The 72,089-nt window shown below is 38.3% G+C and overlaps 1 protein-coding gene across 3 annotated transcripts; it reads right to left on the reverse strand.

Moving 5' to 3' along the window:
- Nucleotides 1-629: 629 nt before the first annotated feature.
- MTDH (metadherin) lies at nt 630-56,471 on the reverse strand. 3 transcript variants are annotated; one of them, XM_045805894.2, is made up of 13 exons: nt 55,751-56,471; nt 43,261-43,362; nt 29,821-29,905; nt 28,929-29,105; nt 27,438-27,503; nt 25,772-26,008; nt 23,107-23,193; nt 20,813-20,911; nt 15,084-15,208; nt 9,180-9,287; nt 6,212-6,352; nt 2,995-3,151; nt 630-2,365 (listed from the first exon to the last, which is right to left on the reverse strand). In XM_045805894.2, exons 1-13 carry the CDS (start codon nt 56,126-56,128, stop codon nt 2,295-2,297), a joined length of 1,833 nt encoding a protein of 610 aa, XP_045661850.2. In that variant the 5' UTR covers nt 56,129-56,471; the 3' UTR covers nt 630-2,294. The 3 variants fall into 3 exon arrangements, with proteins under 3 accessions (XP_045661850.2, XP_045661851.2, XP_045661852.2); XM_045805895.2 differs by lacking the exon at nt 23,107-23,193 and having other exon boundaries at nt 55,751-56,470; XM_045805896.2 differs by lacking the exons at nt 20,813-20,911; nt 23,107-23,193.
- Nucleotides 56,472-72,089: the final 15,618 nt, after the last annotated feature.

Consider the following 72,089-nt stretch of genomic DNA (forward strand, 5'->3'; position numbering starts at 1 on the left):
CTGTGTTCAGCTTCCAGAAACTGATTTAATGCCACTAAAGATCTTCTGGAACAGGTAAAGAGCAATGAACAATGATACTTTAATTGCGCAAGAGTTTTCATCTCATGCGTGTGAAAGAAAATAAACTTATTAATTTTATCACTCATAGCTGCCATCTCTTAAAACATAAAATCCATGTCCTTCTTGGGCTGGAGAGGAGACAGAGGCATTTCCACACCGGATCCACCCGTTTAGCAAGCACTTCTCCATCTCCACACTAGATCTCTCCTCAAAAGACAGCGTCTGTAACACCCACTGTAGGTGGCTGTCTGGGAGCTACTAAGCTGGAAAAATCAAGTCCAACATTTGACACAGCCAACAAAATTCTAAGATGAAGAAATGGTGAGGTAGAGTTGAGAGAGTTCAATTGAATTTTCTGAGCATAGATCTTTTGGCACATTCTAAAATTATACAGGTTCCTTCTCAAATTCTCCTGTGACACCTTTACAAAGTGCTGGCAACTTCAGGAATCCTTAGCTCTACTCAGGAAACATCTACGTAAAGCTCACAGAATAAAGTCATTTGAAGAAATGAATTCCTGGCAGTTGAGCTTATTTACCCCAATATTGAAGCAAATAAAAACACTGCTATCCATTTGCTGAATTTATTTAAACAAATCAATTTAGAAACCTCATAGAATGAAACAAGACTTCTGACATGTAAACATACTGCCGTGTTCCTGAAACAGATGGTAACACCTGATAAAAGTTAATCATCGCTTGTGAGGAAAGCTGTCCATTAATAAGGCCAGTCTTCAGCAGTTACTAAAACCATTGTGTTTCCTTAGCTTTCCTAGTGTGACAACGCAATACTATCAAACCACAATCAGATCTAATAAAGACAAGATTGGATGGACAGATCAGTACCATTGGTTACAGCTGTTAAACAGTTTCATTCTTGGCGCCACGTAGAAACAAGCCAATCACATCAAATAAATCATGGCTTTTTTTTCTTTATCACAATTCACTAAGTGATGTTAATTATGGTCCTTGTCAAACACGTTTGGTAAAGGCTATTTACAGTGTACATGGCTGAGCATGCACTATTTATAGTTACAAAGATACCTGCCAGTTTATTACAATAGAATTACACAGTGCCTGAAAATGGTGAAACATCTCACACGTCATTTAATCAATAGTTTCAAGCAGAAAACGTTCCGTATTTGACCACGATTGCAATAATTACATGAAAATTCTTATAAAAACACGAATCCCCCTCAAGAAATTGATGCATATTCTACGCACTATAGGTTAAGGCAGTAAAAAAATGTATTCCTGATAACTGGAGGTCTTGACAATGTCAATTAAAGCTGTCTGACTCTAGTTTTTCATTCTCCATCATATACTCAAAGTTCTGTCTGTATAACTAATCTGTGAAAGATTTCATTTTTAAAGTCGAAGAAGTATCAGCAATGAAGAGAAGAGTTGACGTTGGAAAAAAACTGCTAGGGAAAGGGAAAAATGTTAAGTTGGACTTTGCCTGAAAGTTTTCAAATTCTAAACAAGAGCATTATTTTTGAGTCGGAACCTTAAAAGTATAAAACAAATACATATAGTTTACCTTTCTTAATTTAAAATATACTGAACTTTGAACAATTCAAGTAATGTAAGACTATCAAAAATAACTTCATAAGCCATACAAGCATCAACTGCATGTTCAATGTTTTAATTAAGAACTTTTTAAAAATTGTAAACTAAACCATGAGTTTAGTTAACAAATGATAAATGACCTTTTATTTGCACTTGTGATTCCTTTAATACAAATTGCTACCAACATATATGTAAAGATATGGCAGATTATGCATTTGATCAAAGCACTTTGATTTAAGCATAAAACAGATTCAAATGGTTTAAGTTCCGTGCATAAGATCGCAGACGCTGCCTACGCGTCCACAGGCAGCCCTCTCTAATCAGAATCCTTTATTCCTCAGCTGCAGATGAGACAGGGCACAAGCTGTTGTAAACAGGGCACTGCTGTAAAACCAGGATAATATTTTTAAATTAAGATCGTTCTTGTTCAACTGAGAAGACTTTCCCCAAGTGTCTTCCAGCACTGGAGTATATTCTGCTGACCTCTGAATTTCATAAATTAACTTTCCTTTGATTCCATTTTTACGGTGGTTGTGTTCACAGTTTTGTTTTAAAAATTGGTTTAAATTTATATAAAACTCTGTACATGTTCACAAATTATTGCATAAACAGCATAATCTTCCAGACAGTGTTTGCAAACACATGTCCAATTCAGGAAAAATATATTCACGTTTCCCGTCTGGCTTTTTTCTTCTTTTTTATTTGTTTGGGAGATTCCCAGCTAGTTTCAGACTTGGCTAAAGGGAAAAAAGAAAAAAAAATTTAGGAGTAAATACTGTTATATCTCAAAAATATAAAAGGAGCATCAATGAAAACATGCTTTGAAATCCACATAATGTTTCAACCTATATGTTTAAGTTTTCAAGTTCCAGTGACATGTTTTATAGGTTATTCTATGGCTGTCATCCTTTTTCCTTTGAATCCCAATGTAGTATTCTGTTGTTTCATCACATGGAAGGTATTTCACTGTTTTTGATCTAGAAAACCCATCATTTAATGTAGCTCAATCTAAGTAATGAAAGTGAAAATGGGCAAAATGGACACTGAAGGTACTGAAGGGAGAAAAGGAGGGAAAAAAGGCACAGAACAATTCACGGTCCCAAAAACATGTGCACAGAAAAAGGGAGGGACCAGATGAACAAGGGCAGGTATCAACTCCTCCACCGTCTATGTCCCTGGCCACCCCCTCTTGCTTGGAGTGACTTCAGTCCCTTGGCTCTCACAGCTGAGGTCCACAAGGTTCCAAGGAATGTAGACTTTGCCAAGGAAGGACGATCTTAGAAGATCAGAATATTTCAGATTTCTAAGATACTAACATAAAACAGTACAAGAACATACAAAAGAACAAAAAATGAGAATTACTTACTCTGTGAAGGAGGCACACTATTTTGCTTAGTATTTGACTTGGATTTATCTGTCTCTGGTAGCATCGGTGGCACTTGGGAAGAGCTCTTGTCAGAATCACTTTTTGATAAAATAACAGATGGCTCGGTAGAAATAGCAGGTGGAAGAGTCTTGATAGGCTATTTGGACAAAATTATCTTAAGTTTTTTTGTAAAAAGTATCAAATAAAATTAAATATCACAGTAATACCAAGAGGCTGCTTAGGAACAAGGAAATAGTCGGTTTCCAAATTACCAGCAGAAGCACTACAACTCGTGCCTGCCCTCTAGTGGCAAAATCAAATAACTCTTTACCTATCCGTCAATACAGGTTGAGATAAAAATGGATTAAGTATAAAAGTGCAAGATATTTTCTGAGTCTCAAATAGGAGGGAATAATTCCATTTTCATGAACCTTTACATTTTTCTTTTTCATTACAAATAGAACGATTTTACACGTTTTAGTGATTTGGTGTTCTGTCCACTTCTTACCAACTCTTAGTTGCTCACAACTTTTTCATGTGAAAGACAAAAAGAAAAAAGCTAATTTCTCAACTACCAGTAGGTGATATGCCCTTCTCTGCTTCTGGAGAGGTAAGGCTAAGTCAAACAGGGTGGCAATCACTTCTGTTTCCTACCCACAGAAAATGAGGGCCTCAGACAAAAGCAAACTACGGCTACTAGTCCTATCCATTAAAGGAAACAGAACTCAGGTCCAAATTTTCAGAGTTTTATCACAGTGAAATCATAATGCTGAAGGCCTAGACTCTTACACCTTGCCTCTCCTCTCCAGCCTGGAAGCGGAAAGGCCTCTAAGAGGCCTAACTGTTACTGCATGGTCAAGAGAGGTAAGGATGGAAACCCCAGTATTTGGAGTGCCCTGAGGCTGTGAGGAGATCAATTCATCCTTAGCCTTACTTATCATCACAATTGAATATGGAAACAAGGCTAAGTGATGTTTCTCTTGCCCCTGGCTCCTCCAGGCTCTGTGCACGTAAGAAAGCTCAATGGAAAAGGAAACAAGAGGAGGAAGCTGCGTGCGTGGCAGGTAATTACCAGGATTCCTTCCTTCTATTTCAGGTATCCGAAGCTGCATTTGTCTTGCTTGGTTCAGCTTTCTTAGTGTTCTCTATATTCATTTAATACCCAAAAGTTTTAGTATTTATTTCTAGTATTCTCCCCTGTATTCTCTCACTTAATCTATGCTAAATTACAGAAGGTCTCAAATAGTCTTTACAAAATGGCTTCTGAAAATGACTTACTAATAAGTAAAATATCAAAATGTCAAATGACTGTTTGCCATCCTGCTATTAAACCTATGCATGTACTGAGATCACATCGTTACATCTCAAAGGGAATTCTGTCTTAGGGAATTAAAAACATCTAATCCAAATAGGAAGTACGGTTAAGATTTTATTTTAGCACAAGACTATTACCAATTACTTCTTTTAGCTGTATCTCAGGTTCGTTCGTTTGTTCTTTTTTTTTTTTAAAGATTTTATTTTTAAGTAATCTCTACACCCACCGTGGGGCTTGAACTCACAACCCTGAGATCAAGAGTCTTTTGCTTGGGGCGCCTGGGTGGCGCGGCGGTTAAGCGTCTGCCTTCAGCTTAGGGCGTGATCCCGGCGTTATGGGATCGAGCCCCACATCAGGCTCCTCCGCTATGAGCCTGCTTCTTCCTCTCCCACTCCCCCTGCTTGTGTTCCCTCTCTCGCTGGCTGTCTCTATCTCTGTTGAATAAATAAATAAAATCTTTAAAAAAAAAAAAAAAAGAGTCATATGCTTTACCTACCGAGCCAGCCAGGCACCCCTGTAACTCAGGTTCCTGTCTGAAGCTGTTTCTTTAAATATGTACGCTCCACAAAGGCAGAGTTTTTTGATTTGCTTTGTTCTCGGCTATATCCTTAAAACCTCAAATAGTGTGTGGCAAGTAGTGGGTTCTCAATAAATTTTTTTGAATGAACATATAAATGAACCATGCAACGCTAGTAGGATTTCAGATTTCTATAGAATTTACCGTTTTATAAATTAGATTTTAAAAAACTATGTGTCACTGGCCTAGGCCTTTTGTGAAATGGTCCTTTCTGACACGTCAAAATTTTCTACCAATGGCACGTATTTCAAGAACCTCTGACCAAATTTTAAACAAATGTTACATTTTGAGAGGCTGGACCACAGTCATATTCTATGGTATGTGCATTCTTTTAGGAAAATGCAGCCAGTTACATTTTCTTTAAGCCACCTAGCCCGTGCATGTTTAGATATTAAATAGGAGAAAATATAGTCTAGTGGTTCTGGTTTCACCACTGAGAATTACACAGCCTGGGACAAGTTATTGAAGTTCTCCAACCTCATTTATATAATAGATCTTACCCTTCTTACGGGGTTGTTATTGATGAGAGAACAGAGGGCAAGCGGAGGACGGGGCAGAGGCTGACACCCTGCAACCCCCCCCCCCCCCCCGCACTGGGATGTACGTGACATTCCCCAGGCACTCCTGGCTGCCCAAAAGCTAAGGAAAACAAAAACAAATGGTTAACTAACAGAGATCACAATTCTGCAAGACCCGAGTCTCCCTCAGTTTACACATGTCCTAGTGACTTACAAGGAAGAAGCTTTCTTATCAACAGCCTAACTTCCAGAGACCCATAATTCAGTTTCCTGGAGCCCTAACATTACCACCCCCTCCATAAAACTGAGGGAGGCAGAGGCAGAAGGAAATGTAAATAAAATGGAATTTCTTTTAAACCTGCAGCCCATTGATAAGGACATGTGATAGGAGGAAAGTAACATTCTCCCAGGATCTCCCAACTATCTTACTATTAACACCTTCTAGAGGGGTCAACAGCCTTAACTTGACAACGGCAACGTCTCCAGTATCCCAACCCCATGGTATATAATCACCCACCCCTCACAAGCCTGGTGCAGCAGCTCTTTCTGCCCACGGGTCCTGTCCCCGTGCTTTAATAAACCACCAATTTTGCACCAAAGACACTCAAGAATTCTTTCTTGGTCGTTGGCTCCAGACTCCACCCCACTGAACCTCACCTGTATCCCACAACCTCATCATCATGAGGGCTAAATGAGTGCATTTAAAATGCTCAGCACTTTAAATTAGTGATTAGCAATGCTTAGCACTTAGTGCTTTGATAATTCTCAAGTCATCAAAATTTTATTCCTTAAATATCAAAAACTGACCTGGCTATTTTTGATGAGTGCTTCAGCTGGATCACTAGTGCTTATGGTCTTCAAAGAAAAAGCTTTTTCCTGTTTTGGACGGACTTTAGAGGTATTCACTGGAAGCTCTTCTCTAATCTCTTTTTCTAATTCTTCTGTGTCCTACAGACAAAAGTATCCTATTAGATGATATAAATCACTTTTTTACTAATTAAAAATCTATTTGGTTTGTAGTATTAATGTTCAACAGATATTCCAAGAAAATAATTTCACTTCAGTAACTGTCCAAACAGCCTAACGGAACATATAAAAACAGTCATTCAAAGATTTAAAATAACAGGTACATCTCGAACAGCAGTCATCATCCCTGCTCTCCCCAGGGACTTCAATCAATTGGGAATTAAAAACCAATACACCCCCATCCCCAAATGCAAACCACTCAATTTACTAAACCAACCCAAACAAAATAAACTAGAATTTTTTCTTTTAAACAAAGTACACAGTAAATTAGGTGATACTCGAACTGAGACTTTAGAAATAACATTTCACTTAATGACTTCTTCAAGGAACAAAATATTTGTACAAAAGTACATTCCGTAGATAAATGAGGCTGACAGCAGAAAGTACATTTCAGTTTTGGTCTGCTGTAGCCTCGCTGTGTAGTGTCAAGGACAAATCATTTCATTTCCTTGAACTTTAGTTTCTTCCCTCAAGTATAAAATAAAATGTGCCTAGATAATTTCTAAAGTCCTATCCAAGCTTTAACATTTCCATTCTTAGGCCTTCAGACTTTATTTTTTTTAAAAGATTTTATTTATTTATTTAACAGAGAGAGAGAGAGAGAGAGAGAGAGTGTGTGAGCGCACAGGCAGGGGGAGCAGCAGAGGGCGAGGGAGAAGCAGGCTCCCAGCTGAGCGGAGATCATGACCTGAGCCCAGGGCAGCCGCTTAACGACTGAGCCACCCAGGCGCCCTAAGTCCTTCAGACTTTAAAAACAGGTTTCAACAAAGCAATTCTAAAGCACATTACATGCTTATATATGTGAAATAAATATGAACTAGAATATATTAAATAGGACCATCATTGCTAATTGTACTGTTTAGCCAACACGTATACATAAACAACTGTCTAGGATGATGTTGAAAGTTTTCTGCCAATACTGGTATTTTATAAAACTTGTTAAGGATGGTAGTGGGTTTAGACAGTAATACAAATTTTGTTGTGAATTTAAGTTGAATGAGTAGCTTTGGAAGTATATTTAAAGATTTGTGATCTGTACCAAATTAACGTGAAGACATCAGTTAGTTTTATCCTAAGCTGTACTCGCACAGTAAAGACGCCCACCAACCACATACCCACAACTAAAAAGAACAAATACCCAAATGTATTATGGATAGGATACTATGTTTTATAAACCTGACACAGAATTTCATGGATGTCTCATTTAATTCTCAAAGCAATCTGTGCAGTTAAGTCACTTGTGCAAAGAAAAACAAGCAAAAACAAGTAGTAAACAGCTAAACTGAAATTTGAATACAGATCTGACTCCAAAGACTGTATACTTACTGTTATTTATTTATTTAAAAAATTTACTGATTTTAGAGAGGGGGGTGCAGAGGGACAGAGAGTCCCAAGCAGACTCAGCGATGAGCACAGAGCCCTATGAGGGGCTTGATCTCACAGCCTGAGATCACAAAAGGAGCCAAAACCAAGAGTCAGATGCTTAACCAACTGTGCCACCCAGCCGCCCCATACTGTTATTTTTAAAAACACATCAAACATTTTTAAAGGAGTATCAGAATACCAAAAGAACTTTCACAAGTTAATGACCTTTGCCAGTAAACTGAAATTTACAGATTACACCTATCCCACAACATTTCTTTTAAAAGGAATCCACCTAATCCACAACCAGAAAAGTAGTCTTAGTAAAGGCTGTTAAGTCCAGGAAGTCTGGCTAAACAGAGTTCAGACAGTATTACCAACAAAAGACAGCTGTCCATAACAGTTCTCATCAGCTAGCTCAGCTAACAAGAGAAGCCCCTCTATTACCTGGTTTTAGATTTTTATATCCATTGATCTCAGTTACATTAACCTTAACACCCAACTCTTACAGTGAGAAGAGACTAGTATTGAAAATGGATTCGTCATTTATGATGGGTCGTGCTTCCCTCAACAAAAAACGAACGCAGCACATATTTCCTTAAAAAGCCATATGCGGCAACTTCTCCCAAAGAGAACAATAAATAGGAAATTACTACGTAGGTTATCCTCTAGAAACTCTGGCTATCTCCTACATTGAGAGGAATAAAAACAACTAGCCACATGGTTGTAGGTAAGGAATAAGATTTTCGTAATTTATAATGTAATGGTGATAATGCTTTCAAAGAGAAACCCGTGCATACTTCTAGTAATCTAGTATGTTTGCAATTAAAATAGCTTTTCATCTATATTGTAATCTAAAATTTTCCCAATAGGAGAGACCAATGAAAAAAGAAGGAAAATGGAGAGTGACGTAAGTAGAAAGTTTCTGCCAGAAGCCAGATAAACAGATGAAGATACTAAGAAGGCACTAAGTGAGACAGAGAGCAAACTCAAGAGTGAGTGACGCTCTACTTATGACCCACATGGTTGTTCTGAGCTAAAATTCTAACTTGCTAAATTCCAGTTATTCAAAAGGCATTTCTGCATGTGTGAAATACTGTACCTCCTTTTCTATTTCACCTTAATATAAACCAAAATGCATCTCATTTAATTTATTACTTCTGGGTTTACACCTTTGGTATGATTTTTTTAGAGCAATACAGTTATTATTACAAGTAGGATATACAAAAGATGTTTAAAACATTCTGTGACTTTTCGAATGCTTTGCAAATAAACCTATCTACTGTTGTGTCTTTTATTTCTACACATTCTTAGTATCTGCGTGTCATCTTCTCACATTTGAGCAGCGGGTGCTTAACGAACGACGCCTATTGTTTTGATACTCCACCTGTGCAGGAGAGTTATCTTCACCTTGCTTCTTCTTTTTCTTTTTTTTCTTTTTAGATTTCCCAGTTGGAAGAGCTCCCTCTCCCTTTTCTTTATCATCATCTGAAACCTAATGTTAAAAGCAAAAGTATTAAAGTGAACGAATTGGTTAAGTTTTCATTATTCAAAAATTATGGAATAATTTCATTCATTAGGCTCAGTCTTTATCTCCTAAACACTACTAAGTAAGAATTAGTAATGAGTAATAAAACGGGTCTAAAATTACATATTTAAAAGAACCAAAGTACATGGAACTTCATTCTCCTGTCTATGATAGACTACTTTTTTTTTTTTTTTACATCTTTCATGCACAATAGAGAGCTGTGAGAACCCTGATTTTTAAAAACCCATTGGATAGGTAACTGTTTTATTTCAGAGTTTTAGTGCAGAACCATTTGCAATAAAACTGAGTTTTACCCTGTTAAGACAATGACAGGAGTGGGAGAAAATATTTGCAAACCATATATCCAACAAAGGACTTATATCTAAGACTACCTATATAAAGAACACTCAAAAATTTAATAGTAAACAAACAATCCAATTAGAAACTGTGTAAAAGATATGAACAGACATTTCACGGAAGAGGACAGACAGATGGCAAAGCAGCACATGGAAAGATGTTTGACATCGTCAGTCATTAGAGAAATGCGAAGGAAAATCATCATGAGCTCACTAAACACCTATCGAAGGCTAAAATAAACAACAGGGACAAGCAAGTGCTAGCAAGGATTTAGAGAAACACGATCACTCATTCACCATGAGCGGGAATGTGAAGTGATACAGCCACTCTGGAAAAGAGTTTGGCAGTTTCTTAATATACTAAATATGCAACTATTATACAACCCAGAGATTGTACTCGTAGGCATTTATCCCCCAAAATGAACATTTATGTTCACACACAAACCTGTACACAAATGTATACAGCAGCTTTACTCACAATAGCCCCAAGCTAAAAACAATCCTGATGTCCTTTAACAGAACGGTTACACAGCCGGAGGCATATCCACACCATGACTACGCAGAAGTAAAAGGAACCAACTAATGCCGCACACAACAGTCTAGATGAGTGTCTAGAGAATTATGCGGCGTGAAAAAGTAACAGTATGAAAAGGTTACATGCTATATTGTTCTATTCATAGAACATTCCTGAAATGATAAAATTATAGAGATGGAAACAGATCACTGGTTGTCAGGCGTTATGGGGGGGGGGGCGGTGACAGGAGGGAAGAAAGGGTGGCTATAAATAAGGGCAACATGAGGGGCTCTTGCAGGATGGGAATGTTTTCTGTATCTTGACTGCATTAACGTCAATACCCTAGTAGTGACACTGCACTAAAGTTTTTCAAGATGTTACCACCGGGGGACACTCAGTAAAGAGTACAGGGAAAATTTCTCTGTATCATTTCTCACAAGTGCCTGTTACTCTAGAGTTACCTCAAAATAAAAGGCTTAATTTAAAAAATTGAATTTGAGTCGGAATGTCATTGAAAAGAACATTCTGCATGACAAAAACAGTGAATGAGAACTGTTAAATTAGTCTTCATGATATCCCTTCACACATACCATATAGTTGACTTTTCTATGAAAAAGTGCTTTTTGTTTCTTCTGCACAGATGACAGCCAAGATTCCTAGCCTATCCTTATCGGAGGAGAGGATGGGGTAACTACTATTTCTCTGCTCAGCAGCGTAGTCAGGATGATTTGGAGGTCTCATGAACCACCAAACAGTTCACAGAAATCGCTAGCAGATGGAAAAACAAAGTCCTACACAAACTTAGCTAAGAGACGTTCAGTACAAGTTGGTTGCCAGTTGTGGAGAAACTTCCACAGAAATTTTCACCATAAGCTCATAGTGACTAAAATACCACGTGAAAAAATGCATCCTATAAGGAATATTCAGGTCACAAGGACTCTAGTCAGTCTGCTTCTCAGCCAATTATCATTCAACCATAAGAGAAATGCAGTTCCTCATGGCAAAACACTATTTTTGTTCATGGAGAAAAAGGCTGAAATCAACTCCATACCATCTTTTAACTCACACAAAAGAACTGACATTTGGACACATTTATTTTAGATTATTAAAAGACATTACTGATAAACTTAAAATTCCTTTACACCCCTTCCCAATCCCACTTCCACACCACCTCCCCTAGAGGTAAACCATTACCATGAACTTCTTTTGTGTCCATCCAATCAAGTTTCTTTTTATAAATTTTGGTGTGTTCACACATACAAAATTTATATAAATGGTATCATACTGTTATCTTTTTGTAGCCCTGCCCTTTACCATTCAACATGTTTTTGAGATTCTATTCATGTTGATATTAATGTAACTTATTTCATTGATTTTTAACATCTAATATGTGATTGTACAAAGCCATCCCATAATTTATTTCTCCATTCCTCAACTGATGGGCATTTAGATGGTGCCCCATTTTTGTTAAGAAAAATGAAAGACAATCTCTGAATATACTCAGAAAAGGAACTGCTCTGATATGTGACAGTCTTTACTCCATTCAGTGATTCTACCGTGTAATTCTGATGATCGGGCACAGGCAAGTTTCAGTTAGAGAAACAGAGTTTTGGTTGCACATTCATTAAACGTCCAACAAATATCAGAATGATTACTGTGTGTTAAGGTACTGTACCAGGAAGCTATTCTTTCCTAACACACTTAATTTTTTAGAGGAATTTTAGGTTCACAGCAAAACTGAGCAGAAGGCAGAGATTTCCATATTCCCCCTGCCCCACACATGCACAGCCTCTCCCACTATCACTATCCCTCCCCACAGTGGTATATTTGTTAGAACTGATGAGCCTATACTGACACAAGATTATCACTCAAAGGTCCTAGAGTTTACCTCAGGGCTTATTCTTGGTGTTGTACATTCTACAGCTTTGGAAAAAATGTATAATGACATGCATTCACCGTTATCGTGTCTATACAGAGTAGTTTTACTGCTCTAAAAACCCTCCATGCTCTGCCCATTCATCCCTCTCTCTCCCTAACCCCCTCAACCTTCATTATTACCTATCAACTGTCCCCCTCTTCATTTATTTACACCCTTAATAATAAATCCCCTTACTACCTCTTCCTTTCTCTGAGGGTCTCTCAAGATCAGAGGTACTACCATCCTATTATATTAAAGGCCAACCCATAGTCCACTCATGCCTAAGGTTCCCCCACTTCTACTGCCCAGTTCTTACTCTACTAGCCAAATCTCTCAATTATGTTTATTTTTTAAAGATTTTATTTATTTGACAGAGATAGAGACAGCCAGCGAGAGAGGGAACACAAGCAGGGGGAGTGGGAGAGGAAGAAGCAGGGTCCCAGTGGAGGAGCCTGATGTGGGGCTCGATCCCAGAACGCTGGGATCACGCCCTGAACCAAAGGCAGACACTTAACGACTGTGCCACCCAGGCGCCCCTCAATTATGTTTAGCTCTTACTTTATGCTAGATCCTTTTCCTTTGTGTCTACAGATACGTTAAAACAGGGGCTGACAAACTACAAATCTGGCCCGATGCCAGTTTAGTTCATTTCCATATTGTCGACGGCTGCTTTTGCACTACTATATGGAGCTTTAATAAAAAGTTTACCGACCCTGCACTAAAATCTCTCCTATCACCAAAACACAAACAACCCCCCCAAAACCCTTCCTGATAGTACAGTGTGCTGTCATCCACTACCTCTCCTCCATTTCTATCCAAACTTACTTTAGAAAAATCTTTTAATTGTCATCACTCTTCTAACCATTTACTCAACTTACTGCAATATGGTTATTAGTCCAAGATTTCTAATGAAACTGCTCTTAATTACCAGACAGCAAATATCTCAGCCTCCGTGACCCAGAACTCTCTTCCCTCAGTCTCTTTCATAGGCTTTTTTCTCCTTAGAAGTTGGGAGTTTCCCAGATTCCTATGTTCATTCCACTGCTCTTTTCAAGTCTACAGATCTTTCCTAGATATTTCACCTATTCTCAAAGTGTTTAACAACCATATACTAACAACCTCCAAACAGATCTTTTCCCGAAGCTTTAACCTGGCACAAAACCAACTTCTCTGAGGCATTCCAACAAAACGCTCTGCATTTAACCTACCCCAATGGAACCAACCACCCTTCCCTCAATTAACAAGCCTTTGCTCCTCTATTTTCTCTGTTGGGAGCACGACTTCCACCCTCCCAGTTACACAAGCTACAATCCTGGAAGTCATTCTGATGACTCTTCCTCCATTCAATTCTAATCATACGTTCTATGGATTTTATTTCAATGTATTTTTCAAGTCTGTTCTGTATTCCATGTACCACTATTTTTATTTTATTTTATTTATTTGAGAGAGAGAGACAGCAAGAGAGAGCACGAGTGGGGAAGAGAGGGAGAAGCAGGCTCCCCGCAGAGCAGGGAGCCCCAGAGGGGGCTCGATCCAAGGACCCCGGGATCGTGACCCAAGCTGCAGGCAGACGCTTAACCGACTGAGCCACCCAGGCGCCGCCCGTGTACCACTCCTACCACTACTGTCCTGGACTACTCCACAACCTCTAAAATGCTCTTCCTGCCTCTTATCACATACACCTCCACTCCTTTTTCTACACGGGCTGCCAGTGTAACCCATGTAGAAAAACACACTTCAGCTTAAAATCCTTCCATTACTTACAGGATAAAATCCATAGTTTTAAATATGACATTCAAGAACTTCTAGCATCTGGTCCCTGCCTTCCTCTCTAGTTTAATTTCTGACCACTCTTTGTTTCACATTCTGCTTTTACCTCTAGGATGCTTTTGCTAAGACTCCCAAGTGCTTCCCTAATACACAACACATACTGTAACGTGACTTTATCTGTGGATGTGCTGGTCTCCTTCCTCTCCTCCCTAACCAGACTGTAGGCTCGTTGAAGGCAATAACTGTCTCATTTATCTTTTCTCCACTAACCAATACCTGACTCATGGCAGCTGTTCAATTAATATTTGCTCAACACTAACGACCCTATTATTTGCAGAGCCTCTTTGACTTTTCACCCTTATCCCCACAGCCAACCAATCGCAGTGTGATCAGCAGCTTTCTCTCTCTGGTAAACACCACTTCCATTTATTTTTCAAAGCTACCAATTTAGTTCATTATCTCCTATCCGATTCATGTAATTGCCTCTTTAACACTTACCCCAAAATAGTACAAAATAGCTTCCCAAGCTTGTCTTTCCGCTGTATCCAGCCTAATTTTCCTAACCCTGTGGATGATTAGGTTATCCCCAGTTTAAAAGCTGTCGACGGGTTATCACTTCCAGAATTTCACAAAAACATGGCAAGGTATGTATCATTCCTTTCATTTATCTACTGAATGCCAAGCATGTTGCTAGAGCAAAAAAATAAAAAACTTCACTGTCCCTTTCTTGAAGGAACATAGCCTAGAAGGAACATACCTTTCATCAACAGATCCCACACATGTATACTATTTACCGCTCCACTAAATTATTACCTGCCTTGATGGTTTTTTCATGGTGTTTTCAGTCTTGTCTGTTGCTATGAAGCCTTCCTAAATCTTTCATTGGCAACCAATCTATTCTCCTCTAAACGCACTAAGAGTTGATGTATTATAATATCAACTATTATTAATTCTGGTAAGAGGAAAGGAACTGTGTTTTCTTATCAATGCTTTCCACATATCAGAATCCTCAATAATTTGTGGAAAGAAAAAACAGTGATACAGAGAAGGCATGCAGGCATAAGGATTGAAGCAAATATAATCAGAATGGCTCAGAAGCAATTCTACCACTGGGTGTATTTATAATACAGAATGTAACCCCTAATAATTGTAATATAGTTGGGTGCACAGAGAAATAAGACATACCCGCCAATGCCTTTACTCACTTTTTGATCATCAGGAATTGGTTCCTGGGACTTTAGAAGTGAAGCTCTTTCTTCATCTACCCAATTTCCCCACTCTTCTGCTGGTGCATTCCAATCAGAGCTGGGATCAGCAGAAGACAGACCATCTAAAATTTAACAGTGTGAATTAGGTATCTATCATTTCTGCCAAAAACTAAAATGCAAAAACTAAAATTCCTTATGTTGTACTAAACTGTAACTTTAAACTATTGTTCTTCCTTCTTTCTCCCAAGCACATTTTAAGAGCTAGAAGAAAACCCAGTAAAATGATGGTAAAAACCTTTGCCCCACTTGTGCTAGGCACATCATATGGTTAATTAAATAGAATGTCTAAGAAACTCTTGGAAACTTAAGAATTACCCATTTAATCCCACTCTCCCTAATTCCTTTGTGATCAACCTCCTGACTTTGCTCTCTTCGTACTGTTTATGTCTAACTTGGTCTGGGTCTGGTCCATTTTTTTTTCCCCTTGGTCATTCCATTTTTGTATTTGATTTATTTTCTACAGTACAGAATTAGTCAATCTTTAACAGCAGTGCCAAAATCATGCTCTGCACCCGTCCTTTTACACTACACCCCTTCCCCTCCTCAGGAGCTTTTCAAGATTAGGTTCTTCAAATTCTTCAAGTCATGACAGAAATATTTAATGTCTTCTTTCCTCCTATTTTTTTTTTGAAATAATTACTTTATGACTTTTAATGGCTGTAACCTCCTCTTGAATACTTAACCTGTACCTTCTTACATTTTCCAGATTACTCAATGCTACTTTTATAATTCCAAAATATTCAAGTCACTTTCAGGGTTTCTATCATCTATTCTCAAGAATAAATTTTTATTCCAGACTTCTGGATTCCTTTCTTTCCCTCTAGAAGGCACTGAATTTTACCTCCTTTGGGAAGCTATCACTTGCTTATTCTAAAAAGAGAAAAACAATCTTTGGCTTAACCTGGTTAAGTAGCTCTCAAAGTCAATTCTTCTCTCCTCTCCCTGGATTTCAGAAATGCTTCCACATCTACTTCTGCAATGACTACTTACAGCCAGGTTTCATTTCCAGTGGTTTAAGATGATAGGGGTTAAGCTCTATTTCTAAATGGTGAACAAGTCATTCTTGCACTGCTTTACTGAAAAACCCAATCTTTTCCCATTAATGTCAAATGCTACTTTTATTAACTACTGAGTTCTTTCACAAACACCTCAGTCTGTTTCTGGAATTTCTATCCTATTTCACTGATATATTCCTGGGATGGTGCCATATAGAACTCTGTAATACATTTTAGTAACTCGAATGACAAATCTGCCTGATTCTTATTTTCCTTGCTGTTCTTATTTTTTCATGTGAACTCTATTATTTTTGTTTAAAGGGGAGGTACTATGATACCTCATGAAGGCTTTAAAACCTATGTTTTGGAAGAATATAATAATCTGGGAGAATGCTCACAGGAAAAAAAAATAGACAAAATCGTCTTTAAAACATGATCTCAAATTTATATGAGGAAGAGATTTAAGAAAATAATACAGTAACAACAGATATATCTTAATAGTGGAATTCCAGGAATTTCACCTTATTAAGCACTTACTGTATACTAGAACTTGAGCTGGGTAGGTAGGTACTAGACATAAAAAAAATGAGTACAATATACTCCCCCCCCCACCCATGGAGCTCCTGGTCTTATCTATTCAGAGATGAAGATAGAGAAGTACAAGAGACATTTAAGTACAGAGTGAGACTTTCTGTCACAGGGGTATGGGAAGGGAGAAGAGGAACTAAAACAGTAGAGGATGGAATGAGACTGAAAACATAAGAATTGATAGTCTAGTGAAGGAAAAACATGGAACAAGTGATAAGAACTGTGAAGCATGTTACAATAAAGGAAGTCCCTTCCTAAATTTACTACCACGCGCAGGAATCCAGAGGTAGTATTACACAGAATTAACACAGGGGTTAAGAGCATGGACCTTAGAGTCAAACAGATCTACATCTGAATATTGATCTACCACTTAATAACTGTGACATGGGTCAAATTTCATAATCTTAGTGGGTTACACATGAATTCTACAGGATGGCCGAGAAGATTAGATACATCTAAAGCAGTGCACAGCAATACAGTACATGCGCAGTGAATGGCAGGTGTCTGTTCATGGAGCACTGAGGCATTAACAATAGAAAGCCAGTTTCTAAGCTATCAGGCACACACAGCTAAGAATTTATTTCTTACAACCCCAAATCTCTCACTAAGATACATCTGGTGTGTCGTAATGTAGAAATCAGTTTGATAAGTATAAAGGCACCTAGCAGACATCTGGAGCCAACTGTCCATCTTACATTAAGCATTCATTAAGAACACTGTTAGGAGATCTGAATGTCACAGGTTTTGCTTAAACTTCACAAATAAGAAATGCAGATTTGGAAAACTGCTCTCCATAAGCCAGGTCTCTAAAGCTTCTGGCCAAAAAAGACACTCTATTTTCTTTCATAAGAAAAAAAAAGTTTAGACAAGTGGGTGGGCAATATATCAACATATAAACTATTTTCTTAATAAATACGGTGGTATGGGGGGATAACAGGTAAAAATCTAGTAAAGTATTTAGTAATAATACTTTTTTAAAGGCTTAGATAACCAGAAACGTTAGGGAATGACTGCAGCCTACGGTTTAACTTCTGTAAGAACATTATCAGAAGCACAAATCTCTATTGGCTTTATAAAGGTTTACGGTTTACTGATTCCAAGTTTGTTTGTTTTTGTACTAACTGGGATCAAATAAACTACTTTATAAAACAACAGCTCACCTAAACATAAAAGTTGTCACCAGAAGACTTCTCAACACATAATTCTTAAGATTCATGGGCCTAACATGCTAATAAACTCCCTTCCTTTAAGGAAACTATGCAGTGTAGTTTCATTCACTGGATAGTTTTCTCCATTTATAAACAGAGTAACTTCCCATTTTTCAAAATTCTCCCATCAGTTTACCAATATCTTTTCAAAGAGCTGTGTCTTTTTGAAATGGTCAGGAATTTATTTAATTTGCTTGAATAATGTTTTAAGCATCTCATAGCTAATCTCTTATTTTCTCTCAGTAAAAAAATGGCTGTCAGCTGCTTTTGGTCAGAACTTACCTTAGTATTAACTTTAATACAACAAAACCATTATGTTAGAAAGACTCTCCAGTGTTCAAACAGACCATGCTAATGAACTCCACTGAGCAGACAGATGCTGCCCCTAGAAGAGTATCAACAGCACCACAGCACTTACGGAATATTCAGGCAGTGTTCTAAGTGCTGTATCTGTACCCTAATTCTCTCAACAACTGTGGGAGAAGAACTATTCCTTTTACAGATGATGAAACTGAAGCATACAATGACCGTGCACCTGTCTAAGGGTAAAAGCTAAGTTTCAAACCCAAGTAGTCTGTCCTCAAAGCTCATGCTCTCAACCCCTTAACTATGCTACAGCAAATTCACTCACTCTGGTGTGCCAACCCCCCCCCCAAAGTTCTATTCAAAATCGGACTTTTTACAGGGGTTATGACGATGATGTTTCTTTACAGATCAAGAAAACTGGTAAGATTAACATCTGTCTTTAAAAAACGTTATCTTCTGTGCTTTAGCATCTGAAATTTATATTCAAGTGTTTGGGTAAATCCAATGCCTTTTTGTCAGACAATATCGTCTATGCCTCAAACCAGAGAGTCAATATATTAATCATATCACACTATTAAATGTAAAGCTAGTGTATGTGTAATACATACACATACTCTGTGGATTAGTAATCTCAAATACTAAACCATGCATTTTGTAAATTTAGAAGGAATAATTAAGTTCACCGAATACCAAAATTAGGCACATTAAAGATGATAACACAAAAAATAAAATTCACAGAGAAAAATGAGGTTAAAGAGAAACTTTAGACTTAAAAGACTGTCAACAGCTTAACCAATGAAAGATGGTGTGAAAGATGGTGTTTCTGATATTTTAAACTTTATAGTAGAGTTCGGTGGATACATGCTTTTTCTTCAGTCTTTCATTTGAGGTGCCAATCATGTTTTCCATGTTACAAGAATTCAAAAATGGATAAAAGTGGAGTTATTCTGTGCAGGCAGTGAAGCCTAGAGCCCTGATGGCTTGGCTGTCCTCCACTTCAGCCCACAGCTCCCTCACTCCTATTTTCTAGCATTCCTATAACCAACTCTTCAATTCTGTTCTGCACAGAGCTGATCACTCTTCCCAAAGTACAGAGGCTTTATTTTCCAAAATCGTTATCTTCACATCCTATAATACCTTGGATTTATATGGTACTTTATAATTTACAAAAAGCTTTCGTGTTCATTCATTACTACATTAAAACCTCACAACAATCTACAGAAGTAGATGGGACAGGTTATTTGCTTCATCTTACAGCTCAATTGATCTAGATTCCAAGATAAGTGCTGATGTCCAAGCCGTATGAGGTACTACGTTTTAAAGTGAGGACTAGAAGTAGGAAATACCCTCTCAAGTACCACGCCAACCCCACCTCCCTAATCTTTAGCCAGCAATTCAAGGCTTTTCACGGCCTAATCTACGTCTCCACCTCACTTCCTTTCATCTGTAAGAACTGTGCTCTGGTGGATCTACAGAGACTAAGTAGTCCACAGACTAATTTTTGTACTGTGTTACGAGTTTACCTTCGTGATTACGATCCTCACTAACGCTGGACTGCGGGGTGGTTACGAGCATGAACTCTGGAGCCAGACTACCCAAGTTGGATACCACTTCCTGCACTTAACTAGCTGTGTGACTTGGGTTAGATAACTTTTCTTTACCTCAGTTTCTTCATCTGGAAAGTGTGGGGAAAAAAACACCTACCTTGTAGAATTGTTATAAGCATTAAAATAAGCTAATAAAATGCACAAGACTTAGACCAGTGCCTGGCACAGTCAGCTGTGTGCTTTTCTTATCATTACTACTGAACACCTGTGTATCAGGCACTGCACGAGGTACGGAGGATCCAAGAGTAACGGAGAGTTCCTATTTAAGAGGGTTCCATTTCACTTCTACCTGAGGAAACACAAGATATTCCTCAAGATTTTTTTTTTTTTTTCTGCACTGGCCAAATGGTGGAGAAGTCCACAAGGTAACATATAAATGCTAAATAAATAGAAAAGGATGGCTGTAAAAATTTGTGAGAAAGGAGTACATTCTGAGGTTTGAGGTTGCAGGGAAAAAAAGTGAAGATCGTGTAAGTTCTCCAAACATAAAAACCATATTCTTTTTCCCTTCCTCTTCTTTTTAAAAAAAAATAACTCTTGTCTTTAACCTTCCTAAGCTTCTACTGGAAATCAGGCTAAGAAAATGATTTTATAATACAAAACTTGCATACCTCACAAACTGAAAGCCATTCCTATGTATTATATTCACTCTATTATACTAAAACCAAGAAGAGAAACAGAACATTCATTTAAAACAAATTTTTAAAATAAAAACTACAGAGCAACTATATGAAAACATGTTTAAATATAGCCTCAATCACAAAAAGTATAAATTTAGTTTAAATTCTACAGTTATTCAATCATTAGTTTACAAGTAGTACATATTTGGTATTAAATTATGTTACTATGGCCTAAAAGGTGAAAATTAGGATTAAAATTAAAACATAAAGCATGAGTTTAGGGTGCTAGAAAGAAAATTCTGAAAAAACAAAAACAAAAACATAATTTTTAAAAGGACATACTTAACCCAGACCATTCATCATCGATATAGGGTTGATTACGGCTAACATCCCACTGATAATCAGAAGTGGTAGAATGAGAAACTGGCTCAGCGGTAGACCCTTAAATGAAACGAATGCAATAAAATTAAAAATGGAATTTTCTAATGATGCTTCATAACAATAGTTCTATACTTTGCACACGGAGTCTAAATTATTTTTTATTTCCCCTAAAAGGAAAAATTCAGACATTAGAAAAAGAGTTAAGATAAGGAAAAGTAGAGTTGAGGGTAATTTCAGATTAAGCATGATAATCACTTGATTGAATTCACTGATTGGAACTATATGTTGTCCCTAGTACCAATCCATTAGATTTTGTCTTTTATAATACATATTTCAAACTGATTATTTATAAATTTCAAGGTGAAAAAAGTTGTTTTATTTTTGTTCTTAATGAAAAATAATAAAGCACAAAAGAAATCCTGAATGTTTCAGGATATGCCTATAGCCTGAGAACCTTGAAACAGAGAGCTAGAAAATATCTGGGTTTGCTGGAACCTTCTGCCTAAGAAAAAGTTAAAGAAACAGATGATTATCTAGAGAGGTGAGACAAAGGGAAGCTGGTGGTTTAGAGGTCAAGTTAAGTTCAGGTGCACTTAAGAGAAGAGACTAGTATCTTCTAAGTTCCTTCTGTCTTGACTTTTGGGGAGGAGGTAGGTGAGAATGGGCTCACATAGTCTTTAGAATCTGATGAAAGCTGTGATGGACTACTGTCCAGAACTTACACAAAATTCTGCAGATAATTTTGGGGGCACAGAAATTCATGTGTGCCAGGTCTAAAACCCTTGTTCCATAGCTATAAACTCATTTTAGAACGCAAACATAAAGCAGGGTTTCTCCATCAAGGATACATATACCTCAGACCTTCTGAATCAGAATTTCCACATGTACTGGCATCCTTGGGAGACTCTGACACCCACTTTGGATTCAAAGCCACTGATACAAAGAAATGGTTAAGAAAACCTGCTACCATAAAAGACTTACATACAACCATGTCCTCTTATAAGAGTCCCTCCTAACTTACACGTTTTTCACCTGGTTATTTATAGGTGATCTTACCAGCCTTCCACTAATATAATGGCTCGACACACTTACATAGTTATGTATTTTTTAAATATAAATTTAACATGTAGAATAACCCTATAAATCCATATTAATTAGCATATTAGCTGCTTATAAGCACCACAGTAACACTATTGCTTTCTTTAGCAGCCCATGCTGCTTTCTCTTTCTCTGAATATCTGAAGAGAATAGCATCTGTGCTGTACCAAGTCACCAAATGAAAGAGGCAATTAATTTCTATCTCTGGAACTGAAATGCAGTCTATGAGAGCAGGGGTTGGCAAACTACGACCCACAGGCCAAAAGCAAACACTCCCTTTCTGTGTGACCCATGAGCCAAGATCAGCTTTTATATTTACAAATGACTGGGGAAAAAAAATCAAAAGAATAGTATTCAAAACCAGACACAGCCATCTGTTTATGTATCCTCTCTGGCTGCCTTCCTGCTACAATAAAAGAATTAAGTAGTTTCACAGAGACAGTATAGCCCACAAAGCCTAAAATATTTATTATTGTGCCCTTTACAGAAAAAGTCTGCTGACCCCTAGTTCTAGTGACTTCGGACACTGTGGAGCGACATAATTAGTACACTGGGTCCATAAATTCCAGAGCGAACAAAATGTTACAGACTAAACACCTCCCATTTACGTAGTATTTGTTACCTACATGTGACTTCTACGTGATTAATAAAAGGCACGTCCATTTAAGTAATGCTGAATCGATAATAGTTTATTAGTAATACTGTATTTTCTAAATCAACAGATACTCTAAGTAGAGTTATCATATGAGGGTCTACATAACCTAAGCGGCATAGATATAAACTCATGATGAATAAGGGCAAATAGAAATAAAATAGCAAACAAGTAGAAGTATGGTAGAAATATGCTAGTAACAGAAAAGCATCATGACCCTGAAGGGAAGGCCTTCTATTTGTATTTGTCTGCGTGCCAAGGAACTTTCAGTTATGCTAGGCCACAGAATCTTCCTCTCTTCACTACAGAAAGGAACCAAGCCACTTGCAGATAAGAATTCAGGTCTTCTTTTCTCCCCTTTTATTAAGGCCCCTGCTACTTTATATTATATATCTATTACTTAAGTTGATAGCAGTACTTGACTCTATTTTTCAAATAGCATGAGCTAAAAAGAATTTAAACAGAAATTCTTTTGTTAACTAAATGAAAGACTGTTTTCACATACCAGAAACAGCAGAGTTAAGTGTGAGAGATGCAAAAGAAGAATTCTGTTCAGAGGTATTCATTCCCCTATCCACACTAGACCAAGCAGCTGTTAAAATAAAGAACGTCACTTGGAACCTTCAATTTGCAAAAGAAAAGTTGAAAGATACGTACAGATTTAAACTATGATAATAATACTTAAAGGTAACTTTAGAAATTAGGAAAATACAGCAATAGCTACTATTTATTAAATGTCTATTATAGGCCAAGCTCTTCATACCAAACACCTCTAATCCTTAGGATAACCCTGCTAGGCACAATTTCAGAGTAGTTAAGCGACTTTCTGACAGCCAGAAAACAGCTGAGCCATGACTGGAACTTAAGCTGATTTCCAAAGCCTATGCCCTTTCTTCACTTTAGCAAGCTACCTTATAATTTACCATAATTATGCTACTACTTGGGGCCAGGCACCGAACTTGGTACTTGACATTCATTACAGCCAATCCTCACAACTACTGAAATAGGAGGTTCATACAGGTTAAAAAACTAAGCCTGATTTCCATAAAAGTTATTATGTGGGAAAACAGGAATTCATTCCAAATAGGTCCATTTCAACTAGTCCACACTCATTCCACTATTCTGTACTATTTCCTCAACATTTTCAAGATATTTCTTATATAAATGAATACTTTAAGGAACATATACATCCACGAGACCAGTCACACCAGTCTCTTCTTAGTGATTCACTACAAACCCAATTTAATATAGTTCCCTTTCGATTTCAACAAAGGTCCTAATACGCCTAGGCAGGAACTCTAACCTGCTGCTTAATTTTATCTGTACAACCATTAAGCAAGTACCATCTAATTTATGTCCTAATTATAAAAATGCTACATAGCTTTTGTAAGTAAATTGCAAATATCTGAAAAGGCCATAGTTTTTAACATTACTCGATAAAATTTGATGATCTTTTGTTAAGTATGAAAGGATGCTTTAATGCATAGACATTACTACTTTCTTCAGTATGGAAAATGAGGCTGGGAATTTAGGGACTGTCTTCTTCCAAGCAAATCTGGCATTTCTACACAATTTCTGGACATTGTAGGGAAGGACAAGCTTAAAAATAATTATTAGCAAATGATCTAGAGTTTGCTTGCTGGAGACAATAGTCAACATGAGTCTTTTCAGGCTTAAAAGTGATGGGAAAAGTAATACTGGAAGATTTTTCTACTTAACCACTAAAAACTCTGTAGTGTCTATTGCTCTCCCAAATAAAAAAAAAATAGAACAAAAATATCTGCAACAAGCACAACAGAAAAAAGTGTATGTTTAATGTACAAGGAATTACAACTTGATTAAAAAAAACAACAAACAACAAGAGGCCATTAGACAAATGGGCAAAGAACATGAATAGACAATTCATAAAATAGAAATGATCAAGAAAGCTGTGAAAAATATTCAACCTCATTAGCGAATTTAAAAAGTTAACCAGAACAATTTATGTATTTTTTTGTTTATCAAATTAGAAAAGATTTTTTAAATAAGAATACCCAATCTTGGTCAGCACATGATAAATGCCACTCATACCGATGCTGACAGTATAAATTAGAACTACTCTCTTAGAAAATACTTTGACATGTCATACAGCACTGTACGTTTATACTCCCTTTTTAACCCAATAACATCACTCCCAAGAATCTATCCTAAAGAAATAACCCAAAAACAAATATACTCAATGCAATGTTATTTACAATGGTTAAAAAAACAGAAAAAATTCTCTTGATAATACGGGAATAGTTGAATAATTTATATGCTATGCTTATACAATGTATCAAATAAAAATACTTACAAAAACGAAAATGTTTATGTTACAATATTAAATGTGTGTGTGTGGGGACATAATAATGCATATCCAATTTAGATTATGTAAAAAAACAACAAAAAAAACCAAACCAACCACCCAAACCAAAACCAAAACCAACAAAACAAACAAACAAAAAACACCCCAAAAAACTACACAGGAAAAAAAGACCATTAAAGAAATATAAAAAACAGTGGTTGTCATTGGGTGGTGTGATAACAGTGGGTTTTTCCTTCTCTTTTAGTAGTTTTCCATATTAAACGTAGACTTCTTTTCTATCACACACACACACACACACACACACACACACACACACACACTGGAATTAAGTTCCTTTTTATTTGATGGCGTTCAACAAGAATAAGCTTCTCAACTACTGTCTGTATCTTTAAAACCGAGGGGGAAAATTAATTATAAACAGGCATTTTGCATACTGCAAAACAGTATAAAAGTGGATGCTGTAAACTGCTTTTATTCTTATTTAAACTCAACAGAACTGCTGAAATTAATCAAAAAGTCTGTTCACACATTACACTGATAACATCACTGAAAATACACAATTATACCCATTTAGCTACACTGATAATCAGATGTGATCAAAGTCTGTGAGAGCACTAAGTAAAGAGTGAGTAATACACGCTATTATTGACTTTTTAGTTCCCGCTTGGCTCTATGTGAAGGATTTGAGAGGAGTTAGTTATCACTATTACTTCTGTATAGCTTTACTCATGTTTCTACTCATGGATTTTTTTCAATCCCAGAAAATTCAAAATGTATCGGAAATAAGCAATTGTAAATGAACTTAAAATTTTCTAACGCTTCTTACCAATGCCAGAAAATATTGACCGGTCGCTCCAACTCCTCCCCCAGTCTTTTCCATTTGCATCAGCATCTCCAGTGTCTTGACCCCAGGCAGACGGCTCACATTTCCTCTTGCCTGCAGAAGCAGGTGAGACAGAGTTCCACTTCTCCTCACCTGCACTGATCTGTGAGGAGAGTTTTATAGCCTTTTCACTCCAGCCTCCTCCATTTACAGTGAGGTTTTCATTCAATCCTGAAGAAACTTAAAGAAAAGAAAAGAAGATTAAAAACTGATACATGACTCCTTATTAAAACTGGGATATTTTCATATTTCTTTAATTGCTTGATTTATATTTATCACTCATTTTTCCCCCTTACTGTCCTCTAAACAGCTTGAGCTTTAAAAATAAAAATGAAGACTCTTAAAAGTGGCATGACCACCATGGATGACTTTTAATTTAAAAACTAAGGGTAGGCTTCAACTTTATATATTAATGGTATTTTCAACAGCAGAATGACTTACTCAAAGAAAGTACAAAAGAGCAAACAGGAAAACAACACATATTCTGCTATCCTCAGAATACTCACCCACTAAAAATATGAACACTTCTTATTTACATATTCTTTTCTTAAATATTTATACATACACACACACGCGCAAACACACACACACACACACACACACACACACACGCACACAATATAATGCAGTGATTCTGAAACCTGGCTGCACATTAAAATCAACTGAAAAATTTCTTAAAAGTAGACACTGGAGCCTCAGCCCAGACTAGTTAAAATCAGAATCTCTAGGGGTGCCTGGCTGGCTCAAGTCGGTAGAGCATGTAACTCTTAATCTTGGGGTTGTGAGTTTGAGACACATGTTGGGAATAGAGATTATTTAAGAAAATAAAAATAAAATAAAATAAAATAAAATAAAATAAAATAAAATCAGAATATTTGTATGTATGTACATATGTGTGTGTGTTGTTTTTCTAAGCTTCCTAGATGACTGTAATGTGTAGCCAGGATTGAGAACCATGGGAATGACGGAAGCTGACAGGGTTAAAACAAACCTGAAACAAGAAGGTGCTTTTTCATTTTGGAGTTTATATTTTACTACAACGCTTTAAGTTTTCAGGTAAGGTATACCACTCTACTTAATTCAATCTTTATCATAAATGAGCAAATAAAATGTATTTTCTAACTGTGAAGCACGGTGTAACTTCAGACTGTAGTCCATTTATTGTAAAATATTTGATATTGTTAAGGAAGCAATTTAAACGATTATAGGTATTAAGGTTTTTTCCTTAATAAACAGGGGTAAAGTCTTTTATGCCATATATGCCTATATTAAAACCAAGTCCTCCCCCACCCCAAATCTTTCTTTTCTCTATTGGCTTACACAATGCAAGCAAGAATAAAAATCGCATATAACCTATTACTAAAAAAATGTTTTTACATATGGGGAGAGGGAGAAACAACTAGAACATACCAAAGACTGTTAGAAGTGGGAATGATTTTTCTTTTTATCCATTTTCCAAAATCTCTGGATTGTGATTATGTTATTTAGTAATTAAAAATCATTTCTAAGCCTTTTTTTCCTTCTGTATCATTCATGTGAGGAAAGAGACATGTATATAAGTTTCTATTTTGATGGGCCTTCAATTTAAGTTACATGTAATTTCTCTCACCCTGAAGTGTAGAATCTCCTTTTCCAGACTTAAAGTTGCTAACTTGAACATTTAGATGAGAATCACCTGGTTGAAATAGAAATAAAATTTATTTAATACTAAATAGGCCACTATGTACATTAAATTAGGAGTTAACATGCAAATTAATTTTCACTTATTGTTTTTAATAAATTGGTTCTTCAAGTACTAAGTTCTTATACTGGGAAAGAGGTTTACTTACAACATACTTGACATGTCCTGAAGGAACTGAGTTCTATAGTTATCACATTCTTAGTCAACTAAAATGGCAATATAGGACCTGGAAAATCGCTCAAGTATATGTATAGTCTTGTTGTGCTGTAATGCTTATGAGATTCTTTTAAGTAGGAACTGGAGAACTGGGGCTCTGTAATTGGATTCAACTTTGCCACCTCTCAACAATACCAGCTGCCTTTTCAATAATCCTGGAAGCAAACACATCCAACTTAAGAAGAACACTGCCAGTATTTGGGACCAGGACTTAGGAAATAAGGCAAGAGGTACAAATACATATTATAACAAAGATATTATTTCTCTGACACTAAAAAAGCATTTAATGATTACAATGTATCAAAAAAGCAGCACCACACAGGATTGTGCTAGCAAGGAAAGCATGCACAAGACAGTGACAAAGGGTCACTAACAGAAAGAAGCACTAAAGCATGGCTAATATGTAACAGTGAAAATGCATAAATAGAAGTCATTGCTATGCCAAAGCAATAAATTCCAGCAAGTCATCAAGCAAAAAAGTAAAAGATAACAAAGGTAAGAAAGTGGTCTGGAGACAAATGCGGGGTGAGGAGGCAATTAATAAAAAGGTGAAGGAAGAAAAGTCAATGCCCAAGTTGAACAGTATCACTCTGCAGACTGATGTCTCCAGGGTAAAAATGATGGCAACGTAAAGAGCTTTAACAAAGAAGCCATCAGTACTGGATGGTGTGAGCACTTGAAACACCTGGGAAGAACATGAGCTCAACAACCTCTGAAGTTCCAGTCTAGCTTTATCAAACACCTTTGGCATTCTCAAGAAGTTAGGGTGATAAGAAGTCCAGATAGAGCCTGCACTATCCAGAACATGCTTGTTTCATCTTGGAATGAAAGCATCCAACATGCAGAATGGTGACAAATAATTTTATTTAATAAATGTCTTGTCCACTATTAGAAATGGAGATGTAAGAGAGCTGGGGCAAAGCAATGCACACAAGAAAAAAAGGCAACATCATTTTCTCATGTGACTCAAGGCAGAAAGGCAATTTTAATTCAGCAGGCCATTCATTAGGCGGTACGTAACAAGTAACACTGCTAGTTATCAGGTAAACCAATATGTGGTCCACAGCGCTCTCATGAAGAAGGGTATATCAGCACAATGATGTAAGCAGTTCAAAATAGTCAAATTTTGACATAATGATATTTTGTACATCTGATTAAAAGGAACTGGATTTGAGGTATGATTCTTATGTTCCACTAATATACCTTTATTCTTCTTCGAACCAACAGGAAATGATGCAGTTGTAAGTTGCTCGGTGGTAACTGTGATGGTATTTTCTATCCCAGGGATAGTTGAATCCAATGAACCAGAATCAGTCTGCACCTTATCACGTTTACGCTGCTGTCGTTTCTCTCTGTGACTAATTTTAGTTTCCCAGGCTCCTGACGTAGCCCCAGAAAAAAAAGTGTTATTCAGTAAAGGGGAAGACAAAAAGTTGTAGTTTTGAGGGGGGGAAATGGAGCAGGGCACATAAGATATCATGATAAATTTAGAGAGTAAACTAAAAACCCAGAATACTGATTATATTAATTTATCCTAAGAATTTATTCTAATCCCAGTATGTTGTTTTAGGCAGCTAACTGCCATTATTATTTATTCTGGTAATTTTTATCAACTGTCATCTATGATTTAGGAAAAATGATAAATATAAGTCATCTTGTATATCTTTTTATCCTGCTAGAGAACTGAGAGTGTTATAAATAATTACTAATAAACGGGTTTATTTGGTGATGACAATAATTAGGGCTTCCTCAAGAATTTTGTACACAGTCTTCTAGGGATAGTGTATTTAAGAACAAGGGGGACAAAGTCCAAATCATATTTCTAAGAAACAAAGACAAAACAAGTGCTCAAGATACAGAGCTAGACCTTAATCTCAGGGCGGGTCCCTTCGGGAAAAGCACTATTAGATTCTTCAATAATTTAGATTAAAAAAAAAAAAGTGTAACAATGTCACAGATCTGTACATTAAAGTCTGTAATTATTAAAAGAAAAGCTAGATACAAGATTAAGCAACACAAATGCAGCTTTTATATAATGTACCATGGTAAAAAAGGATTAAAAATTTTTCTATAGTCCTTTCACTTGCTCAAGTACCTTCATCAACTTCCTTTCCATCATGGCGTGAACTGTTTTGCACTGCTTTAGCATCTGACTTTGATTTCTTCTTATTTTTCTTTGACTGAAAGTAAAATAGAATGTTACTTAATACTTCATTACGTTTTTGAAAAGGCTGGAGTCAGTAAGATACATAATGAAATGTATGATGCTGACAACCAAAAAATTTAATGTTTGATTAAAAAACTTAACATTAAATGGCAATATTAATATGAGGTTACCTTTTATTGAGTGGTTACTCTATCCTAAGTACTTTGCACTCATTTTCTTCTTTATTCCCTAAAAAAAGTCACTAGAGAAGGTATTATTCCCATTTTAGAGATGAGGAAAGGGAGACTTAGAGCTGTTAAATATTAAGTAGGGGTCTGGGGTCACATTAAGAGTTAGTAAATGGTAGAGTCAAATTAGAAAATAGGTCTATCTGGCTCCAAAGTCTGTGCCCTTAGAAACATGCTACCCTAATTTACATCATAAATAAGGTACTATAATATGATGTGTTCAGAACAATAAAATAAAAACCTATTGCTAATGTTCAGAAAGAAAATGATGCACTGATTATTGGTTTTTGGATTTCATAAAGCACACTGTTGGAAAACCCTATTGTATAGCAAAGTAGAGAGTCAACTGTACAAAGTAGGTAATATTTTGTCGGTTTCAGAGCAATGTGAAAATACCTAGGATTCGCATATGGTAGATGTTTAGTAATTCATTAAAGAAAAAATACCTACACATACACAAGATATGGATATTTTGAAATAGTCTTCCAATTCCCCTCCACTAATAGTTTCTTCTCTCAAAAGCTCATTAAAACTTTATAAAGCCGTGATTTCTATACTTAGATTAGTGCTTCGAGAAGAGTACTAACATTTATGAAATAATGATTTTATTTATAATTTGTATTCACTCATTTAACTCTTTATTGAGACTGGCTACACATATGTATTATTGTACACTATCTTAAAGTTAAGTTCACCCAAGAAAGTTTGTATCTTGATAGTAAGTCTTTTTCATGGGTAAAGCAGTAAATGATAGTTTGAGTAAACAATAAATGACAGCTAGTAAGAGTGATTAAAAATTCTTTGACAACAGGAGTATATAACAAACTATTCAAAACAATGTTTTTATATTTCCCATAGTTGATCTGTATTTGTTTCTTTGCATGTTCTCATGAACGCGTATCACGTCTTGTGTACTGCTTTAGTACACCTACCGAACCAGGCTTATATCCACTTTCCAAAAATTGAGATATGATCTACATACCATAATATTTATCCTTCTTAAGTGTACAATTTGGTGTTTTTTTAGTATATTCAAGGCTGTACAACTATCACCATTATCTAATTCCAGAATGCTTTCATCATCCTGAAAAAGAAACCTGGTACCTATTACTAGTCACTCCCCACTACCTTCTTCCCACTGGAGTCCACCACCAGTCAACTTGCTGTCTGTCTCTCATATCCACTCAGGTAAACACAATACATTGAGCACTTTTCAATTACAGCCTAAAGTAGGGGTCAGCAAACTTTTTCCATAAGGATCAAATAGTAAATATTTTAGGCTGTGCAAGGCATATAAATTTCTAATGTAGCAACTGTATAAACTCTGCTGCGATAGCATGGAAGTAGCCATATACAATACGTAACTGAATGGGTATGACTGTATTCCAACAAAATTTTATTTACAAAAACAAGCACTTGGTTGGATTTCAGGGGCCAGAGTTTGCCAACCCCTGGTCTAGAGCAGTGCTAACCAATAGAAATATAATGCAAGCCATGTTTGTAATTTAAAATTTTCTAGCACACAGGTTAAAAAGCTAAAAGAAATAGGTAACATTAATTTTAATAATATACGTAAATCAACATTCAAAACATTATTTCAAAATGTAACTAAATATAAAAAACTATTAATAAGATAGTATGAGAAAGAGCGCTAAATAGCCATGTAAGTAGCTACCACATTGGATAGTACAGACCTACAGGAACTAACTAAAGTTAAGTACCCCCATTTTATAGATATGAGAAATGAGGCCATAAAGAGATTATATAAAATGCCTGATATCATAGGGTTATTAAGTGGTAAAATGAGTTAAAATTCAGTTTCAACTCTAGATTCTGCCCTCACAAATACTCTGCTATTCTGTCTCTCTACATTTAACTAAATACAAATTTAATCATGTATTAGCTATGTGATTTTGGGCTAAATCGCTCTAAACCCTTTTCCCCAACTGCCATAATGGGACAAAAAATCCTAACCTCACATAAGGTCCTTTTAAGGATTAAATAAGATGTGAAAGCAGATTGCTAACTACGAAACACTATACATAAATAAGAGTTTTTCAAGGAAAGCAACTATGAAAAAAGGATAGAAATTACATTCACACTGAAATACTGTGATGTGTCACTAAAATAAAATCTACAGAAAAATAAAGACAACTATCTTGGCTTAGGTCTTGTTTTAGTTACCTTTAAAGGTAACCAAAAAATTAATGCTTACCCAGATGAGAGTAACATAATATAAGAAGTGTTAAAATGAATATGCATACATATTACTACCTGCCCAGCCACCCTACTCGGAGAAACATCTTACTTCTGAGCAGTTCCACTACAGTGGAAAACTGTAAATACAAAGTTCTGCTGCCCTTGTTACCACAGTTCTTTCCCCCCATTTGTTATCAGACTACCATAGAGCTAGCCTTAGCCTCTCTTGAATGGCTGGTTGTCATGCAATCAAGATTTATTAAATACCTACGAAGTGCTAGACATATACTCCAAAATGTTTATTTGTAAATTTTATACATAGCCTACTACTGATAATGTATACATGTGTAAAACATAATGAAAGCAACAGGACTGAATATGCTTCATTATTTTTGAATCACCTTCTAAATTCATACATTTTAATACTTTAAGTGTTAAAAACTATCATACCTAACAAAGGTACAGAGATCCATTTAAATGAAGGCCATGCTTATTAAAACATGACGTTAATTTTTCCACCTCATCCTCTAAGTAGGCAAAGGTTTTTGGGGAAATGTAACTAGTAAAATTTAATCTTCCTCAACACCAGTTGTCCCTGCAATTGAATCTGATGGTTTTACTTTATTTTGGCATTTTTAACAAATGGATTCACTAAAAACACTTAAATTAAAAAAAAAATTGGTTGTACTGCTATCACTTATAGATCTTTCTAATTAACCAAGTTAAGTCTCAAAAGAACTCTATGAGGCAGATGCTATTATTTCCACTTCACGGATGAGAAAAGGGAGGCACCAAGTGGTTAACTAACCAACCCCAAGATCACATAATTATTAAGTGTCAGAGCTGGGATTTGATACGCACGCTCCAGAACCTGGGCTGCTATGCTATTTTTCTGTTAGAAAACTGTTCCCAAGCTGTTAAATTATGCAGATATGATAATTTTCACAACAGACAATTTTTAATAACAAAATCACACAATCATGTAAACTTCAGAATACATTCTTCACTGCAATGAGTTTCTTTAAAAAAAAATCAGCTACTTTCTGATGTATCTTGTTAAAGTTTCTTTAACAGTGATGGGACAGATTAAGTACAAATTTTTGCCAAAAAGATCTGCTAAGTAGACAGCCATCTGTCATTTATAAAAAAGATCAACATATTTGAAACACTTGAATTTTAATAAAAGAAAAATGTGTGGCTCGCTTTTTAAGTTGGTCACCAGCTTTATAAAAGTATTTTGACAAATATAATCAATGAATCTCTTCTTTGTAAAATAAAGGATGATGATTCCCACCTTGCCCTTACTGTAAGTTAAAGGCCTCGTTTTCCAATTTACAGTCTGGCTTTATATCTTTTTTGCCACCATAGATTTCTGGAAATAATGTAGTGAATGAATTTCATGCATGGTGCTATCTCTATAGTTTCATCTCCCTACTCCTCAGATTTTGGTTTTTTCATTCCAGTTCACATGGGCCCTCCACCAGTAGCTGCTTAGTTTTTCCACACCAAAAAATTTAAATTAAGTGATCTACTCTTGAGAATGTATCTTTATAGGTATTTTTTTATCTTTAGTTCCTCACACAAGTAGATCTTTATGCACTTCATTACTGAAATAGAATATATCAAGTTCCCCAAGTGTAATGTCAGAATCATCTGTACATTTTTCCAATTTGCAATTGGCTCTGCTGATTTATTTAATTCATCAGCAATGTTTTTATGCTGCACCCAACAGTATATGCTGATGAAAGAATGTGTTCTGGTTGACTGTCATATTGTTTTTTGCAAATTCTACCATGGCAGAAAGAACAACCGTTTCCCAACGTATGTCTTTCCCCCTTTAAATAAGAAACCTCAAGAGTGGCTTCTAAGCATTCATAATCATATTTAGCAAAATTCTGTCCTATTGGGTCCTGCATAAATAATTATCTTTAAAAAAACTGCAGAGGCCAATCTTCACATTCTGAATGCTTAGATATCCTGCTGATTGAGGCAGTTTCAGAATATCATCAGCTAAAATCGCAAGTCACAGTGTAAATGGGCAAGGTTTCTTACCAGATGTAAAAATAGATTCCTATTTCAAAAATCTTCCTTGATGATTTCAATTTTTTTGTGACCAATTTCTTATCAGGTCTGATTAAACCATCTTAACCTCATGATGATGTGGTTGACGAGGTCTTAGTAGGAACAGCAGTGCCCATTCTATTTTTCTAATTGTTTATTTGCATTACTATCATCTACAATCTGCAGCTTCTTAGCAGCCTGTTCACTAAAGGTTAGTCTAGTTTAAACTGCGTAAAACGATCAAGAAACCCACGGAGCTGAGTACACATCAATTGCAATCTGCCAAAATATGTTACGAGAAAAGAACTGATGAGGGCAGTCTTTCCATTGCATCTCCCATTCTTCTCCAGAGCTGAGTACACATCAATTGCAATCTGCCAAAATATGTTACGAGAAAAGAACTGATGAGGGCAGTCTTTCCATTGCATCTTCCCATTCTTCTCCAGATCTGCCTTACTACCCTCTAATATTCCAAATGAGGATGCCAAGGACTAGCTGTATATTGATATGAATAAAGCTTAATTTGCTTTAATAAAAAACTAAGTATAAATAGAAAGTCTAATATTTTCTTCCTTTATCCCAATGGACCTTCCCGTGTACCCCACTATGGAGACGATGGTCTTAAAAAGCACATGCTGGAGTAGTTTTAAGGACTGTAAGTAATATGCTTTCAAATTCACAGAACTTAAAATATCAAAAAATTGTAAGCTGGTTATCAAAAAAAGACACAAAATGACTTCCATAAATAAGCTCATCCTTTACCTTTAACTTCTTAACATGAATGAATATCCCTTATATTAGACAACAACAAAAATTAGTGATATCACTTATTAGAGCAGCAAAGGCATATGTTGGCAGCAAAAGCAGATCTACTGAAATGGCTCAATGCTTCTTAGAAGATTTTGTTTAAGGAATTGTGAAGTATTAAAAAAAAAGCAGAGGAGTACTCAATTCAACTTAGGGAGTCTAATTTAATATTTGCATAGAGTCGAAAACTATCATTAAGAGAGATACTGTACAAATTTTAAGTCAGAGGATACTTCATTTTGCAATCAATTATTTACACCAAGGTAAGCAGCCAAATTCTAAATGTAATCCTTACTCAATTTCTTAATTGTCTTTTCTGGGAAATACTGGTCCTTAAGATTTTGGTGAACTGACATAACTAATGTTTAAAGCCCTATAATTATCTAAAGCCACTGCTTTGGTAAAGTCAGGAGTGATAGAAGAAATGGATCCTGAAAAAGAGGAATGCTGAGTATTTCCTAAAGGTTAGAAGTGGATACTAAGATGCTTTTGTCTGCGGACTAGTGGCTAGTATGTAAGATTTTCCACTAATTCATGGCAAAAACTATCCTGTTTTCTGAGATTTTTGTTCTCTTTCCACTGTGTCAAAATTCCTTTTTTTTTTTTGTAATGGTAACAGTGGTTTTAAAAATGCACATACCTGACGAAATTTAAATCTGTCAGTGAAATTTGTTTTGAAAACTTGAAGCAACTGCCACTTGAAAATCTGAAAACTACTGCTTTAGATCAATTTCATCCACTTTCTGCCTAACAAATATGGCAAGTCCCTATTTTACATTGCTCCACATTTAGCACTATTTCTTTTTCTCACTTGTCTCAAACATAAAACAAGCTGGGCATGGTTAAATGGCAAAGGATGGATGGTCCAAAGAGCATATTACTTACATTTTTCTATACCAGCAATTCTTAATCTTAGTAACTTGGTGACAGGATATAAGGATGAGACTAACTATATAAAGTGTCACAAACCTTTTTAAAAGTAGAGTTGCAATTGATGTTCCTCCTCTTCTGGGGCGGGGGGTGGTAGTGGCTGGCAGAGGAGGTGTAATTTAAACTACAGCCAAGACTCTTCTACTCACTACTATTCTGATGCATTTTCCTGAATGCAAGGAAGGAGCAGGACTGCAGGTGCAGGCAAGTACCCACAAGTTACACTTAACCTCTTTCCCCTTACCCTGATTAGTTATATTTTCTTTCACAGCACTTACCACCATCTGACATGACAGAATGTATTTGCTTGTTTTTAGTTGTTTAGTTTTAGCCCCCATTTTATCCTGTTTTATCGACCATTATATTCCTAGTGCCTAGAATAATGTACCTTGCAGACAGAAGGTATTAAATTAATATTTGGTTTATCAATGGAAGAGCCTAAAAGTGGACTGCATTATATATGGCCCTGTCTGCCCAACTTTCACTGTCCCCAAAATAAAACCTCTGGGCTATTGTATTTGTATGCTTGATCCATCATCCAAGCCATTAAATTATTTAAATGTTTAAGTGTGAGCTCAGGAATTATGGTATACCACATAAGTAGCACGGCTATCAACCCAGAATCTTAAAAAAAATTACAAGAAACCTTTCTTAAGAAATCTTTTTATCTAGCCCCGAACTCTTTCCCAGATATGGTTCTCATATTTCCAATAGCCTAATAAATTAATTCCACTCGGAGACGCCATTTTTACCTCAATCTTAGTATGTTTAAAACCAAATTCATTATTTCCCTATACTTCGATCCCCTATTGTTTCATACAACTATGGCATCATGGAAAACTGATGGGCTAGGGTGGAAGTCCTGGTTCTAGTCTCATTTTTGCTAGTTGTCAGAGTTTAGACAGAAAATTCTAGAAGCAGAAATGAGGTTTCTCTGGTATGATATTCCCTCTTTTATAGAAAATAATGTTTACCTGAAAGGGGGTAATGAAAACTAATTCCTTGGATGGGAACCCAAGACTCACGAAGCTATAGATTTTGTGGCCCAACGAGCCCGAAAGGTCAAGAGTCCAAGACCTACGCAATCAGATTCAAAGCATTCCAGATAATGAAACATTTTAATGAATCTAAAAGTCTACAGGGTTTCAGCAAAAAAAAGTCAGACAGTAAATATTTTAGGCTTTGCAGACTATAAGGCCTCTGTTGCAACCACTCAACTTTGCTATCGGGAGTACAAAGGCAGCCACAGACAATAAATAAGTAAGTATGGCTGCATTATTCCAACGAACTTTCAAAAATAGGCAGAGAGCCAGACATGGCAAATAGGTCATGGTTTGCAAATCCCTGGTTTTAAATCAGTTTCTAAGATGTATTATGGAAGGTAAAATACAAATGTATGTAAGCTCACTGGGCATGCAGGTGGTCTCTGTTTTGCTAAGAGCTGCTATACCTTACACTTCTCTAAAATCTATGATGCCTTGGAATAAGTTTGTCTTTGCTCTTCTAAATATTGATTACTCGTAGAGTGGTGGTTCTCAAATTTCTTGGATCTAGGATACTCTTAAAACAGACTGAGCATGTCAAAGAGCCTTTGTTTACATGGGTCATACCTGCTGATATCTACCATATTATAAATTAAAACTAAGATATTTAGATATATATTAATTTATTTCAAAACAATAAGACTAATTACATATTGTATAATTACACCTATATAAGCAACTGTATTTTCCACAACAACAAAAAACATTTTAGTGAGAACAGTGGTATGCTTTACATTTTGCAAATATCTTTTGCGTCTGGCTTCATAAAAGACAGCCTGCATACCTGCTTTTGCATTTAATTTTACTGTGTGATATACTATTTGAAGCATATGAAGAAAATCTGGCTACATACACATACGTATGTAACTGGAAAAAGGAGGACTGTCTTAATAGTTCTTTCGGATAATTGCATTATTCTTTGACATTACACCAAAGATTAGTGGTTGACAGAGGCTGGGGCTAAGGGGAAAAGGGAAAAATGGGGCATGACTGGTAATGCGCACAAGACTTCTTTTTGGGAGGAGGAAAATGTTCAAAAACTACACTATGGTGAGAACTGTACAACTCTGCAGATACACTGAAATCATACACTTTAAAAAAATAAATTTTACGGTGTACCTCAAAATGAAGCTGTTTAACAAAAAAGAAAGGCAGAAAACCAGTGTGTGTGGGCTTAGGGAGGGTCAGGGGTAGGAAGAGAGACTTGAGTCACAGGCAGGGCCTTTAGGTTATGTTCAAGACTGTGGAGTAAGAGCAATGGGAAGTCATGAAGAGTTTTAAGCAGAGGAAGGAAAAAATATTACGCTAAAACATGTCAAGTGGTAGTTTCTTAAAAACTGTTGCAACATGAAATCTGTATCGATGAACTCTCCCATAGGCTATTGATCTATCTTGAACTTTGAATGGATCTTTTATACTTGCCTGATTTTGGAAAATACTAGTTCAGTGAGTTACACACATCTTCTAACATGTTAAAATATTCCACTGTATACAGTATTTTTTTTTTTTTAAAGATTTTATTTATTTATTTGACAGAGATAGAGACAGCCAGTGAGAGAGGGAACACAAGCAGGGGGAGCGGGAGAGGAAGAAGCAGGCTCATAGCTGAAGAGCCTGATGTGGGGCTCGATCCCACAACGCCGGGATCACGCCCTGAGCCTAAGGCAGGCGCCCAACCGCTGTGCCACCCAGGCGCCCCTGTATACAGTATTTTTAAAAGTCACATTTGTTAATATCACAACTGATCTCATCAGAAATTCTTTAAGCACTGGGATGCTGTCAAGCTCATGGTGGCAGATACAAATTTTCTAAATTTCTAATTTTCACTTGGAAACAAATCATTGTATCATTTGCAATAAATACTAAATGTTGTTTTCCTTGAAGTGACAGGATCATCTTGACTGTTTTTGAGAAAATGTCTGCAAATACTCAAGTCTAAGTAACCATGGCCTATCTATCAGCTCTTCTTTCAAGTTAAAATGGAGCAACATGAAATAAGTGGCTAGTTTGGACTGTAATTCAACTGTACAGGTGTTTTTCCTCAAGACAATCACTGTTCTTCACTACACAGCACACTGTATGTATACTTCCCATTTCATCATACGAAATAATTAAAAAGCATGTGTTCAAAGGTTAAGATTTAATAAAACTAATAATGATCATTTTTACAGCTTAAGGACACTCTTAAGTGAAACTGGCATTCTTTTTCTTTTTAATTGTGAGTGGACTGCAATAAAGAATGCAGCCGCTAGTAGTTTGGTGTCACCTAGTAGTTGGGTGTCACCGTCATGATTTGTGCTAGGGAGGTCAGCAGTTTGACCTGCTATTGCTTTTGTACCATTAATGCAAATACCAACACAGTGAAAAAGGCAAATAATGTCTCTGTTGTTATTAAAACAGTTTTGTCTTCCAGGACCCAACAAAAGGTCCCTGAGACTCCTTCCCAGGGGTCCACAAACCACACTTAGAGAAATATTGCCCGCACAAAATTGAGGGATCATTATTTACTAGCTATGTGATGTTGGGCAATCCACTTAACTCTTTTTAATGAGCTGGATTTGAAAAAATGATTATACTCCCCTCCTTCCCCAACCACGAATTATTCATTAGGGTTAAGAGATGTGAAAATATTTGTATTATTGTAGCATCATAAAAATGTAAGAGGTTATTAATACTTATAATGAGTAATATTAGTATTTCAGTAGGATACCACTGACTTCATCATGAACAACCTGACGGTGACCAAATTTCACATTTTTATTCCTATTGTTTCTCTTATTAATGATCCTTACACTTCTGTCTTAATTCAGACACTCATTATCATTGATGCAAGCCTGATTTGTTTTCATAAATGTTGCTGCCAGCTGAACATATTTATTTTTATCATACCCCACCCCACCCTGACCAGTCAAACTTGTCTAGGGCTTTCCGTTGAGTATGTCTGAATATGTTCTTTTGCTTCAGCTGAATAATGTCTGATTGTGTTCATTTGTTTCTCTCACCTGCCAGAACTGGCCTCCTCACTTCTAGTTACTGAAATACTATCCCCATCCTTAAGAGTCTTATTAAGTCAATCTTTTCTGGCCACCCAAATAGGATAATCTTACTCCTTTGATTATCTGGCACTCAAAGCCTTGTTACCTGACCTCTTCTCTTGTGCTTGCATTTCCTTAACTAGACTGCAGTCTCTCTGAGGGTTAAGTACATCTTCCATCCTTCTTAGTCCCTTCAGCATCTAATAGCACAATGCATTCAGCCTAGCTAATGGTCCTATGCGGAATCTACTAGAGACCAGTATCAAGGAAGCACTGACCTTCACAGCTAAATAAAGACCTAGAAAACCATGGTAATTTAACTTGCTTTATAGACCCAAGATCTAGAACTCTTGTCATATATGGTTTTCTCTGTGAGGTTTATTCAAGTGACAGGGCAAGGTATTCAATATCACAGCTTAGAGTGCAATTATTCCATAGGCAAACCGTACTTCTCAAAGTGCCCAAGATGTGGCTCTGAGAGGAAAGCAAATATAATGTGTATTAAGGTTTATAAGTAGATCTACGATAAGCATCTTTACAAAAAAAGTAATAAAAAGTCTTTAAAAACACATTTAAAACACACAAAAACATACGCAGTGCAAGAGAATACGAAATTAACTGAAATGAGGTCTCCTGAACTGAACCAAGTTCGAAAGCAGAAATTCAAGATGCAGATGGCAAAAAGAGACACCAGCCATGAGTCGCAGCATCTACTACTATGCAGAAAGTCAAATCAAATAGGCAGCAAACCAAAGGCAAAAGCTTTGTCCTGAAAAAGCAACAGCAACGGAAAGGAGGCAGTACCATCAAGTGCACGGGCTCTGGCACCAGAATGAGCTGGATTCAAATCCTACTTCAGAAACTATGAAATGAGGGAAACTGCAAAATCCCTCTGTGCCTCACGGCCCTTACCTGTACAATGGGGTTCTTACTGTCTGCCTTGCAGAGTTTATGAAAGGATCAGAAATCATACAAAGCAGTAAAAAGCACAGACTTTGAAGTCAGATGGGTCTACTTTTGGTAGCTTTGATAACTTATGCCTCAGGTTTCTTATTGGTAAGACAGGTATAATACCACCTCCTCAGTGCTCTTGTGAGCATAAAGTAATGTATAAATATTCTATAAAGTCTTAAAAGTACACCCAGTAAGTACTCAGTAACTTGTCTCTACTAGATACATGTAAATATATTCATATATATATACATACCTCACCTTGCACAGTGCCTGCTATACTACAGATACTTAACAAATGTCAGTTATTATCACTATTTCTATCAGAAATTTCAGAATGATTATAAACTCTAAACTGTAGTTTTACATCTTCATACACCCAATCTATGTATGATTCATCAATCGGAAATGAATGGTAGTTCATCGATTATTCCAACTATGAATTTTTCAGGATAATTCAGGAACTGGAAGCAAGGACAAGCATAAAATGCTCACTAGTAGAGAGAAAGCCCAGAAATAAGGAAACTTCAGACAGAAGAAGTATAAATCCATATTAGACATATCAACTATTCATTCTATAAATTCACAATCCTGAAATTATATCCTTATTGCTAATACAAGTCATTTACTACTTATTTTTCTGCCAAAGGCAAAATCAGGCATAAGTTTAACTTTTTCCCACAACTATCCTTCATTTTAAGCCAACCCACCTGCAGCTGTCATGGCCCTACACCAATTTTATTGGGTTACAGGGGGAGAACTGATCTTGCCAGGTCTTCAAAGACGTTTTGAAATTGCAAGCATTAAGAAACTGTAGCAACCATTTCATACTACTATTCTGGAAGACTGGAACTGTTGCATTCTGGTTCCTAGAAACCACTTCCCTACCTCTGGTTATCTTTTGTTTTGTCTGTCTGTCTTGAAAAGGAGTTTTGCATGTGTAGGATTTTAAAAGGGGGGAGGGCACAAGTATTTAATGTACAAAAAAGGACTTAAGTGAAAAGTCTCTCTCCCACAGCAGAACAACCCACTGTTAACAGTTTTTTACATTTTGCCTACTTACAAACTAAATTGAGTCAAATAAAAACTGGGTCAGTTCTAACATTGAAAACTGAAAAATGAATAAAATCCCAGGAATGTACCATTTATGGGGTATGATAGATTGTCTTATTTGAAAACTTAAGAGTACACATCCAAACCTTTTTTTTTTTTTTAAAGATTTTATTTATTTATTTAACAGAGATAGGGACAGCCAGCGAGAGAGGGAACACAGCAGGGGAAGTGGGAGAGGAAGAAGCAGGCTCATAGTGGAGGAGCCTGATGTGGGGCTCGATCCCATAACACTGGGATCACGCCCTGAGCTAAAGGCAGACGCTTAACCGCTGTGCCACCCAGGCACCCCTAAAGATTTATTTATTTATTTATTTATTTGAGAGAGAGAGAGAGAGAGAGAGAGCCAGTGAGAGAGGGAACACAAGCAGGGGGAGTGGGAGAGGAAGAAGCAGGCTCATAGCGGAGGAGCCTGATGCGGGGCTTGATCCCAGAACGCTGGGATCACGCCCTGAGCTGAAGGCAGACGCTTAACGACTGAGCCACCCAAGCGCCCCACATCCAAACCTTTTAATAATGACCTGAATATAGAACATTCTCTTTTGTTAAAGTCAAACTGTCTAATAAGAAGATAATTATATCTCCATCAGAACAGAAATTTGTTTCAACACTTGTTGCTACAGAACAATTTTGGTAAGCTTTTTATGTCAGAAGTGCACATTAACAAAGATAACACAATTCTGTTTTCAAATAAGAGAGATGTTACACACCTGGAACCTTACTCATGTAAATGATGTTCAAGTCATGAGTAAATTCTTTTGGCAAAATGAATACTTAATAATGCCACAGCATGTTTAAAATACTTGGTGATATAGCCTTCCTTTTAGAAGTAAAAAAACAACTTACTTAAACCTGCATCACCTATCTGCTATGACAATTCAGATTTTCAGTTGTCCTTAAATGGGGAGTATATGTACACTTTTGTGAAACAGAAAAGCATCATTTTTATATGGTACTCTCTTTATTAAGAGCTTTGCATGTAATTTCGTATGTTCCCAAACTTACCTTTTCATTTTTCTTATCTGTCTCTAAGGGCTGCTTTGCTGGAGCACTTCGAGGAGTTCGCGCCACTTCCTCGTCAGCTGCTTCAACAGTCCGTCCATTTGGCTGCACAGGCAACAAAAAAGAATCTTGTTGTCAAACTACTCGACAGGTCAAACCAAAGATTTATACTCAGGAAACAGAATATACTACAATCAAATTCTACCCCCTGTACAGCCATGTTATTATCTAAGACCTGGACGACTATTCATAGTCACTGTGTTTCATAATATAATGAACCTATAAACAAAACCGGGTACCACAAATATATTTTCTGATCTTACCCACATATCAGTTGCCCCAACAAAAAATAATGGACTGAAAGCAGGAAAAAAGGGAACTAAACTGCATTTGCATTCTAACTACCAATTAGCTGTATAATCTCCAAATGTTTCATTCATTATCTTTGAGTCTTATTTCTACATATATAAAATGACAGATCTGATCTACTCAAAAGTTGGCACACTTTGTCAGTAAAGGGACAGGAAATATTTTAGGCTTTGTGGGCCATATCGTCTCTGCTGCAACTACAAAACTCTGCTACTGTAGTACAAAAGCAGACATAGATGAATAAGTTAATGAGTCTGGCTGTTCCAGTAAAGCTTTATTTACAAAACACAGGAAGAGGACCAGATTTGGTCCGTGGACCAGTTTGTTGGCTTCTGTATTAGATTATCTCTAATGTCCCTTGTAATTCTATTCTCTAATGGCTCTACTGTTCTGGGGTTAAGAAATTTACCAATCCGCTGCTGCAGCTTAGAAAGGCTACCTCAGCTTTCACACTCCTAAAATAAAAAGATCACTCTTAGCGGTGCTCGTGAATAAAATTAAGTCTGTGAATTCCGAATCTGGCTTTTAATTGGAATCACTCATTTTGGGGGTTAAACCCCACCCTCCCAAAAAAACATTTCTGAGCTCTATCACCAGAAATGTATTTAAGATTCAGGAGTCTGAAGAATGGGGTCCAGGTATCTGTATGCTAACCTCTTCTTTATAGATCCTACTACTTCTTTTCACTTGCCTATTCTCCTCGTATTCCAACACAATTGAGTTAGTAAATCAATACACTAGTTTCAGTTGCCTTATTTCTAGTTCTTGCAGAATAGACTTCCACCAGATTCCTCACTATAGCAGAGCCATACTCAAGAAGACAATATGAATGTTCAAGTTTCTATAACGTGACTTTCTCTGAGTTTGTTCAAAATTATCAGAGATATACAGTTAGGGAAAGAGACCATTAATATTCTAAAACCCATTTTGTAGGCTTCCCAAAGATTTATGGCAGAAAAACCAAAACAAAAGCAGTCTTTTAGCGGATGAAATTCCCAATTAATCCCAATCTGCTGGCTCTTATTAAGCAACTTGTTGAAGTCAGATGCCAAAACCAGGTCTCCTCAGTCTTCACTTGGTTTTCTTTCTCCGGTGCTGTTTTGTCACTTTCCTGCTGCTTCCTCTAATCCGCCTTCCTGTGTATGTATATGTGTGTGTTTGGGGGTGGAGGGGGGTGCTACACAGAAAAAGGTAAGAAAACCCTGAAAGAAATTTGATTTAGAGCCATAACCACGACAGGAATATAAAACTGCTTAATTCTACTTTCTAATATCACCATCATCTACTTGTCAATTCTCATATGCTATTCTTAGTTCATACTATCCTCTTTAGCTAAACTTTTTCTGATTTCCTGTGGTCAGCTCTACCTTTCTATACAAGCCTTTCGCCACCTGAGTGATCTTGCAGCTCCAATTCCAGTTTCCCACCTCTAACTGGCAGCTCACAGACTTATATTTCTAAAGACTTCACTTAACTCAGCAAACTTTCTATCATCGTCATTTATACAGCACTTCCATTTTACTCATGTAAATGACTACAGTGAGTCATTTTAATTTATTAACTGCTAAAAGGCGAGAAATCAAGTGGTTAAAAAATGACTAAAAAGTTCAACGCAACTCCTTTGAGACCAACTGCAAATACTGTTGATACAGCCTCCCAAGTGAAAGATGAAACAATCTTTCCTCTTGATCAGCTAGGAAGTGTGAAGTCCTCTATTAGTGACTTAAAAGGGAACATTCAGTTTCCATTTCACAGATTCTGAAATGACCACCAAGCTAGAGGTGGTCCCACACCGCCAACCTGTGCCAATTTTACTTCCTTCTTTGCAACATAAACTTAAGCAATGGCTGTAACTGTAGCTGTTCCTTTGGACTATGCAGATTTCCCAATGCTTCACTAACTCTAGGGCTTTATATAGCTCTCACTACTACCGGGAGTCCATAAGTCAGCAACAACTCCCCCAAAATGCCTGATAACATGAAACAGTAAGCCTCCTTTCCTAAGAATAAAGTCAAAGAGCTCTTGGGCGGCAGGAGAAAAGGATACATCATGGTGGCTGTGCCTCTTCTACCCACCAGCAACACTAATCTGTCCTCTTCCTCTGCCACTAGCTGGTCAAGAAGGCCTCATCCTGGAAAATCGTTCACCGTTTTTAAACCAGCAAATCCAGAAATGGAAGCGTATTATGTAGATCTGCTCACATGAAAAGTAACTAACTGCAAACCAACACTTTAAATACAACCTGACTGCCAATTTGGGTTTTACATGAAAGTATTATCTTCTCTCATCACGAAGCCTTAATATACACGGTGTGTTTCCACAGATTAGCAATTACATGGGCCTCTTACTGTATCCTAGTATAAAATTTTCTAGAACACTCTGAGGGTTCCTTCCAGAGCCAACCAAGATTAATTTCATATACAGTATACAATCTATATTTAAATTAGACAAGAACATCCTCCAAATCTGATGAAAATCAACCAGTAACAGAAGACTGACATCATCATTTCTTATATGGATAAACTCCTTGTAGGCATCACTATGTCTGCCTTATTATCATATATTCCTCAACTCCTATGCCAGATGCTTTTAAAAACTCATTCGTGAAAGAACATTGTGTGTGTGTGTTGGGAGGGGTGGTGATAAACCAGAACAAAAATACCTAGCTGACAATCAAGAAAATAAAATGCAGAAGGGGGACACATAGGGGAGTAGGGTCTCTTATTTAATACGCTTGATTTAAAGGAAATAAAATTCTTCATGTTAGTCAACGTTCAAATTATTAATTCCATACAATTCCATAAACATTTATTAAGTACTTCAGTACCAGGCACTGGGCTAGGGACCTCAGCAACAAGGACAAATGAAAGGAATTTGCCCTCCAGGAGTTTTGAAGTTCAGATAAGAAGATATGCTTAATAACAGACATATACTCCATTTGAGCAGCCTGTACATATTTGTTAAACTGATTCAAAATTGCAAAAGAACCTACATCTAAGATAAGCATATATAAGGTTTAACATTTGACTTCTAAAATGAAACCACTTAGAATCCCATTTTCAATTAGCTATGTAAATTTTATTTCTAGACATAAAATATAAAAACCATGACTTCAAATTACTTGGAAACGCCTTAAGTTTAAAAACTAGAAGGGCAGTCAACCAACTACCAAAAAAAAAAAAAAAAAAAAAAAAAAAAAAAAAAAAAAGGAATATGAAAAGACCATGGGCTTTGGAGCTGGACAAAACTGGGCTCAAGACTCAACTTCTGTATTTACTCCTTGTGATTATAAGCATTTTCCTTGACTTAACTCTTGATTTCATCAACTGTAATATAAAAAAATATATATATGTTCTTGTCTTACACAGTTTCTTTTTAAAATGACAAAGGAGAGAACACGGCTATGATGGCTCAAATCCCCAACCCCATGTTCTAGCATCCAGGTCACTTTTCAACTAGTAAGCTCAAAATAAATGTTAAGTCCTGGTGGTCAAGAGGGCCAACAAACAGTACATGTGCTCAGTGCTCCAGACACAAATTCTTTCGGGAAGTTAACAGAATACAAATGATAAGTAAATATATCCTTTCAGAGACCAGAAATAGTCCAGGCTTGCTCTAGACACAGCAATGTAGTATTATCTTTCTTTCTTTCATTTTTTTATTTATTCATTTTTTAATTAATTAATTTACTTGACAGAGAGAGAGAGACAGCCAGCGAGAGGGAACACAGGCAGGGGGAGTGGGAGAGGAAGAAGCAGGCTCCCAGTGGAGGATCCCAGGACTGATGTGGGGCCAGATCCCAGGACTCCGGGCTCACACCCTGAGCCGAAGGCAGACGCTTAACGACTGAGCCACCCAGGCGCCCCTAATATTATCTTTCTTCAAAACAAACAAATAAACAAACAAACAACTGCTTATAGTTTCACCATTTTCTAAGAAAGAAAATTATATCACATTCACTTATGTTCATTCACTAAACATCCAGTAAGCGAACATAGTAAAGTAATATGTAGAACCCCTAAAACCTTGAAACAAAGACAAGTGAGGCACGATCCCTGTTTTCAAAAAGCTTAGAAACTAGCAAAGGAAGAGACAACATCACATACTAAAATACAAGACAAAAGGTATACTCTACCTCCTTCTCCCTACCCCTCCAACCCTACCCCTTAAAGGCAAACAGTGTGGGTTCTGAAGGCAAGCTGAAACCAGGGTTGAATTCTCAAATGTGTGCCACCCTGGACAAGTTACTACTTCACTGGAGTTTCAATTTTCTTAGCTCAAAGTTATACTGAACATACAGGAGGCTTAAGTATATATATTACGCCCTTCATAAAGAAGATAAAAGGCAAGATGTTATAGAAATTCAAGGTGCATCATCTTTAGCTGATAGATTAAACTATAAGATAGCCTGATAAGAACTAATAATTTCCAAGTATTTGCCATGTGCCAAGCACCTTGCTAGATGCTTTATACACATCAACTTATCTAATGAACAAGACCTTGCCTCAGTTTTGGTTTGAAGAGTTCTGATACAATTTCATGATAGAAAAATTCCTTGTCATTTATTTGAAAGCACAAACTGTGTGTCTTTTTTCTGCCAAATGTGAATATATCAATTACATAAACTAAATATGCCATAAACTACAGCTTCAGTCATAGTAATTTACCAAATTATTTTTAAATTCAACTCCAATTTTAAACTCTTAATAACTGAGAGAACAATCTTACAAATTTGACCTATAATTCAAATTTGCAAAATATGACTGAATACCCTGAGATACTTCCGTTAGTGGTAAAGATCCCTGTTGCCTTCTAAGCAGCTAGCCAAAGACTCAACTCTTTTCAGGGATTCCAAACGATCTACTTGCTGACTGCATCAGGGATGCTCAGAGCAACTTCCATAGGATAGACAGATGACACTCCACACCTGTCACATGGCCAAATTATGCTAAGAGGATTTCTGAAGAATTCAATACAGTATTGGTTTCCAAGGTTTTACCTCTGATGGGTACTGAGATAAGAACCACATATGAAACAGCAGATAGACAGCCATGTACTTTCTCGGGCCCTGCTGGACGCCCTCTGGAATACTGGCATTCAGTGCAACTGTGTGAACACTACTAGCATCGCTGGAGAGAAAAAAGTAAACTCTAAAACTGGTCAAATGACACCAATTCCCCACTTAGAGCTCTTGATTTTGCCTGAAGAATAATAATTTAAAAATACTGTCAAAGCTGTCATGAACTGGAGAAGTAGTGCATTAATCAGTAATGCCCAAATGCAAAAGAAACCCCAAGTGTTCAGAGGGTTTATTTATTGCTGCTCTCAGTATCTAAGATAAGCAGAACTATTAAAGGTCCTCTCTACTAGGCCTCTGGCAGGATAAAATGACAAGATGAAAAAGTCCTGTCCAAACAAATGGAGCCAAAATTCTGGAGCTTTGGTAAAAGTCATTACAATTTTCAGTACGAACTTCTGATTCTACAAGTAAATTTTAAAAAGAAATACAGAGAGCTGTAACTCACTGAGAAAATGGGATTTGTTCTCTGAATGCAATGTAACATCCCTGAACATGCTATGGAAACCAGAGAGGTACAGAGGAAATGACAGTGGAGTTTGTAGACTAAAAATTAGGATACTGTTGCGCCTTTGGAACTCCTTTGCTCTATGACCTTGAATAAGTTAATTAATCTTTATGAATCTCAAAATTCCTTTTCTGTACAATTGGGAATATTTGTTTTAACTATGACTTGGGATTTTTTCATCGAATGATTATTCTTTCATTTACTTATTTTCAATATTTACTTATTTTACTTAAAACTAAGGGGACTAGTGATTTAGAGGTAAAAAGAAAATCCTATATGTAGGTGGCAAGTGATATAATTTACCTTTATTAATACCAGAGATGATACAGCAAAACCACTACTTAAGAATAAAAGATGTAGGGGCGCCTGGGTGGCACAGCGGTTAAGCGTCTGCCTTCAGCTCAGGGCGGGATCCCAGGGTTATGGGATCGAGCCCCACATCAGGCTCCTCCACTATGAGCCTGCTTCTTCCTCTCCCACTCCCCCCGCTTGTGTTCCCTCTCTCACTGGCTGTCTTTCTCTGTCAAATAAATAAATAAAATCTTTAAAAAAAAAAAAAGAATAAAAGATGTAATTCTGTTGGAGTATCTTAAAAGATAAATTTATTTAGCCAAATAAACTATCCAATTAAACCGTGAGATATCATTATAGTTACTCTGTTCAGAATTGAGTTTAACATGTAATTACCAAAGGCTCTTACGTGTGCTGGGTACTGTTTGCCACTGCATTTCAAGGCCAGCGAGGCTTTCCCCTAGTGGAGGCAGAGGACCCCAAAATAGCTAATGGATAAGTAAATAATTTACAAAGTGTGATACTTACAATAAAAAAACCCCACATACCAAAAGCTGAGACAGAAAATAGAATGGGATGCCTATGTCAAATAGGGCAATCAGAAAACGATTTTCTAGGAAGAAGTTTTCAGGTGAGATCTACAAGCTGATTAGAACAGTGGGGAAAAGATTATTCCAGAAGTGTTAATAATAGTTCATGTAAAGGCACTGGGTTGTGAACGAATTTGAGGAACTGAAAAAACATCACTATAGCTGGAGGTAAAAATGAGAGGAAATTAACTCAAAATCAGCTTAGAGAGAAACGCAGGTGCTAGGCCACATAGGAGAGAAATTGAGATTTTAAATGCAAAAGCTACTGAAGTGTTGATTTTAGACAAGTGTTGGCTTTAGGACTGGAGGCAGCAGAAGCTATTGCTACAGAAATGAGCTAAGGTGCCAGACAATAGAATGAGAATAGTCAGACTGAATATACATCTTGGAGATAAAATGGATGGTATTTGCTCACAGATTAGATATGAGGTAGGGAAGATATAAGGAAGTGAGGAAAAGGGAAGAATCAAGAATGATTCTTAGATTTTTGGCTTGAATAACTGAATGGGTGGCAGTCATTTACCATTTACAGAAATGGGGAAGACCAGGAGAAAGCAAGGAATCATGAACTGTTTTGGAGATGGTAAAATTCGAGACAAATGCCAGATTTCCAATTGGAGAAGTATATACCCAGATATGAGGAGATGAGGAATGGTCCAATTACAGATAAGACTAGTACAAAGTTGATCCCCATTATTCAGGGATTTCATATTGGTAAGTTTACCTGCTCACTAAAATTAATTTCTAATCCCCAAATCAATACTTGAGGTGCTTTCCTGATCACTGATGGACGTGCACAGAGCTGGGAAAAATCTGAACTGCCCTACAGGTACATTCCTAGGCAATGCTCTGTCTTCTTGTTTTAGATATCATGATAAAATATAAAATAAACATATAAAAAAGAGAGACTAACTCTCACTGGGGAGGTAGGGAAGGCTTTACAGTAGAGAGAGCACCATAGCTGGGCCTTGAAGGATAGGTAGAAATTGTACAGATACGGAAAGAAAGGCTTTCTAATGGAAAGTAGCATGAATAAAAAGATACTGCAGTCTAGCCAATGGTAATGCATTTGGGATAATGATTAAGAGATAAATCTAAGATGGGGTTACATCATGGCCATGTCATAGACTGGATTTTACTCAACATGTGATGGGGAAACTACTGACAAGATGTGAACATGAAAGTCACGATCAGAGCTGGGCTTTAAAAGATTTAACTGGCAGGAGTGGGTAGAAAGCAATGGCAACAAAGAGACTGGAAGCAGGAAAACCAGTCAGGATGCTGTTAGTATAGTCAAAGCAAAAGGTAATAAAGTCCAAAAGTAGGGCAGTGGCAATGAAACTGGAACAGAAGGAATAACTACGAAAGACACCGTATACTATTAGAATGATTTATTGGCCGTACAACGACGGACCTCACAAAATTTTAGTCAGAAGAGGCAAACACAGCCATCATCCACTGTAAAAATAAAAAGGTGGCTCATATGGCTATTTACCAGGCATGAAGAATGGGAATGAGCTGTATAAATACTTTGGGAGGACATCTTACTACATTATGCATTCAGTAACTATTTATTGAGCACTATGCAAGGTTATACAGCAGCAAACAAGACAAAACACTATTCAGTGAGCTTACTGCTATCAACAACTGCACTATGGCAAATCTTTATGAGAAGTCTTACACTAATATAAAAAGAATTTTTTCACTAAAATGAATTTTCATTGAAGTTGATCCTGGGTTATAGGCTTCCAGCTGAAATTCAAAGGAATGATTGTTAAAGACCAGTTATCTGAGATCTCACATCTATCTAAATCACTGCTCAGATTAAGTCAAATTAAAAATATTTACTGAGTGCCTATTTAATATCACATTGTACTAGGTATCACAGAAAATATATAACAATGATTTCCAAAATTGCCAAGTAATAAGCTCAGAGAAAAGTGCCACCTCCTCCACTTTTAATAGAGAAACAAACTGCAATTCAGACCCTAAAAGACCTATGTCAGGATATTATTAGGGGATAAAAACCAAAATGATATAAACATTTCAAAAAGTGCTTATGGGCAGACTTTAAAGAGCTAAATACCACCTACTCTACAGATAAAAATAAGCTACTAGAAGCAAATTTTAATTTTAATTTTATTTATTTTTTTAAAGATTTTATTTATTTATTTGACAGAGACTGCCAGCGAGAGAGGGAACACAAGCAGGGGGAGTGGGAGAGGAAGAAGCAGGCTCATAGCAGAAGAGCCTGATGTGGGGCTCGATCCCAGAACGCTGGGATCACGCCCTGAGCCGAAGGCAGACGCTTAACGACTGCGCCACCCAGGCGTCCCTAGAAACAAATTTTTAAAACTTGAGTTGCAAAATTTGAAATGACTTAACAGAGAACTAAAAACAATGGGATAAAAAGATGAAAATAAAACATTTAAGTAAATATGTAACATCCTTTCACAAACCTGTAATAGTTTAGTTGGATCAGAGTAAGGTATATCCTAAAAAGTATATCAGAATGATGTAGTAATGAAGAAGTGGATTATAAGATTAAACATGACTCCACTTAGAAACCTCTCCTATTCTATGGATCTTATGGTCCTACACCCACCAAGTGATTTTTTGAATAATAACAAGGATTTACCAAGGGAGCTCGTTAAAAAAGTGTAGATTCCCTGGACTCAGTTCCAGAGATTCTGAATTTATAAGATCTCTTCTGGTGCTCAGGAATCTATAAATTTTAATAAGCATTCAAAGTAACTCTATTGCAAGTAGTCGGAGATAACATTTTGAGGAATCTTGCAGTATTTTAACTCAATTAAGATCCTCAATTTATAGGGGCGCCTGGGTGGCACAGCGGTTAAGTGTCTGCCTTCGGCTCAGGGCGTGATCCCGGCGTTGTGGGATCGAGCCCCACATCAGGCTCCTCCGCTATGAGCCTGCTTCTTCCTCTCCCACTCCCCCTGCTTGTGTTCCCTCTCTCGCTGGCTGTCTCTATCTCTGTCGAATAAATAAATAAAATCTTAAAAAAAAAAGATCCTCAATTTATAAACAAGACAAGCTAAACAGAGCAAGGTTAAATGCCTTACCTAAGTTTAGTCCCCATTCCTGCCAGGCTGACAGAGTTAAGTCTTCCTTTACTGGGCCTTTCCCGTTGCTTCAACCTCTTCCACTACACCTTGCTCCTACCCACATTCAAAGCCAGATAGTGTGATAAGCTCATTCACAGCCTCCTGGACCCATACTGGGTTTGCATAGTTAATTATTTTTTTGGTGTCTCTTTTTCCACAACTGGAATAAAAAGCTCCCTGGGGAGCAACTGAGCTTTTGCTTTTGTATCCCCTTCACAATGAGACATATGAATATTGTATTCCTTTTTACTCCCTTCAATTTGTGAGCAGTATGCTGCTTTTTTCTCCAAGTAAATACTTAGCACAGTGCAAAGCATTTGAGTACTACATAAATGGGTGCTTTTACTTCTTAGAACCATAAAGCAGTATTTTTCTGTGGGTCATGCCACACAATGAAATGTGAAGCCAATCTGATGGGTCACAAACATCATTAAAGAAAAACAAACAGGATGGTTTGATATGTGTTGGGGGAGAGAAAGGGGGCAGGTAATGCAATGTAAAATGTGTTTCTTACTGTAAGATGCAGTCAAAAAAGTTTGAAAGCTAGAATTTTGTTAGTGCTGGCCAACTTCTCTAACACCTCGATACCATGAAATAGGCAAAGATATTTTCTCACTCAATTAACGTTCAACCCTTCGATTAGTGGTCCCATTCTCCCCTCCCCAAAGCTTAATATTACGTTTATTCACTCAGTGCCCCATTCCTTAACTAAAATGAAAAAGAGAAGCAGTAAGTTCTAAGTCTGATGAGTATTTTTCACAGTACAAGCTTCACAGGAGTCTGTTCCTCCTTCAGATGGGTCATCTGAGTGTTATGATGCACTTCGGATGGGCTCCTGGAGCACCCGTCTCTGGACTCAAGTCTATCTGAAATTCTAGACATCCCAAAGAGGGCTCTGAAACGTCCACGACCTGCTTCATCCACACAGGGTTTACCCTTACTAAGGTATGTGTTTTTTTCAAGATCACCCTTGCTTATTTTGGAGCCAAGTTATTATGTGTCCACCATAATATTACTTTCTGGTAACCTCTGATGTGTTCAACAAATTTAATTATATATGTTCCAAATCAGTTCTATTTCCTCTTCTAACTTAAGGTAGAATTCATACTGACAAAGTTGTACCTTTACTAGACTTTGTATGTATCTTATATCCACTTAATCAGCAGACAAAATGTGATCACTTATCTAGGCCTAATAATGCACTAACTGTGACCTGTCACTTCTCTAACACTGACTTCTTCTTTATACTGGTACCAACAATACTCTCATTGCTTTCGTGTGAACTCAAATCCCACTCCTCCCAGTAACTTTCCTAAATCCCTTCAATGGAACTCGTCTCCCACCTTCCAAACCTCCTTAACACCACTTGCACTCCTATAGCACCTGTCTATGCACTAGAGGCATTATTTATGAGTCTGTCTCCTACATTAGCCTCCAGGATTGACTAACTCCTATGTGTATACCTCCCACGGCCCAACACAGACCAGAGTGCATTTCACAAAGTATGGCCTTGGTTACATGTACTCTACTGTACTGAAAGGTAAAGAGCTTAATTCAGTGTATATGTAAAAATAGGCGAGTAGCGGTTTCTAATTCTGCACACCCTCCAAACTCTGCTCAACTGTATTTAAAAAAACAAAACTTATTATTACTATAAAAGATATAATGGGAAAACGGCAATAAGGAAAATACAAATAAAAGAGAAAGACATGATCAAATGGATGTGATGCTCTCTGCATTTCCACACGTGGTCCGGTAAATCGCTGCCTAAATCTCTCTTTCAGACTGCACCATTCTGCTCTGTCATTCCCTTTTACTCTATTTCAAAACCTCGCACACCGCTGAACTTGCCTTAGTTTTCTATGACGGGGCCATGTACCCCAAAGTCTATTAGGCAACCGACTCCCTCTTGCCTTGCTCCTGTTCAGGCCTCCACTGGCCACATTCACAAGAATAAGAGTGGGCAACCATTTCCCTTAAACAGTCTAACTAAAATGGAAGCGCGTCTAGACCTGGGTACCTTTAATCCTCTGTAAGCCCCAGATTTTTTAGGTCATCGTATTTCCTCCACTGGCTACCGTCTCAGTGTGACTTGAAGTAGACATCTGTCTTCCGGGCGCAGTCTTTCCACAACTTCCCAACACCACCTTAAGGTCCCATTACTCTCCACACAGGCAGCCTACCCGGTAGGCCTCAAGAAGGGTTGGTATGTAATTCCGGCGGTCAAGGTTCCCGAAAACGGCTTGACCTCTGGGCGCTTTGATTTAAACGTACCCCACGCGGTCTAACTTCCTTCCTCGAAACTAGTCTTCCCCACCCGTCCTACACTTCCTGAGTTTCCACGGTTCCCCAAGTAACATGTCCACGGATTACCTCCTCCACCTGGAGAGATCGGACTCCCAGCTCTTGACTAACCTCACTCTTTTCCTTTTCCATTCCCGGCTGGGGCGGCTGGGGCTCGGCCTCCCGCTCTCTCGAGGGTTTCCGCGCCGGCCCCTGGCCCCTATTCTACCGCCGCTCCACCCCTACTCACTTTGGGCTTCTCGGGCAATTTCTTCCGGTTCTTCTTCTTCTCCTCGCTCCTGAGATTCTTCAACAGGGCTAGATCGTCAGGGGCCGGGGCCGGCACTGCCGCCGCCTCCTCCCGCTTGCGGGGCGGGCTCCTCCGCTTTTTCCGGGCGCCGGCGCAAGCCGCGGCCCAGCCGTAGCAGAGCAGGAGGAGCAGCAGCAGCCCCAGCGCAGCGGTGCCCACCAGAATCACCCAGCCCGGGTACCGCTTCGGCTCCAGCCCCAGGTCGAGGCCCAGCTCGGTGCGCAGAAAGCCTAGGCCAACCGAAAGCATTTCCCGCAGCCGAGCCGATCCTTCCTCGGCCTGCCGGGCCAGCTCGTCCTGCCAGCCCTGTGCAGCCATCTTCCCTCCGTCAGCGAGCCTCGCAGGATGACGCTGGGGCGCACAGACGCGGTACAAGAGTCAAGGGAGGCGAGGAAGGGCCGGGCCGGACTGCCTCAGGCCGAGCGCATCGCGGCCGCCCCTCGCGCCGGAGCCGGGGATCGGCAGCTGCCGCCGCCAGGAGAGGGGGCTCCCAGTTCCCCCTAGTCAGCCTCACTCCGCCGCCGCCAGGAGGAGGGGGGCGGCGGGAGGGAGTGTCTCCAGTGGCGGCCGCTAAGCGGCGTCTCGGCGCCAGTGCCAGGCCCCACTGTCGTCCCTTGGCAGAACAATGGCGGCTCCGGCCGCGATCCACGCCGCGCGGGGATGGCCGCGGGTCACGTGGGCGCCATGGGCGGGACGTGGGTGTCACGTGGGCACGGGGCGGGGCGGGGCGGGAGCCGCTGGGTCGAGGGCGCGGCTCCTGCGGTGGGCGGTGACCGTTCTGGCCTAGTGGAGGTTCCGAGTCTGGGGATCGCAGACCTTGGGCGGGAGTCTGGGAGGGGTTAACTGCAGGAAGCCTCCGCGGGGTAGCTGCTGCCTCGGCGCTAGGAGACGTGGCGCTTTGAATGAGTCCAGGGGAGGGGCTTTCGAGGAAGTCAGGGGTGGGGGGAGAGGGGAGAGGGTGAAGAGTGTAAAAGCGGGGGGGGGGGGGGGCTAGGTCAAAGTCGCCCTAGTAGGTGTAGGTTTTCTCCATTCTTTTTCTGGGAGTTGTGTTGGGGTGAAATCAGCCTTTTCTCCGTGCGTCACAAGGTTAGATTCTTCCAGAGTGGGCTTAACTGAGTGTGAAGCCAGACGTTCCTCTTCCAAGCCCTAGGTTTCATTCACAAACTCTTTCTCTTCAGGGCCAACTAACATACCGCGTGCCTATCATTCGCTGGCCTGGCTTGGGCGGTTCGCATCAATTTCGCTCATTCACTCCTGCTCTGGGTGTTCCCGAGAATTCAAAACTTGCAAAGCCCGTGGGCGGCACTATTTTCCTACTAATTTGTAGCTTTAATGAGAAATAACAAGAGAAGCACATTGGACTGTGTTTACGCGTAGAGGTAGCTTCCTCCTTGTGTTTTCTTTTAAGCTTTCATACAAAACCACAAAAAGTTTGAAAAATTCTATTTTTATAATCTGTGTTGACCATCTCTGGGTAGAGTTGGGAAGAAATGAATTGCCTTTTCAGATTTTAATTACAGAGATGATGTTTGCGGGGTACCTTACAGTTTCTTTGCACTTTGCTATAAGGAAGCTGTTTAATCATTAAATAATAGCTAGCATGTAAGCAAGTGTCTTAAGTGGACTAAATATTGTTGACCCTTGAACAACTCAGGGTTTAGGGGCCTGACTCCTGGAATATAACTTTTGACTTCCCCAAAACTTTAATAGTCTACTGTTGACTGGAAGCCTTACCAAGAACATGAACAGTCACCTAACACATATTTTTGTATGTTATATGTATTGTGTACTATATTCTTATAATAAGGTAAACTAGAGAAAAATTAAGAAAATCTTGAGGAAAATACATTTACAGTATTGTACTGTTTATTGGAAGAAATTCATATGTAAGGGGATCCAGGCAGTTCAACCGTGTGTTTTTCAAGGGTCAATTGTACAGACTTTCTCAAAGAATAGAAAGACCACCTAATGCCAAAAATGTATTAAGGAGTATTTTGACCTACTTTGTAGTATTGTTGTAATGCATGTTGTGATTAATGGGTGAAAGGGAGTTTTGTAAATAAATAGTAAAAATGAACTACTACTCTTGCTAATCTTTATATAGACTTATAATTAAAGACAATTTAAGTTACAAGGCCAAAAACTTAGAAGATGACGTTCGGTACTTTAACCCTAAGAGGTTCCAAATTCCATTTATGTTTATGAAGTTAGATTTATAATCCCACATTTTAACATTTTGTTTCCAAAGACAGGAAAGATGATGACTTTCCTAAGAAGTTCAACTGCCCGTTCTAGGTTAACACCTGGGGATTTATGAATTAAGCTATTATGCAATAATAGTAGCAGGATGTGCCTGTTCCTTTGGCAGCCTAGCAAGTATTGATTATGTAAAATAACTTCACCTTTCTTTTTTCTGTGACTGTCTCTAAAAATGCCTTTAAAAAAACCCTCAAAATATATATTAAAAATGTATTTAGTAATACAAATATCGTCACTTTTCACATATAACTGTATAGTCATCCTTCTAAGTATTCATATTTTAAAAACAGAAATAAGGTCATACGCTATTTACTGTTTTGCACTTAATGTGGTCATGAACATCCATGTCAGTTGAGAAAGTCCATCTAAAACCAGGAAGACACCTGTGGTGCTACAAAGTTGGGTTTATTAACTTATGGAAGAATGAAGTTTGGGCAAAGCTTAAATGAGTCAGTGCTTCCAAAGACTCTAAGCAAAGGAGTTATCGGACTGGCCCAAGTAGATTCAGAATCCTAATTCCTCAGAAATGGCAAAATTAAGATAAATGTGAATGTTTCAGAAACCTCTTACCTGAAACATGTGAGCTGGAACTACAGACTGATTTTCTAAGTATCAAAGTGACTCATTCAATGGAATGCCACTCGGAAACAAAAAGGAATGAATTACAAATACATGCAACAACATAGACAAATCTCAGTGTAATTATGCTGAGTGAAAGAAGCCAGGCAAAAAAAAAGAGTACATACAGTATTATTCCACTTATATAGAACTAGAAAATGCAAACTACAGTGACAGCAAATCAAGAGTTATTTGGGGGAAAGGGGTGGGAGCAAGAAGTGGGAGGGAGACATTAGAAAGGGGTACCAGGAACTCAGGGAGTCGTGGATAGGTTCATTACCTTCATTGTCGTGATGGTTTTATGCCTATATATGTATGTGAAAACTTCTCAAGTTGTATACTTGGAATATTATAGTTTATGTTGCTACACCTCAATAAAGCAGGTCAAAGAAATTTTTAAAAAGTGATCTGCATGGCTCAGATTCTTGTAAGAGTGGGATGTACCATGCTTACTGAAGGAACTTCTTTTTTTTCTTTGTTAAGACTTTATTTATTGAGAGAGAGAGCGCGCGCGCGCGTGCGTACACACACACACACACACACACACACACACACGTGTGGGGGGGAGGGGGGAGAGAGAAGCAGGCTCCCCGCTGAGAGCTGGGACCTCCCCATATGGGGCTCCCTCCTAGGACCCGGGGATGATGACCCGAGCAGAAGGCAGACACTTAAACAACTGAGCCACCCAGGTGCCCCACTGAGGGAATTTCTAACAAAATTTTTGCCAATCTATGATTTTAAAAAACAAAGTTTCTCAGTACTATATCCTTTATTTATTTATTTTTTAAAGTAGGCTCCATGCCCAGTATGGAACCAATTAGGGATTGAACTCACGACCCTGAGATCAAGACCTGACCTGAGATCAAGAGTCAGGTGCTTAACTGACTGAGCCACCCAGGTGCCCCATCCTTGATGTTTATTGACAAAAGCAGTTTCTATAGGTTTACACAATAAATATTCACTTATTTTATTGTCTGGCTCTACTGTAACTTAACATATTTTATTGTTGGATGGTTGGATTACAGGGTTTATTGTCTGGTTTTGTTTTTGTTTGCTTTGATTGCAAGTCTGTCATGAACATGCTTATAACTAAATCTTTGTGACTATCCATAATTACTTCTTAAGGATAGAATCCTGGCATTGCAATTGCTTGAGTCATAGCCCACAATATGTAATCCAACCCTTTTAATTAGGAAGTTTTGAAGGGGCCCGAAGAAGTTCTACTTAAGTCTCTCATTTCATAGACGAGGAAAGGAAGGCTTCAAAGAGTTGTCATACCCTAGAGTCAGAGTGTCCAAGCTCGGAGTAGAACGCTGTCTTCCCATTGCTTTGACCCTTTGGCTGTTCCTCTTTTTCAGTATACTGTGTGATCGGTTCTTGGGATTAGAATGTGTATTTGTCTGCTCAGGCTGCCATAATAAAAGGAGCTAAAACAAAAGATTTATTTTCTCACAGTTCTGGAGTCTGGAATTCCAGGATCAAGGTGTCATCATGGTCGGTTTCTGGTAAGGACTCTCTTCCTGCTTATGGATGGTCACCTTCCTGCTGTATCCCAAGAGGTGGATAAAAAGCCTTTGAACTCTCTCATGTCTCATAAGGATACTAATCCTATCAGATCAGAGCCCTAGCTATAACTTCATTTAACCTTAATTATTTCCTTAAAGGCCCTATCTCCAATTACAGTCACATTGGGGGTTAGGGCGCCCAATGACTGAGCCACCCAGGCACCCCTGCAGATAATTTCATTATTTACTAATGCTCACTAATTTATTCCGAGGATAACCCTTTCCTGACCATAGTTCCAAAGTCTTGGGACACTCAACTGTAGTTTCCTGCTTTATCATAAAATCACCCTCCTGTGGCCCAGGAGTTTATAATGGTAATAGTCTACATTTTGAAGACCCAAGTCTACATCTTCCTTTCATCAGTCCTCAAAGATGAGCTTACTTGAATGGAAGCTTCCTATACTGTTATGGACTGAAGGTTTGTGTCCCCCCTTTCAAATTCATATATTGAAGCTCCTTCCAGGGATAGTCCATATCCAGTCACTCAACAGCCTGGGGGTATAAAGTCCTGGCCTCCTGGCCTCCTGGTCCTAACTCCGGACGATTTTAAAGGACAATCCCAGCCCTGGAGCACTCCATAGGCTTGGGTGAGGATTGTTAGCACTGCATCACAGCTCAGTTTTTCCTCTGCCCAGTCCTACTTCCTTCTCTCCCTTCCACAGGCATTGTTTCCAAGAACACTTCCTTTTATGCTGATCTATCTCAAAGTCCGTTTTCCAGAGAACTCAACCTGTAACAGGGATGATGAGGTGTAATACAAAGTGTTTGGTATCACCGAGGAGGGAGAGATTGTTTCTGCACAGGGATAGCGGAATGTCAATGCAGTATGTTTAGGTTAAGTCTTGAAGGATGAGTAGGATGTTGCTAAGAAGAGAAGAGAGGGGGTGGAGATGAATTTCTAGGCATGGAGACCAGCAAAAGTAAAGGCTTGACGTGAGAAAATATGGTATATCTGGATTATGGTGAGCACTGCTGTAACTAGTGAGAAAGTACTTAAGATTTTGGTGAGGTACTGAGGACGATGGAATTGTCAAGAATGACTCCTAGGTTTCTCACTTCCAGTTGGACAGATGGCAGTGCCATTCACTAAACTAAAGAATATTGGAAAGAACTAAGCTTGGCAAGTCAAAATCAGTAGCGTGGTTTTGTATGCATTGACTTAAGGATTACAAAATATCCAGATGAATCAAATAAGCAAGAGAATATATAGGTGTAGACTCCAAAGGACAGATGAGAATTTGAAGGTAACCCTTGGTTTCTTTGCTCTAATCACACTTTTCATTCCTCAATCACTTGATGCTTTCTGCTCTTCCAAGCCCCTTGTATTTGCTCTTCCTTGGGCTTTCCCTGGTTAATTCCTGCTCATTCTTTATATCTCAAATGAAACATCCTCCCCCAGGCTGTGCCCAACCACCCAGATCCGGTCCCTTCCTCATGTTACATATTTCACAGCACCACAAATTTTCATAGTATTTGTCAAAATTGTAATTTCACATTTATTCATAGAATTATTTTCTCTCTCCCTCTGACTATAATTTCCATGAGAACAGGAACTCTGTCTGAATTTGCTCATCATTGAACTTCACCCTGTACTTAGTATAATGCCTAGTACATAGCCAATGTTCAGGACTTATTTATTTATTTAGAAAGATTTATTTATTTATTTGAGAGAACGCGAGAGCATGAGCACGAGTAGGGGGAGGGGCAGGGGGAGAGAATTTTCAAGCCAACTTCCTGCCGAGAGGAGAGTCCAACTCAGAGTTTGAGCTCAGGACCCATGAGATCATGCATGACCTGAGCTAAAACCAAGAGTTGGATGTTTAACAAACTAAGCCACCCAGGCACCCCCAGGACATATTTTTAAAAAATAGTTGATACTCATGGTTTTGTTTGTTTGTTTTTTAGGGAGATAGATCAAGAGCGTGCTCGTGTGCATGCATCCCGGGTGGTGGGGAGGTTGGGAGGCAGAGGGAGAGAGAGAGAGAGAATCTTAAGCAGGCTCCATGCACAGCATGGAGCCCAGTAGGGGCTGGATCTCACAACCCTGAGATCATGACCCGAGCTGAAATCAAGAGTCAGACACTTAACTGACTAAGCCACCCAGGCACCCCCATACTCGTGTTAATGTGAATAAAAACCCAATAACCATTTATACATGATGATTATATTGCATAAGATGGTGCTGCCATCTTGCTAGAAGATACTACCTTCTCTTCGCTAGCTTGTTTGGTGAAGAGATCTTTCCTGAGGAAGCTCTTCCCATGGGGCAAGAAACTGAGGGTGGCCTCCTACCAGCAGCCAGCAAGAAAGCAAGACTCTCAGTCTGAAAAACCAGGAAGAACTAAAACCTGCTAACAACCACATGAATTTGGAATCAGAATCTTCCCTGTTTGAGCATCAGGTAAGACTCCAGTCCTGGCCAACACCTTTCTAAGGACACCAGAGCGGAGCAGCCAGTTAAGCTGCATTTATATTCCTGAGTCACTGAAACTGTGAGATAATAAATGGGTATTGTTTGAAGTTATTAAATTTGTGGTAATATTGTTTTGTAGCAATAGATAACTAATTGTGGTATTTGGGTACCTGGTAGAGTGGTCTTGCTGTAATAAATACCTAAAAATGTGGGAGTGGCTTTGAAACCAAGCAGGGGTCAGAGGATAGAAAAATTATGAGGAGCATGAAAGAGAAAGCCCAATTGCTTTGACTAGTTTGTGACAAGAAATACAGACTTTAAAGACAATGCCAGTAAGGCTTAACAGGAAATGAGCAACATGTTTTTGGAATGGACATCTTTGGAGGAAGGGACGTCTTTGTTTTGTAAAGGTAGAAAATTTAACCAAATGTGTCCTGCAATTATGTGGAAAGCAGGACCTGTGAGTGATGAACTTAAGATATATAGTCAGGAAAATTTTCAAGCAAAAGTGTTGAGAAAGTGCCACTGGGTTTCTTCTTAATATTTATAGTGAAATGCAAGAGGAGAGAAATGAGAAAAATTATGAAACAAAAGAAGCCAGGACTTGATGATTTGGAAATTTTTCAACCTCTTCAGATGGAAACAGATGCTAAAGTGAAGGAACGGCTTCTGAGCACTGACTGGGAAAGTGGCGTAGAGAAAAAGCTGGGAGTGTGACTATACAATCTTTTGTAAAAACCTCAGAAAGATCAAAGGATCAGACTATTCAGTCACACAAAGGAGCTTTGAGGGAGATTAAAGGTAGGCTTTAAGAAGCCTCTCAATTAACCCATAGGCCTTTTAGGAAGTTTAACAGCATTTTTTCCTCAGCAAAAGCAACAGGGGCCTGAGGCCTGAAGTAGAAAAGGTCTTACCCAGAAGAGATTTTGGACTGGCTTTGGTCCAATGGAATCAACCCCAGCGAAATTCATAGTTGACCCACCAAGTTTATGAGAAAATTACATCACCCAAAACACTGTGACTTTGGACTGAATGGGACAGAGGAGTAGAAAATGAAAAGAAGGTGTTGGGCTTCCAAAATTCTACTGGCAGGAGGCTGGGTGAGAAAAGTACATAGCTGCAAACTTATACTACCTTTCATGAAAAGGAACAGAGACTCAGAATATGGAACCAAGAGTCTGGAGGGTGGAGCCAAGAACCACAGAGAATTAGACCTTGAAGCCTAATCAAAGAACGTCCAGAATTTGCTGAGATGTATTTCTGAATTGCTCTGGACACTGCTGTCTTTGTATCCACCGTTTCCCCCACATTGATTGGGAATGCCGATAGCTGTTTTTCTTTGCCTGTCACATCACTGTACATTAGGTGCCTGGAAGGAAACAAACTTATCTCTTTCACAGTTTCCCCAGATTAAAAAGAACTGTGCTCCAGGAGATATACCTCACAAAACTACACTTAAGGAGCTTCATCTGTACCTGGACCTGATTTAGATGATGAGATTCTGTTCTTTGAGCAGATGCTATAATATAGGGATGAAACTCTTGAGGGCCTTAGGAGAGGATGATATGTGTTTTGCATGTGGAAGTGATGTGAATCATTGGGGACCAGAGGGTAGACTGTGGTAGGCATTTTCCAAGATGACCCCTAATGATCTCTGCCTGCCTTCTGGTATTTATGGCTTTGTATAATCCCATCTCCTTAAATAACTTGCCTCTAAGAACCAATAGACTACCTCAACATTGAGGGAATGTCATTTCTTTCTTTCTTTTCTTTTTTTCCCCTTTGTATTTATTTTATTATTATTATTTTTTCAGAGAGAGAGAGAGAAGGGGGCGAGGGAGAGAAGAATTTCAAGCAGGCTCCAACTCAGCATGGAGCTTGACTCCGGGCTCAATCTTACAACCTTGAGATCATGACCTGAGCCAAAATCAAGAGTCAGACACTTAACCGACTGAGCTGCCCAGTATGTCACTTCTATGATCAGATTACAAAAGATTCTGAGTTCCATCTGGCTAGCCAACTTACTCCCTTGATGGTTTTGATGAAACAAGTCGCCATGTTGGAGAGGCACATATGGCAAGGAACTGAGGGCAGCCTCTGGCCAATAGTCAGCTGCAAACTGCAGCCTTCACTCACAACCCAAAAGGAACTGAATCCTGCCGACAACCATGTAATTGAACGTAGAAGCAAATCTTTCCTTAACCGAACCTTCAGCTGAGACCCCAGCCCTGGTGCACACCTTGATTGCAGCAAAAATTGTAAGGGAACTTAGAGGGCCCAGTGAAACTGAGCCCGAACTCCCAATTCACAGACCCCGAGAAACAATGTATGTGTTTTAAGTTGCTAAGTTTATGATAATTTGTTACACAGAAATAGAACTAATGCACTTCTTATATTGCCAGAGCTGGAAAAGATGGACGAAACTCCATGTTTGCAAGGCTGCAGGGGAACTAACATTCTCACACAGTGCTGGTAAGAGTACAAACTTCCTGAAGGCAATTTGGCAATACAGATTTAAGAAAAATCAAAAGCTCAAAAGGTGGATATTTTTGATCTGGCAAAGTTCATTGCTAGCAAATTGTCCAAAAGAAATAATTGGACAGATACACAAAAGTGAAATCACAGAATCATTACTTTGTTGTTTATTTTCTCAAAAAATTAGAAGAAACCCAAAGAAGATTATTTGAATACATTGTGACATATACAAGTTTAGGAATATTATGCAGCCATTAAAAATATGACATATATCTATGCATATCAATTATCCACTGATATGTAAAGCCACACTGCTAAGTGAAAAAAATATCAGGTTACAAAATAACATGCTTACTATTAGCTCACTAGAATTTTAGAATGTGTATATGTGTATACATGAATAGAAAGACATCTAGAAAGATAGTCCCCAAAATCTTTATAATAGTTTACCACAGTCACATTTAGGAACTAGAGTTTTTAGGTGGTTCTTTCTTTCTTCCTTTTTTTTTTTTTTAAATGATTTTCTTTATTTATTTGAGAGAGAATGAGTGAAAGAGAAAGAGAGAAGGGGGAAGGGCAGAGAGAGAGGGAGAAGTGGTCTCCCTGTTGGGCAGGGAGCCTGACTTGGGGATCATGACCTGAGCTGAAGGCAGATGCTTAACTGAGCCACTCAGGCGCCCTGTTCTTACTTTTTTCTGTATAATCTTTAGAATTGTTTGAGTACTTTATAGGAACATATATTATCCTTTTAATCAGAATAAAATAAGTTCTTTGTTTTGTTTTGTTTTGTTTTGTTGAAGCGTAACCTACAGAATGGTTGTGCACCGCGTCATATTAACAACCTCAAAAATCACAGAAGCGGAATGGCACAGCCATGTCTCTAGGCTCAGAGAAGCCATTGAGTTTTGGTGACATTTGAAATCTGAACAGTGACTAAGAATGGACACACACTCTGAATCACACAAAATCATTCATTGTCTCTGTACCAAATACAGCTGAAGCAATGGGAACTATTTTATATGGTACACGTTTGGGCTTCACACATGAGTGGGGTCACAGAAGGAATTTTCAGAGAAGCCAAGCTCTGTCCTCTGAGATATTCTTTCCTTCCTTCCTCCTAAAAGAAGTTTTCATTCACCTTTTAAAAATTGGAAAGAAGCTTATTACTGATGCATAGAAAAATTTCTTCCAAGACGATAATCATTTTCTGGGTAATATATATTAGTTAGTGTCATTTAAATTTAAAATACCTTCTTGGGAAATGCTTCCTAAGAGTTATAATATTTATTTAAGTGTTATATTTCATTGAGGCCCACTTTGCTGGATAATGCTAGTAGTCAATTTGTAGATATGCCAGCCCATGTCATTTATTAATATAACCAGTGGCTGCTAAAGTTCCAGTTAAATTTTAAGATTTATTTCTGAACCTGTGAAACGTTTATTACCTAAAGGAAAACTTCTTTAGAAGTGGTAAGTAGCCTCTGCTGGAAGACAGAAAAAAAATAATACCTCAAACCTCCTTTGAGATCTCATGTCCATAAGAATGAGTAGCTATTCTGGTGGCTGAGCAGAAAAGAAAGGCACAGGTGCGCTTTCTGGGAAAGACCAAAGCGTTTATGTAAATGAGGAACCTCAGATACTCAAAAGCTCACAAAGGAACTGATATCATAATTTAAAAAAAACCAAAACCAAAAAACTTCGGCAGTTAGTAAATTTATTACTCCAATGTGGCCTTACTACATCTAATAAGTCCTCAATTTGATGACTTATTTGAAGTCATTGTGTGTGTGTGTGTGTCTGTGTGTGTGTGTGTGCACGTGTGCGCGATTTGTTAACGCTTAGAATGTGGTGCGAGTGAATTGCAAATATGAAGTATGGTTGCTATTTGAAGAAATTCCTTTTGTCCATGCTGTGACCTCCTAATCCTGAGGAGTCATGTTGTGAATATATGTGAGAACTTCAACCACTTCAGTACAAATCTATCGTCTTCCCCCAAAAAGAATGTTTTTGATAAATGGCATATCTTTTTCAGATTAAATATGTTATGGCATTATTTTCTTAGAAAAATAAAAACAAAAAGCTGTAATACGGAATACCTAATTACTTTAAAATACTATTTCATAGTTACATCTAGTTTGGCCAAGACAATTATCAGCTTCTTACTCTTCTATTGGCATCGAATGAAATCTATGTTTGTGAAAGGGATGGACGTATGCGAATTTATCAAGCCGGCAATTCCTTTATGATTCCTGCCCTTTAGAGGTTCTTTAGTTCCCTATGTGCGTTTTGTCGGCAATTAGAGTAAGAAGACCCCCACTGGTGCTTTAGTTATGGTCTCCTCTTCCAAATAGACTCCAGTCACTGGCAGGAAGAACTAAAAGAGAGATTAACAAACTTTGCCTACAATTATGCCTTAAGAAATAATGAAGTCTTTATTAAAACAATCGGGTAGACATGGACGGAACTGGAGGAGATTACACTAAGTGAAATAAGTCAAGCAGAGAAAGACAATTATCATATGGTTTCACTTATTTGTGGAACATAAGGAATAGCATGGAGGACATTAGGAGAAGGAAGGGAAACATGAAGGGGGGGAAATCAGAGGGGGAGACGAACCATAAGAGACTATGGATTCTGGGAAACAAACTGAGGGCTTCAGAGGGGAGGGGGGTGGGGGATTGGGATAGGCCGGTGATGGGTAGTAAGGAGGGCACGTATTGCAAGGTGCACTGGGTGTTATAAGCAAGCAATGAATCATGGAACACTACATCAAAAACTAATGATGTACTGTATGGTGACTAACATCACATAATAATAAAAAGAACAGGAGGTAGAGTGATGATGAGGAGTTACATGAACAAAGGTTTAGAATAGAGAAGTGGGGTGTCTTTGGAGAATTTTACGTAACTGGAGCTGAGGACTGGAGTTTGAGAGCAGTTCCTGTGTGATGGGAACGAGAGTAACAGGATGTCTTTCGTCAGCTCAGGCTGCCATGAAAGAATACCACAGACTGGAGGGCTTAAACAACAGAAGTAATTTCCTCACAGTTCTGGTGACTGGAGGTCTCTGATCAAGGTGCCGGCAGGGTTGGTTTGTCTTCAGGGCTCTCTCTTGGCTTCTAGATGGCTGCCTTCTCCCTATGTCTTCACACGACCTTTTGTCCGTGTGTGCGTGGAGGGAGAGAGAGCTCTGGTGTCTTTTCCTCCCCCTTTCTTTCTTTCTTTCTTTCTTTCTTTCTTTCTTTCTTTCTTTCTTTCTTTCTTTCTTTCTTTCTTTCATTCACTCATTCACTCATTTACTCATTTAATGTAAGCTCTATGCCCAGTGTGGGGCTTGAACTCATGACCCTGAGATCAAGAGTTGCATGCTCCACCAACTGAGCCAGCTAAGTGCCCCTCTTCTTCTTTTTATAAGGCCACCAGTTCTACAGGATCGTGGTCACCTTTATGACCTCATTTAACCTCAGTTACCTCCTTAAAGGCCCTATCTCCAAATGCAATAAAGGCTTCAACATATGAATTTGGAGTGGGGTGGGGGGGGAGGGGATACAAACATTCAGTCCATAACACAAGAGATCTGGGATTGTTCTGTAGAGTCTTGGAGGACAAAGTATCACACAGTCGATTTGCTCTCTTCCCTTGCTAGAACATAAGCCCTGCGGGGGCCGGAAGACTGTGTGACTTGTGTACTGTGATACCCCGCACTTATTGCAGTGCCTATTTGTATAAATGTTCCTCTAATGAATTAATGAGCATAGTGACTGGAGAGTAGGGTGGAAGGGAGCTGTTTCCATGGGCTGATACCAAGTGCCTGAGCTTAATGGCGGTGGAATTAAAGTGAAAGGGTGACAAAGAGTGACAATAAGTGGTGACAGTAAGAAGATGGGATAAGGGGGAGGGAAGAATCATAGATGACTGACATCGTGTGATTAAGTGACATGGTGATCATTATCCCATCAGTGAAAATAAAGACATTGAGAGATTTCATTACTATGAATCCTCATTTTAAAATAAGCTGCCTCTTAGGACTTGCTCAGAGTTTGTGAAACTGAAAGTTCTCGTAGCTTCTCCCAGATGTCCCCTAAGGTTTCCCAGAAGGCCATGTGATTCCTTTCTCTTCCAGCAACATTTATGGCTTCTATTTTCTGACTTAGCACTCTCACCCCATTTTGGTAGCCCAAAGAGAATCAGAAAGACTGGAAACACACATTTCTTCTCCTCTTTTTAATAATACTACTTCTCCCTTTACTGCCTTTTATTTGTGGTAGCCACAATAGAAATAGGAATTATAGTCATACTGGGCATCACAGTGAAATAAAATTTCTAGTCCTGAGTGCTCTTTAAGATGATTCCTCTTTTCCTGACTGCTTCCTTGTCTGCATAATTCTAATAGAAATGACTCATAGCGTTCTTTCTCACCTAGTTCTCTAGCTGAGTTATTTGTGAGTAGGAATTTGCATCGAAGAGCAATCTACTTTCTGAAATTGCTGGTAGTTACAACAGCCTCAGTTTATATCAGAAACTTTTTGAACACGTCGGTTACCTCTTCTGAACCAATAACTCTTAGCCAACTGTACAACTGAAACTCAACAGGTTGTTAAATATAGAATTAGAGTAATTTGTTTACAGCTGCTAAGAAGATTTAGCAACAGGAAATTGTTTATCTCAAAGAATCAAAACACATTCTTCTACCTTTGCCCTAATTGCACCAAAAGTAAAAGGTGTCGGTACACTCCCCTAACAACCTGTGTTCATTGTCTTCATGAGTAAACAGCATTGTGCATAACTTTCAGAATAGGGTTTGTTCCCTGGACATGGACTTTCATAATCAGCCAATAAAATGACCATTTTAAACTATGAGATGATGTCAATGCCCATCAATTTTAGCCAAGTTATCAGCCTTCTTTGTACAGAAATTTGTATAATTCTTTAAATGTTTTATTGCTCCTTGTCTTACTTTCAACAACTAGTGAATGTGAAATAGCAATGAGTCACCAAAAGCAAAAATTCTAAATGTAATATAATTGGAATTGAAATTGTAGGGTGTTTCAATCAGGATACAGATTAATCTGCTTTAACAAAGACTTACAGAGGTTTAAACAATATAGAATTTTATTTTCATTTAATAGTCTGATTTATGGGATGCCTGGGTGGCTCAGTCGGTTAAGTGTCCACCTTCGGTTTGGGTCATGATCCCAGGGTCCAGGGATCAAGCCCCACGTAGGGCTCCTGGCTCAGCAGAGAGTCTGTTTCTCCCTCTGCCTGCCGCTCCCCCTGCTTGTGCTCTCTCTCTTTCTCTCTCTCTGACAAATAAATAAATAAATAAAGTCTTAAAAAAATAATAGTCTGATTTATTTCGCACATTATATTGATGTGTAGGCTCCTTCCATCCTCAGTGTCCCTTAAATATTAGCCCCATCTGCTTGTTCCTAGATTGCTTGTCGCCATGTCCAGGCACCAGGATGGCAGAAGAAGAGAATAAAAAGACACACTTTCCATTTAAGGAGCACAACTCAGAAATTGTCACTTCTGCTCACATTCTATTGGTCAGAAGTTAGTCATATATCCACACTTAGCTACAATGGGGGGTGGGAAATATGCCCAGCGAGAACCTGGGATTCTGTCTCTTAAGGGAATATGGGAAGATGGATATGGCATGCTCATTGGATTAAGCTGGTTGGCTGTGGATGCAATTGTGAAGAAAAAATCAGAGGCAAAAGTATGCATCATTAACAAAATGTTGAAAATACGTTGTCGAAAACCAAGTCTAAAAGATGTAGTATAAATAACTGTTTTATAAAACCTATGGGTTTCAGTAATGGAAGCTCTCCTTATAACTTGCAAGTTTATCATTTGACTTTTGAAGATTTGGCCTTTGAATTTATTTAGAGTGACACTTTGTACGAAAACAACGAGCAGCGTATCTGCATGAGCATTTCTGGCTTACCCTTTGTTTTGAAATTTTACGGTAGAATCAGTGTTACCGAGAAAGCTGGATGCTTTGAGTATCCAAGTTTTCAGTGAGGAGTATAATGTGGTGGGTGTCAAGACTTTCTGGATGAAGCTTCTCTATTGAGCCTTAGAAAGTGCTTTTGAGTTTGTGTGCAAGGAAGACTTGGCCACCAGGCATCCTCAGTGTGCATTTTAACCAGAGCTGCCCTGGAGGGAAACAGTGTTTTCTAGTATCCTGGCAGGGGCTCTGACGGGCACTGTGGGCCTGCATGGGGAAGGGAAGAGGAGCGAGCCTGGGAGCTAAGTGCCCCTCTTCTTCTTTTTATAAGGCCACCTGAGTTCTGGTGGCCTGGAGGAAAAGATTATGGGAAAGGTCAGGGGTCCCACCTTGGTAGGGAGAAGAGTCACACGATGCTTTTCTGCTCTGGTCCATTTGAGAGCCTCGGAACCTCAGCCGGTGGTGAGGGAATGACTGGGATGGCCATCTTGTGCAACACCGGAGCCGCTATGGCTTGGGGCGTTTTATACCAGACCCGGCCTAAATAACCACCTGCTTGGGGTTCTTTGAGGATCTTCCAAGTGTCCCCCAGCCATTTCACACTTCGTTTAGTAGTCTGCCACAACCCTCAGGGACTCTGACAATTAGGAGATGCCGTAGCTTCCTTCTGGCTCTAGTGGCGTGAATTCTCTACCACTGAAAGCAATCCTTCGGGTTAAGCAATAGAAGTGAAGACATCGTCTCTAAAAGCCACAGTCTGTTATATTTTCTGGGAGGGCAAGGGAGTGGGCAGTTGCATCTCTAGTTTTCTTTAGTTCAGAATCATTAATAACTGACCTGTTTTTATCTAACTGGTTGCCACACTGGGAGTAAGAGAAGTTTAAATAAGTATGTCTGCAACTATATGGTCTGACTGGCTGGGGGGTTGTTTGAAGGGGGGTGGGGAAGCTAAGGAGGGCAGGGCCTGGGAATTGCATTGTACAGAGGTGGGTACCTTGTG

This window comes from Ursus americanus, chromosome 9 (genome assembly GCF_024610735.1).
Source record: "Ursus americanus isolate L20-20 chromosome 9, mUrsAme1.1.p, whole genome shotgun sequence".
NCBI classification, from domain to species: Eukaryota; Metazoa; Chordata; class Mammalia; order Carnivora; family Ursidae; genus Ursus; species Ursus americanus.

Bases quoted from the DNA above. Each gene is read 5' to 3' on its own strand.
- MTDH (XM_045805894.2), bottom strand. From the start codon at position 56,128: ATGGCTGCACAGGGCTGGCAGGACGAGCTGGCCCGGCAGGCCGAGGAA. The intron at 29,106-29,820 runs GTACTTGAGCAA...GGGCTACGTCAG, and splicing joins TGGAAAGGAAGTTGATGAAG to GAGCCTGGGAAACTAAAATT. The intron at 20,912-23,106 runs GTATGTGAAAAC...GTTTCATTTAAG, and splicing joins ACTTAACTCTGCTGTTTCTG to GGTCTACCGCTGAGCCAGTT.